Genomic DNA, 58,039 nt, shown 5'->3' on the forward strand with positions numbered 1-58,039 from the left:
TATTGTTAAAATTTTCTAAATTAGTAGGATATCTTTGTATCATTGTTACTTGGGACGCTGAATCTAACAACATAGTAGTATATGTAGTATTTTTATTTACAAAAGGGGTTTCTATTGATATTGCCACTGTAACATGGGGCAGTTGTCTCCAGCTTGGGCCAGGAGACAGAGACTGCTGAGTCCCTATAGGGGCTCATTGGGCTTTCTCTCCTTTGCCTATCAGTAGCTTGTCTATTAGGGGGATTAGGTTTTACAAAGGGGTTATTATTTACAGTAAGTGAGTTAGTGGATCTATTTTCTGTAGGTCTGTTTCCTCTAAAAGGTTGGTTTTTTCCATTTCTCTGCCACTGTAAGTAGTCTAGGGTTTCTATTTGGGTTTCTTTTTTTATAATTTGGATTAAAGGGTGGTGGTCTAAATGCTTTAGGTAGTCAAAAGGGCCTTCTAGATTTAACTCTATATGGTCTATTTTGATTGGGTCCATTTACATTAGGTGTAGGCCTGTTTTGTCTGCATACACTAGTGTTAAAGCTACAGCTTTCATCTTGACTTAGTTCCTCAGCTGTTCTTATCAAGTCAATCAGCTCTCTGCTGTCGCTAGTGCCTGCAAATACCATAAATAGGCGCCGGCCCCATGGCCAAGTGGTTAAGTTCGCATGCTTCGCTTCCCCGGCCCAGGGTTTTGCCAGTTCGGATCCTGGGCACAGACATGGCACCACTCATCAAGCCATGCTGAGACAGCACCCCACATGCCACAACTAGAAGGACCCACAGCTAAAAATATACAACTATGTACCAGGGGGGCTTTGGAGAGAAAACGGAAAAATTAAAAATCTAAAAAAAAAAAAATACTGTAAATAGTGCTGTTCTGTCCTGTGGAAGGGCAGCTTTTAGGATGACCTTTTTAATTTGCTCTGTTGCTTCCACTTGTAGTGGTGAGAGTGTCTGTCTCTCTTATAAACCATAGTCAATAGTCCTAATTTCATTACTACATTAGTAGGTTCCCCTGCTGTTTTCCATGGAGATGTGTTTATTTTTCCTTTGAGGAATATTAGTCCTGGGCTAACAGCCACCTCCAATCCTCCTCTTTTTGCTGAGGAAGATTAGTCCTGAGCTAACATCCACCTCTAATCCTCCTCTTTTTGCTGAGGAAGATTGGCCCTGAGCTAACATGCATGCCCATCTTCCTCTACTTTATATGTGGGATGCCTGCCACAGCATAGCTCGACAAGCGGTGCGCAGGTCCGCCCCTGGGATCTGAACTGGTGAACCCCGGGCACCAAAGCAGAGTGAGCAAGCTTAACCACTGCACCACTGGGCTGGCCCCTCCATGGAGATGTTTTAAGGGATAAAATATTAGGTGTAGGCCATCTTAATCTCCAGGTTGCTGCCACTCAGTCAAAGATCTTTGTAAAGTAGTATTATTTTGTCCAAGTGCTTTAAGGTGTTGATTAAATTGAAGATCAGTGGAAATGTTTCCGAGTTGCACAATCTCTGCTTCTGTGAGGATCAGGTTCTGTCCTCCTTTGGACCATAAATCTAATAGTCGCTGGGTTTATGTGGCCAAATCAGTTTGTTGGAATGCTATTCTAATGTTTGTCATTTCTTGTCCACTATAAACTTTCTCTTCACTGGCTGATTGGATCTATGTTATCATTTGTTGTAGTTTTGTCTATATTCATGTGCCCAGCTTCTTGTAGGTTAAAGTTATTGGTGTCAAAAGGACTATAAAAATCATCGTCCTCAGGGTATGGATTGGTGCCATTAGGAACAAAAGGGTCTGGGTTTCTTCCGTCTCTGGAGATCACTTTTTGTGCTAACACTTTTCCTTTCTGCCTATCAGCATCTATATTACTTAATGCTCCTAATGAGAGTGCTGGAATTTCTTCTTTACTTGCTCTTTTTAATATAGGATATATCTTATTACTGGGTGATCAGGCCAACATCTGCAGTTTCCTTAATTTTAAGTTTGTCCAAACTAAGTTTTAAGTAGGTCTCCAGGAATCCTCAGAAGTTAATATATAATTCATTCTACCCTTAAACCACCTCTGGAGTAATTTTGATAGAATTAGTGAGTGAGGCCTGTTTGCTATTGTCCTGCCTTTTACAATAGTTGTTCAAAGTACATTTTATTATAGAGATGCTTAATAGAGCATTCCAAATTGTTTATAATATGGTAAAGCAGTATTAAGATAATTATTGCAGCAGCATTAGCATCTAAACCAGAATAGCTCTATCAACTTGTCCATTCACTGGCTGTTTATAATTTCAGCAGGATGCCATAGATGGTAGATTGTACATTAAATTTAAAATTGGTCAGTGCAGTAATGGGCTTTACTAGATTTTGGCCACTTATAAATTTAACATAATTTATCAATATGTATTTCAAATTTGGCATGGAGTATGATGTACTCACAGCACTGACCAATATTAATTATTATTAATTTGGGTAGGGTGCCAACTATGCCAATTGTTTTGTTTTGGGGGCAAAATTATTCTCAGAGACTAAGATTGTCTTTGCCAATATTTTATTTAACACAGGTTCACTGTGGGATTTATAATAGTTTCACAAACCAATAGCAAACAGGATACTGTCTCTTAATTAGCCAATAAATAAATTATATAACAGAACATACTCCAAACCAATGACAGATTAATCACACTATTGTTCCAGGAAAGGGGAGATGAAAAGAATAAAGACCAAATTTAGTTCGAGGTGCTCTTTTTTATATGAGGAAGCACTCAGGAGAAATGTCTTGACCAGCTGAGAGCTGACATCCAGCTGCCAGCACAAAATGAAAGTGACAAGTTCGCTGCTGCCAGAGCACCTTGCTAGGGAATGATGGCGCCGGTGTTGGTGGGCAGGCTGATCTTCGTGGAGTTGCTCTGTGGTTTGTCACCACTATGACTAGGAGCTAACGCCCCCAGGTCTTTGGAGAGTTTATTTAGGTCAGCAAAGTGATGTCTTGTTCAGATCGAAACTCGCAAATAATTCTTACAAGCTCTGGGTATTTATAGTCTAAGTGTCCCCTCACCATAGCTGCTTCTCCACATGTCCTTAGTGAGAAGCCCCCAGCATTGCTCATCATCACTTGAGCTACTGAGCTGATCAATGACAACAGGTGAGATAACAGGTGAGGTGACGTCCTGACACATCTTACTTCATTCTTATATCAAAACAGCTTATTTTTGTCTTTTTCATAAACAGGTGGATTAAAACAACTTAAGTAATAAACAAGTAGATTTGAAATCATATCAAACCAATATACACAGGATCTCAAATTTTGTGTAGCTCAGCGAAGACAATATGATTGTAAATGAATGAATAAAGAAAGAAAGAAAAGCTCTCCGGTTTTGGCCTTAATTTGCATTATGATCCAAAGCCTTTGTTATGGGTTGAGCTGTGTACCCCAAAATTCATCTGTTGAAGTCCTAACCCCCAGTACCTCAGAATGTGTCTATATCTGGACACAGCATCTTTAAAGAGATAATTAACTTAAAATGAGGTTATTAGGGTGGACCCTCATGCAGTATGACTGGTCTCCTTGTAAGAAGAGGAGATGATGACACACAGATGCGCAGAAGGAAGACTAAGTGAAGATGGGGAGAAGACCACCACCTACAGGCCAAGGAGAGAGGCCTCAGAAGAAACCAACACTGCTGGCACCTTATTCTCACATTTCTAGTCTCCAGATTTGTAGGAAAATAAAAGTCTGTTGTCTAAGCCACTCCATCTGTGGTACTTTGTACAGCAGTTCTAGCAGACTGACGCAGCTTCCTAGGATACAGACCTGGGCTGTGTGGTCCTAATTTGGGGCCTGGATGCCAGGATTTTTTGTGGGCTCAGAGATCACTTTGAAGAGGGAACAGTTGTGGCAATCTCCAGTGCTTCTGGAAACATGAATTGCTTGTTGACAGTTGATATTACATAATGCTGGGCACCGCAGAGTAGAATCTCTCCCCCAGATCCTGCAAAGAAGTCATGTGCCCTAATGTACAGAATTCACTTGTAACACACAGGGGCAGGGGAACTGTCATAGGTAATCGAGAAGACTGCATTAACAGGGAGTGGAGGAGACTGCAGCCAACTAGATGGAGTGTGCCTCTTCTAAAGTGCATCAAGAAATGTTCCAGTCACTATGGCTGTGCAGGATCACTGTGCACAGAAATTATTCAACCTTCAGACCCGTGTATCTTGTATAACAGAGCTCATTATCGGATAAAATTTAGGTCTTTTGATTCCCATACCCTCTCTGGACTGTTGATCTCAAGGCCATTGCTGTGCAGGCAGGAAAACTATGATAAAGTGAAGGGAGATTTCCTAGTCTAGGGATGTGGTTTTTGTGACCCAACCCAGCCAGCATTCCTGTTGACACAAGTGGTAACAGCGTGTATTGCTCCCCAGCTGCCAATGAGGCAAGACAGACCTCGGTAGGACAGGAGGAGAGGTTGTAGTGTCAATATAGAGTTACCTATGCTTATTTTCTAAAAGAATGGGAGATCTAGATTTACATTTTGAACTATGTTTAAAGGATTATTAAGGTATAATTGACATACCTTAAAGTATACATATTTAGAGTTTATAATTTGATAAGTTTTCCCATACATATGAAGCTTTGAAACCATCCTCATAATCCTGAGACTGAACTTACGTGTCACTCGAATATTGTGCCGCTTTCCTAATCTCTCCCCATGCCCTTCCTGGCCCACCCAGCAACCGTTGATTTACTTTCTTTCCAGCAGATTAGTTTGCGTTCTAGACTCTTATAGGGTTGTACTCAAAGCATTTACTCTTTTTCCCCTCAGTTCCTCATGCTGCAATCTTGTTTTGGGATTCACCAATAATTCTTCTAGGAGTAGTTCATTCTTTTTATTTCTGAGTAGTATCTGTTCTCTGGATATATACCCGTTTATCTGTTCATCTATTTTGGAGCATTTGGGTTATTTCCAGTTTTTGGCTATTGGAAATAAAGCTGCTTTGAACATTTTTATTACTATTCTTTATGTGGATAGATTATTTATTTCTCTTCCATTATAACTGAAAATGCAAAACCTAAGTCAGAGGGTGGGTGAATGTTAAAATTTTTGAGAAACTGCCAAGCTGTCATCTACCATGATTGCTTCTTTTTGCATTCCCACCAGCAGTGTGTGAAAGTTCCGTTTCCTCCAAATCTCTGCCAGTACTTGATATGGTCAATTTTTAATGTCGACCCTTTTAATCATTGTGTAGTGCTGTCTCAGTATGGTTTTAATTGTATTTCCCTAGGTATTTGTGATATTGAGCATGTTTTCATGTGTTTATTTACTAGCTGTATATCTTTTGTATAATTCCTGTTCATCCCATTTGCCTACTTTCATGTTATGGTTATTTCTCTTTTCATTTTCAAATAAACAAGCAACAAAGACATGTTATTGCCGGGAGCCGTGGCTACATCATTTGATCAGCTGTTTGACAGGGTCCAGCCGATTAACGCCGAGGGGTGCAGGGTCGCCCCTTGGTGAAGAATAACCGGCCGGCTCCTCACATAGTTCTTAAACCTGTGCTGCTTCTAATTGCCCTTCATTCCTTTTCCTTTCTTAACCTCTAGTTTTCACTCCTTTGGGTAGCTGCTTGGGAGGCACTACCTCCCGGGAAAATTAGATATAGTAAGAGAATGTGTCCACCTGCAGGTAACTTTCAAGATGTTTTTCAGTTAATTAATGGAGGAGCACACAGTCCCTCTTGAGACAAGCAGAAAGGAATCCTGCCCAGATAAGATGTCGAATTAGGTTTATGGCCTCCATCTGGTTAATGTTTCCTTCTCCCTCCAGTTCTTTGTCTAAATATATATATGCATCGTCCTTCTAAGTTTGCTGGTTAATTGGATGATCAAGAAGTATGTATATATTATTCTTGACCTTCTGCTTTCTGTTAAAATGTTATAGAGGTTTTCTCCTAAAAGCAATAAATAATAAATAATTGATGAGTAGAAGGGCCGAGGGGTGCAGGGATGCCCCTCGGTGAAGAATGGCCGGCCGACACCCCTGATATTTTCTGAATTATATGCATGCTTTCTATCAAGGTTATGTTTATACTTATTTCTGTTTTTTATTCTTGAAGATAGATAGTTTAGCTTAGCTTTTCAGCCCTTTACTTTACTAACAAAATGATACTTTCTCCGGCAGTGTGCTTAAGGGACTGTTAGCTCCAAAATCTAAAAGACAAAGGAATGCTTTCACCCCCTAAAGGGCGCGAAAATGTACAGATGTTTAACTGCCCGCTGAGAATGCAGATAGCCCTGGGGATAAGATACCCTGGAGTCGCCTTTTGTTCCCATTAACCATCTACACTAATGGGGTAAATGATTGAGGGAGGCAGGGATGGCTCCACCAGGATGTAACCAGACAGACTGCTGTCCTGTCCGGAGGCCTGGACCTTCTCTCTTTGATTTAACTTTACCATGAATTACAACAGATGCGTAGGTACCTATCTCTTTTAGGTTAGAGACAACAAACAATAGTTAATTGCGGAGAAGACTACCATTAACCTTATGCTCTATGGACTAGAATGCTAATAAATATTCTTGTGCTCATTTTTTACTTCCTTATCGCTCTCAGATTATTTGTAGAACTATTTGTGTACTAATCCTGAAAAATTTATAAACGACACTTGTGCACAGTAAAGTTGGACTTGCTAACACCAACCCAAGTCTCACGTCCCCTTTGTTTTCCCTTCATTGTGCCTACGCCGTCCATCCCTCAGGAACCTGGACTCAGCCGGGGCGGGACTCTGGCATGTTATAATTCTACTCATTCTTAAGTGGAGTGACATTTTGCTGTATGGAATAAATGTTTTTACTACTGGAAGGATATTTCCTTATTTTTTCTGTCAATTTTTTTTTTTTTAGGAAGATTAGCCCTGAGCTAACTACTGCCAATCCTCCTCTTTTTGCTGAGGAAGACTGGCCCTGAGCTAACATCCATGCCCATCTTTCTCTACTTTATATGTGGGATGCCTACCACAGCATGGCCTGCCAAGCGGTGCCATGTCCACACCTGGGATCCGAACTGGCGAACCCCTGGCCGCCAAAGCAGAACGTGCGCACTTAACCGCTGCGCCTCCTGGCCGGCCCCCTCTGTCACATTTTTTGTGTCATGCACAGTGTCATGGCCACAAAGACCATACACACTTCAGTTTCGTCTGCATTATGACCTTAACGTCCATCGCCTGAGTCCCGGCATTCAGTAATACAGTAAATCTAGCCCCGGTTCGTAGTGTTTGCCAATTCCCCAAGTGTCAGTGCTCCCACCGTGGAAGCGGGATGTGCAGAGAAGGAGTGGAAGATTCCACTCGGGTCCGCGGGCTTTGGCGGGAAACCAGCCTTGGCGTGTGCGGGACACTCCCCCAGGCCGGGCAGCAGCTGCAGGAAGGCGGGAGGCTGCAGAGGCCTCGCACGCGGGTCAGCGGGGAGGGTTCTCCCCGAACGTCGGGGGTCTCGGAGACCCGAGTGGCCTCGCCTTAGCGACGAGGGCTCAGAGCTGACGGTGGCGCCTCCGACCCCACCCGGGACCTTGTGAGCGGGTCCCCTCGGACCGCTGTCCGTCTCGCCATTGGCCCCCTTCCCTCCGTCCTCACTGCCGGGTGGTCTCCCAGCGGGGTCCCCTGCCGGGCGTTCCCCGCGCTGTGGGTCGCTTCTCCCGGCGCCCCGACTCCGGGAGGACTCCCGCCTTCCCGCTGGGGCGGCGGCCCCCGCGCCCCCGGGACCCTGGGCAGGCCTTTCCTCCGCGGCGCCACCGCTTCGAGACCCGGGCAGCGTGGGACCCGAGGGGACGCCCGCCCACGGCTCCCTGCGCTGCTGCCCGGGAGGCCCCTGAGGCCGCGGCCCGGCGCCGACCCCGCTCCCGCCCGCCCGGCAGCGCCCCGCCCTCCGCACCGCGGCCCGGGACGCGCGGAGCCGCCGGTCCCGCCGCTCGGGCGCCCCCTGGCGGCGCGGGGACGTCGGCGGGCGACTCGGCGACTCGGTGTCCGAGGTCTGTCGTCAAGGGAGAAAATCTCAGCGCCGATTGGCAAATAAAGTACAGGTATGACTTTACTGTACTAAGAAAAACAATATATACGAACATATTTGAACACATACAGCAATCCATCACGTACAAAGCCATTTTAAAGGATACTATACTGCAAACATTGTTTTTCCGCATGAAGTAGAATGATTAGAAGCTTTCCACTTTCTATGTTTCTAAAGGAGTAGTAACCCATTAATAAGCAATAGAAAATTAAACATTGTATACATTAATTTTTTCTTTATTAAGGTAATGAATATGCACCGATATGCTTTTACAACCTCAGTTCTAAAATCCTGCAGGTGGGGGGTCCCCGGTGGCGCAGCGGTTAAGTTCGCAGGTTCCGCTTGGGCTGCCTGGGGTTCACCAGTTTAGATTGGGGTGTGGACATGGCACTGCTTGGCAAGCCATGCTGTGACAGGCGTCCCACATATAAAGTAGAGGAAGATGGGCACAGATGTTAGCTCAGGGCCAGTCTTTCTCAGCAAAAAGAGAATTGGCAGCAGATGTTAGCTCAGGGCTAATCTTCCTCAAAAAAATAAAATTAAATAAAAAAATTAAAAAAATAAAAAATAAAATCCTGCACTTGTAGAGGAGATTCATGGTACTGGGAAGAATCTCAGGTTCCTGTCCATAGGAACCACAGCAAGGTGATCGAATGTCTTACTGTGCATCTAGACGTGGAAGGTGATTACAAAATGGAGTTGAGACAGGAACCAGCCTGAGTAGACAGGGCCATCTGCAAGGGCCCTAGCCTAGCAAGATAAGGCCCCTAACCCATCCACAAGCTAGGAGAATCAGATGGAGACCACCAAGATCCACATTCTGCAGCCTTGGGACTTTCCCAGGCTTATGCATGCACCCTAGCACCCGGGAGTTGTCTGAGGGTGACCCAAGCCCCATCACTGTATTACAAATCACACCCAGGGGTGGAGAGCTAGCATGTTACTGATACATGTGTCACATGTGGTAGTGATGCAGGCTCGGTGAGTCGAGGAGTCAAAAGACAAATTTCTTGGACTCTCAAGGTCTGGCAGTAGTGGTCTTTTAAGTAGCATGGAGTAGCACGGGGACAGGGCCCATGGGCAGTAAAGAGCTGCAGGCATGGGGACAGGACCCATGGGCGGTAAGAGCTGCAAACATGGGTTGAGGGTAGGGCTAAATTTAAGGCATAGGTATGTGGGTTATCTCTTTACAAGACAAAGGAAAGATTATGTAAAAAAGTCATTAAAATGATATCAGTGCAGGTGGGGTCTGGTTATTTGGTGGTCCTATAACTTTAGATAGGAATCAGATCGGATTAAGTCCGGAAGTCCTACGCTTCCCGGAGGATGATGTAGATCAGTATGTAGGGCAGGACGCCCTGGGCTTCTCCCTGGGGCAGCCTTGATTCTAATCGGTAGCATGTTAATGACAGTGCAGTTGCAAGCACAGCCCCACCTCTCTGTGCCATGACAAGGCACTCCTCCCCAGCCTTTGCCTAACAAAAGCCCCACAATCCAGCCCTGTCACTGTCTAGTTACTTCGAGGAACTCAAGGGCAGGTTTGGATATTTTAACTATTTTTCCAAACTGTTCTTTTTCCTTTTGTTATGTTAAGGAGTTGCAATCACCAGTCACCCTGCACCAGACTAAGCCTCACCCCAAGAGCTACACCTATGACCTTTGCTTTATTTTTAACGCTAAATTCTCTCCAGGAGGAGCTTAGACCTTATTACCATCACCTGCAGTGTATGTGGAAGCACCTTTTCCAACTGAGCCTGTGCAAGAGAATACCCACCTCTCCCTTTTGAATATTCATTCCCCATCCCAAATGTTCCTGCATCCCTTTTTTGGGGGACACTATGACTCTGGAAATGATTCCTCATGGTCTCCTATTTGCCACAAATATGTTTTGCTTTGTGGGACAACTACTTCTAGTGGAGAGTCTGATTTAACTGACCAGGAGGAAACCCACTTCTGTTTCAGTAAGAGAACAAGCTGGTCACCTGCCCCTTTCCTTTCCACACCAGCTCCCTTGTGCCTCTCCTGTGCACAAGCTAATAAACTTTTACTTTTCTACTCCTGTTCATTGTCTCGACCCAATGTGCTGGTAACAGAGTCACACACATGACAAATAGAAATGGCAAGCAATAGGATATATTGGCGTATACGAGGAAGCCATTTGGTGTAAACCTAATTTGGCCTGACTTTGTTTTTTCCAAAAGGGCCTGACTGTGGCTGTTGAGCACGCATTGCATATCTGCTTTAAAACATTTACTATGGCAAGAGCAAATGCCCTTAAGATAAAGGTGGAACTTCCCCCCACATTGGCATTTCCTTAAGGATAAACATCTTTCCTTAGGCTAGGAACTGATTGCTGTGCTCACCTTTGACCACCTAGCTCATCTGTGACCACCCAGCTCGAGACAACAGACCTGCCACCCTTCTGTGTTCACCGAGACAGCAGACCTACCTGCTGTGTCCATCAATCGCTGTGCTGACAGAGCAGTCTCGTGACTATTGTAAAAGGGACGTTTCAATCATATGTGAAACATCCTCTTTGGGGGTATATAACTACTCTTTACACCCCACTTCTTCGGTGCCCTTTCTTCCTTTGGGAAGAAAGACCCCAGGCCATGGTCCTCACATTTTAGCTCAGAATAAACTCTCCCAAATTTTTATTTATAGATTGGTTACGGATTATTTTTGTCGACACACATCAAGGGCCACATTGAGCCCGGAGGCCACTCCAGGGCTTACGCAAGTATTCAGCATCCCCAACTCAGATGCTAACTGAACTTTTGAACTTTGCCTGACTGCAGAAGCCACATCCTGGAAACATTCCTCTTCCAAGGACAATCTGCCTAGATACAACTCAACGACCAATCACATACTGTGAGCTCGCTCCTTGCCAGAACAATCTAACTTTCAACACAACCTTTGTAAGATTGTGGGTTTTGCCTTTATTAAGCCCTGCCTTCTTTGTCCTCCTCAGATCACATTTGAGTTTCTACTCAAGTCTATGTCTCCTGAATTGCAATTCCTGAGACGCCAAGTAAACTTTTTGCTTCTCTTGCAGTTTATGCCTCCTGTTTGTGGACATTACATAGTGTCAGAGTGGTCTCTGGAGAGCCTGACCTGGTTCTGGCACTGCCATGCACACAAGAGCAAGGCACCTGCAGAGGCCTTTGGGCTCTGTTGTCTCCTCCTGGTGGCTCTGGCTCCCTGTGCTAAGTCCTCCTGGGCTCAAACCTCCTGCCTTTTGTTAGAGGTTCAGAGCTTTATTTGGGTGTGCTTTGTTGCCACCTCTGGCTGTCCCAGCTTTGATTAGGAACTTCTGTTCCTTCTGTTGGGCCTCTGTTTCCTTGGTAAGTAATTACAAATGGGAAGTCTATTTTCTAAGGGCACTGCCAAAGGGCAGCCCCTCTTTGGGACTCCTGCTGGTTTTGTTTAAAGAATACCGTCTTTCTACAAGTGGATTTCTTTCTTTCTTTCTTTCTTTCTTTTTTGAGGAAGATCAGCACTGAGCTAACATCTGCCACCAATCCTCCTCTTTTTGCTGAGGAAGACTAGCCCTGAGCTAACATCCGTGCCCATCTTCCTCTACTTTATATGTGGGATGCCTGCCACAGCATGGCTTGACAAGTGGTGGGTAGGTCCACACCCAGGATCCAAACTGGCAAACCCTGGGCCCCTGAAGCAGAATATGCGAATTTAATGGCTGCACCACCGGAATGGCCCCAAATTATGTAAATGAGTTTTAACATCAAAAGTAAACTGGTGCAAATTAGAGTTTGGTTTTCTCTCTAAGAATAAGGTTTCTGGGGCTGGCCCGGTGGCACAGCAGCTAAGTCCGAAGCTACCACTTTCTGGCGGCCCGGGATTCGCCAGTTCGGATCCCGGGTGTGGACATGGCACTGCTTGGCAAGCCATGCTGTGGTAGGCATCCCACATAGAAAATAGAGGAAGATGGGCATGGATGTTAGCTCAGGGCCAGTCTTCCTCAGCAAAAAGAGGAGGACTGGCAGTAGTTAGCTCAGGGCTAATCTTCCTCAAAAAAAAAAAAAAAAGTAATAAGTTTTCTTAGGCTTTTAGTGTGCTCTTGATAAAGAGATTATGAAAAGTTTTTCTTTACTTTTGAGTAATCTGCCTAAAAGTCAGGGATTTTATGTTTTATCAAAATAATTTCCTGTGCTTTATGTTAAAAGCTGAGTCTTTTCTATTAAAAAGAGCTATGGTTTTGCAACTATGTAACCTTCTATGTTTGTCTTTGAAAACTTTTTGTCACTTTGGTTAAATAGATAATTAAATATTAAGTTTTATAATGATCTATGATCCTATTTAGGCAAGTGTTTTAAAATCTTTTTTGATATTTTTGACAGACTTCCAAAAATCAGATTCTAAAGGAAGTCTTTTTTGACCTCTAGCTAACTTTGGGATTTTTCAGAGGATTTCTTAAACATCTCAAAAGATTTGTTTTCTCTCCTTATAAAGAGGGATATTAAACTAACTAGGCATATCTGATACGTTAAATTACATGAGAAGCATTGTCAAATAAGACTTAGCACTAAGTTATCTTTATGTCATGTCTTTATAAGTAAATATTATAAGACTTCCAGAAATTATGTGCAATTCCTGCTGACTTTCATACAAAGGCAGTAACCACATAATCTATAAAGGTTATGACACATGTGGATGAAGTCCATTCTGCTTCTGAAAAGAAAATTGACTCCTCACTGCCAGACTTTTGCCATCTTGATGTCCTTGTAACACTGCAAAGGTTGCTCCTAAATCAGAGAAATTAAGATGAGTGAACAATGGCTGTAAATTAAATCAACATTCAGGGCTATGGGAAGTCCAAGACGGCTGCTTGTTTCTTCCCAGCTCCCTGGAAAACGTTCTTTTTCTTTTTTCTTTTTTTTTAAGGAAGATTAGCCCTGAGCTAACTGCTGCCAATCCTCCTCTTTTTGCTGAGGAAAACTGGCCCTGAGCTAACATCCGTGCCCATCTTCCTCTACTTTATATGTAGGACACCTGCCACAGCATGGCTTGCCAAGGGGTGCCATGTCCACACCCAGGATCCGAACCAGTGAACCCCGGGCCGCTGAAGCAGAACATGCGCACTTGACCACTGCGCCACCGGGCTGGCCCCTAAAAACATTATTTTTCATTTTTACATTCCTTCACTCACCATAGTGCACTAAGAAAAACTATTTCTGTCCCCAGAAGCCTCAGAACACTTCCCTCTGGATCCTTTGAGCACCTGCAGCTGGATTTCATTCAGTTGTTACTTAGTATGGCTTATCCACATGTTCTTGTTATTATATGTTCTCTGGATGGGTTAAAGCCCTCCCTTGCTACAAAGCTGATGCCCTCACAGGGACAAACAGACTGTTAGAAAATGTTTTCCACTTGGGGCATACCTTCCACGGTCTCCAGTGATCGAGGCACCCACTTCACTGGGCAAATCATACAAGCCTTGACAAAAACCTTTCAAACTTTTTGGAATTGTCACTGTTCCTAACATCCTCAATCATCAGGCAAAGTCAAGAAAACTAATGGAAAAACTGGATTCAAGCAGAACAAGTATTAATTACATGGGACTACATGAATCGAGGAGGATGCTCCAATGTTTTGTTTTTCTAGATTTAAAGAAATCTTTTCTTTTAAGCAATCAACAATTTTGTAAGACGTACCTTGGTGAACAGAGATGAAACACTTACTTTTTCTCCCTACCTAATCCCTCCAGAATTCAGAAACTCTTAGTTAAAGAATGTTTCCTGGATTCCAACTTAAAGGATCCTGTTGGTCACAGTGTAGAGCCTAGTGACTGGGTATTCTGGAAGCATCACCTGAGGAAGACAGCCCTCGAACCCCATTGGCAAGGACTTTACCAAGTACTCCTGATCACTGACACTGCTACAGAACTCGAAGGTATCACATACTAGCATACTATGTGCCTCCTTTGGGTACAGCTTTGTGTCTGATTACTATGGGGAACAATGGGCTTATGAATGTCTAGCCAGCTGGCATATGACAGGACAATGCCTTTTAGGATATCATAATATCCTATTCCAAGGCCTTGTTAAAGAAAAAACCCAACCACAATGTCACAGGTCTAGGAAAAACTTGGCAACCCCCTTTTCATACCCTGTCTACTCTCCGTTGATTGCCAAAGTCTTTGTCCCTTGGATTGGTGTTATCCATGATGACCTGTTGATTAAAACTTTATCCCTAACCATTGTAAACTGGCAAATTCTACCACTTGAGCCCTGGCTCAACAAGAACAATCTCCGGATTCTGTAACGAGTGTTGTATTAGATAACTGAATGGCACTCAGTTATCTCCTTGCAGAACAGATTGACATCTGTGCCATAGGCAACAGCTCTTGCTTACCTGGATCAAGTCTTCTGGTGAAGCTGAATTAGCACTTGGAAAAGTTATAAATATTGCACAGGATCTCTTTGTTCCAATGTCTTTTAATGACACCTTTTGGTTCCTTATTGATGTTTTCATCTGGCTTCCTTCACGTACAGATGCTTGAATGAGATTGGTACTTCAAATATTGCTTATGACTATTATTGGACTTCTGTAATATCTACTTGTATTTTTTTTTAAAGACTTTATTTTTTTTCCTTTTTCTCCCCAAAGCCCCCCAGTACATAGTTGTATATTCTTAGTTGTGGGTCCTTCTAGTTGTGGCATGTGGGACGCCGCCTCAGCGTGGCTGGATGAGTGGTGCCATGTCCGCGCCCAGGATTCGAACCAACGAAACACTGGGCCGCCTGCAGCAGAGTGCGCGAACTTAACCACTCGGCCACGGGGCCGGCCTCAATATCTACTTGTATTTAAACTTCTTAGGCTACTACTCACTTAAATCTGCTCCAAGTTATACTAATGATTTTTTCCTGATTTGTGAGATCTTTGTTGCCTTCAAGCTACTAATGGTTTGTATTTCTCGATGTCTGTCTCAACCTCCAGAATAATGATTGCTCTGCAACTGGAGATGATTGACCAATCTTAGAACTCTGGAACAAAAAAAGGACTTGATACATTTTCCAAAAACAGACCATGGGGCTGGCTCAGTGGTGCAGTGGTTAAGTGTGCACGTTCCGCTTTGGCGGCCCGGGGTTCGCCAGTTCAGATTGGGGTGTGGACATGGCACCGCTTGGCAAGCCATGCTGTGGTAGGCATCCCACATATAAAGTAGAGGAAGATGGGCATGGATGTTAGCTCAGGGCCAGTCTTTCTCAGCAAAAAGAGGAGGATTGGCAGCAGATATTAGCTCAGGGCAAATCTTCCTCACATACAAAAAAAGAGAGAGACCATGTCTAAGACTCATTTTCTGATCACCTCCTTGTTGCTAAAATGTGGCCCAGCCCTTCATCACATATCTCCTATGGGTAACGCACCTCACTTTCCCCCATATGTGGGATGGGACAGGGCACAACTTTCTAGGAATGAGCCTTCCTGGAAATGTGGAATTGATCTTGCTAGATCAGTGATACCTTCTGATAATTGATCAACTATAATCACCAGTGATTTATCAGCAATGCTTTTTGAGAGAAAGATCTCCATCAAAAGGGGAAAACATGGAATGTGATTATAAAATAGAGTCACATACATCAAGGGTACCTACAATGAGCCCAGAGGCCATTAGGAAAGTGCAGCTTATGCAAGTATACAGCATCCCCAACCAGATGTTAACTGAACTTTTGAACTTTGCCTGACTGCAGAAGCCACATCCTGGAAACATTCCTCTTCCAAGGACAGACAATCTGCCGAGATACAACTCAATGACTAATCGCATACTGTGAGCTCACTCCTTGCCAGAACAATCATCAACTTTCAACACAAGCTTTGTAAGATTGTGGGTTTTGCCTTTATTAAGCCCTGCCTCTTTTGTCCTCCTCAGATCACTTGTCAGTTTCTACTCAAATTGGTGTCTCCTGAATTGCAATTCCTGAGACTTCAAATAAACCTTTTGCTTCCCTTGCAGTTTATGCCTCTTATTTGTTGACATATATCACCTGGAGACTTCTTTTTTTTGAAGGGAGTCACCCTGAGGTAACATCTGTTGCCAGTCTTCCTCTTTCTTTTTTTTCCTCCCCAAGGCCCTAGCACATGGTTGTATATCCTAGTTGTAAGTCTTTCTAGTTTTTCTATGTGAGCCATTGCCACAACATGGCAACTGACAGATGAGTGGTGTGGTTCTTTGACCAGGTAATGAACCTGGGCTGCCAAAGTGCTAAAAGCAGAGAATGTTAATCACTAGGCCATCAGGGCTGGCTCTGGAGACTTCTTAAAATTCTGCTCCTTGGACCTCACTCCCAAAGTGTCTGAGTCACTAGGTCTGGATCTGGACTGAAAGTTAGCATTTCTAACGAGTCCCTGGGTGATGCTGATGGAGAACGGCGGTGCAGAGATGAAACTGAGATCAAGTTGTCTGAGGAAGGCCAGACTGCCTCCCTCCAGGCCCCTGGCCATGGGGCTGTAGATCTGCAGACTCTGAGAGAACAGCAAAGCTAAGATTTCTAAAGGATACTCCCTGAGTGTCTCTGCAGTGAGCCAAGAAGGCTAACGGCTAAAACAGCTGGAGTCCCAGGACCTCCACTGCTGAGGACCCCTGTGAGGGCTGGACACACTGAATCCACCAATCCACCTGCATCTTTTGCTTGGAACTGTTAAAGTAACTAAACAAGGAGGCCATTAGACTAAGGTGGCTCTGATGCTTTAGCAGCCTAGGGAAGCACAGTGAAACCCAAGCCAGAATAAATTTGTTTAAATGCTTCAAGGGTAAGAAATCAAAACCTAAGAACAACCAATCACAAACAGCCAACCAGGCTTTCCCAAATAAGGCAATTCCTTAGCCTACAGACGGTCAAATAATTTCCTTGCTTTGCTTGCCTTTCTGGGCTACAAAAACCTTTGCCTTAGTTTGGTTTGGTGCTGCCTAATTGGAATTGATGTTAGCTCAAATAAACTCTTCAGAATTTTACTGTACCTCACTTTACCTTTTAACAGAACAAATACCAAAACCAAAAGCACCCCACGAGACTCATCCTTATCAATGGCACTCCTGTTAAGGAGGCCTTCCTTAGTGCTCAGTGTAATATTACATCCCATCCCTTCTCTCAGCAAAGTCACCTTCTCTCCTTGTTTCCACTGCACCTGCCACATTCTAGCCTACTGTATAGTTTAGTATTTCTTCTCTCACGTTTCCTGTGTTTTCCTTGAACATAATAGAAGCCCCATGAACCCCGGGCTCTTTGTGTCTCTTTTGCCTGAATTTCTCCCATGCACCTACAAAAGTTCCTGAAAACATAGTATGTGCTCAATGAACATTTGTTAGAGCAGCAAACAACATGACACCTCAACTTCCGTCTTATTTTCATGATTCTGGGTACAAGTAAATGTCATCTTTAACTCTCTCTCTTCAAAGTAGTGTTGTTCAATATTTTCAGGATTGAAAAAGAATCACATTTTGGAAACAAAAATCTTCACGATGACCAAAGTTCTAGCACAGTCATATGCTCAGCTTGATTCTACCTCTTCTCACACTTCAGAGAGCTTTCTTCTAAAACTTCTCTGAGGTCTTAACATTCTTCACCTTTTACTGATGTTTCCCCAGAGCTATTTCTGCCACAGTCTTTAAAGAAAAATGTGAACATCACTAACTGCTTTCTGAAATGCACATTTCACAACAGTTTTTCTGAGATAATCTCATTTCCACATGCAAAACTGTACCACCAAAGCCTGCAGAATTAATAATCACTTCCCAGCAAAGAGATGAGATCATGAGGTTCAGATACCTCTTAATTTCAGGTTTCAGACGCTCCCTCTGCACACATGCTCCAACTGAAAATTGCAGCGTTTCTTTGGTGCCAAAACCAGCATCAGTTACATTGCTCTTTGAGATAGATGTCAGATATGTTAAAGAAAAATGACTGAGGCCAGAGATAACCAGGTGGCTGATAAACTGTCACAAGGTGCTCCGGCCAAGGCTCATGGCACTGGGCCAGAAACCATCGAGGAAGTAGGACACCTGCGTGAACACAGCTTCTGCAGACCCTGTGCTTCAGAACTGCTGACCGCATCCTGGAACAAAGCCACATCCTGGAGCATTTCTTCTTTCCAGGGCACACAGACTGCTTTGAGACAATCTAAGGGCCAATCATACCCCAACAGGCTATCTTGCCCTTGACCAGAAATAATCATTAATTGTTCAGAACAACTTACGTGCACTTGTGGATTTTGCCTTCATAACCCCCTGTCTCTTCTGCCCCAGGGGGCACCTCTGAGATTTTCTCTTGGACCTGTGTTCCCCACGACAAATTGAAATGGCAAGCAATAGGATATATTGGAGTATATGAGGAAGCCATTTGGTATAAACCTAATTCGGCCTGACTTTGTTTTTTCCAAAAGGGCCTGACTGTGGTCATTGAGCATGCATTGTATATCTGCTTAGACATTTTGAGATAAAGGTGCAACTTCCCTCCCCCTCGCAAAGTTGGCATCTCCTTAAAGATTAAGCATCTTTCTTTAGGCTGGGAACTGATTGCAGCCCTCATCTGTGATCACCCAGCTTGAGGCAACAGACCTGCCACCCTGAGGGGTTCACTGAGACAGCAGGCCTATCTGCTATTTCCATCAATCACTGTGCTGACAGAGCAGCCTCGTGACTATTGTAAAAGGGACATTTCAATCATATGTGAAACATTCTCTTTAGGGTATATAACCACCCTGTATACCCCCACTTCTTTGGAGTGCTCTGTTCCTTTGTGGAAAGACTCTCCCGGGTTATAATCCTCAGATTTAAACTCAGAATAAACTCACCCAAATTTTCATCATGGATTATTTTCGTCGACACCCGAATTGCAATTCTAAATAAAAGCCTCTTTCTTTAAAATTTCATTTTGCCTCCTTGAAGCCGCTCTTTTCAGTTAACAGATACCCAAAAGGAACTGAGTATATCTGGGGATATGTTGTAAGAAATATCATATGGATGAAAGTGTTCCTCAGTGGGTGGGACACAATCACTAACTACAGGAAAGAGAGAGGGTTTGCGCGACAGCAGACAAGACATGCTGTTTGTCCACCTAATTCAGGGTGGCCCACCATCCCTCTTCTCTCTTTCCAGTCATGGACCCCTATGGGACTTTCTCTTCTCCTTAACCAATCATACTGAAACTGACAAAAGTGACTGACACTTCAGACTACAAGCTTTTGAAGAGCAGTAACATCAAGTTTTCAGCTCCGCGTGGATTCATTTTATATCGAACTGACTGTATAGAATCACATGGCCATTTAGATCAGATTTGGGAGCATCTAAAACAATAGTTTTATCGTGTGAAAGCAGGCTGAGCTTCACGGAGCCTGCGATTACATCTTCTCTCCGCTTCTGACGGGGAGCAAAGCCCCTCCTTCCGGGAGGTGCACCATTTTCCCGGTAACTCTCAGGGTTCCACGCAGCCGGTGCCTTGGTTAGTCCGGATGGAAAACACCCTTCTCCACGGCCTGTAGCACCCTGGGAACTACATTACCCGGAAGAGCCTAGGGAGAGAGACGGCGGAGCTGAGCCAATGAGGGATCAGGATAAGGGTTTCCGTGCGTGCGCATGCGTCGGGGCTGGACTTCCGGCCTCTTCCTAGAGGCGGTCTTTAGATTTGTCTGGGTGTGGGCTCGCGCAGTCTGAGGTTTTGGACTCCGTGAGTGTCGGAGCGGTCGGCGTCGCTGCGACTAACTTGAGGAGGCGCGAGAGGAGGGGCTGTCCCCGCGGCCCAGGCGGCTCTGAGGCTCGGCGACGCCGCCCGGGGCCCCGCGCCAGGCCCGGGCCAGGGAGCGCCGCGCCCGGCGCCTCGTCTCCCGCCGCTCCCGGCCCCGCTCCGCCTTTGAGGCCGATGGCGGCGGCCGCGCGGAGGGAGCCGGCTCAGGTGAGCGCTCGGCTCCGGGCCGCCCCGCCCGCAGCGCAGCCCGAGCTCCAGCCCTCGGGCGGGCGCTGCTCCCGGGCCTGCAGCCCAGGCCCCGGGGCCGGGCCGGGGAGGCGCTTGTGGGGCCTGTGGCTGCGGGCGGGGGTCCCGGGCCGAGGGGGCGGCGGGGACAGGCGTGGGGACGGCCTCAGCTGGGAACCGGGTACAGAAGGCTCCGTTCTTTCTGTGAGGAGCAAAATGCAGCGGGGCCGGAGTCCGGCCTGTAACGTCGCTTCCTGAGAAGCTGGGCATCTGTTAGGGACGTAAGGTGAGGTTTGAGTCAGAGGAAGGAGGTCGCCTTACCCGGATCTAAATCGGCTTCATCTGGCTGCAGGATAGAGAACACACTGTGGGGGTGATGGAGGAGGCGGAGAGCCCAGCAGGAGGTAATTGCAATAATCTAGGTGAGTGTTGATGGACCAGAGTGACCACCATGGATGTGGGAGAAGTGGTTGAATTCTGGATCCGTTTTTTAAGAAGGGCCAAGCCGAATTGCGGGTGTTTCGGGTCAGAAGAGAAAGGGAGGAGTCAAAGATGACCCCAGGGTTTTTGGTCCTGGCAGCTGAAGGGATGGAAGCTCTGTCGACTGGGATGGGGAAGTTGGCAGTAGGTTAACTTTCCTTGGAACTATCAGAAGTTTTGTTCGGGCCCTGTTAAGAGTCGGAGACGTTTCAGAGAACAGTGAGTCAGGCAGGCCTGGAAATCTGAAGAAGGGTTCAGGATGGAGACATGCAATGGTGATGGCTGTTGTGTGGACCAGGGTGGAGCTGTGCATTATGTTGAGCAGGCGAATGCAGGTTATGTTGGCAGTGCTATTAGCAGGTCAGAAAGACTAGGGTGCTTCTGAGGAGTAGTTCTCTTTCCCAGCACCTGGTTGGGGTTGCTGGGCCTCAGAAACACAGGTGAGGGGAAGAATGATCTGGCAGGTGGCCGAGGCTTCCCCGAGATCAGTGGACAGAGTTGGCTGTGGAGGCAGGGGAGTAATTGAGAGAAGGTGACAGGAGGCTGGGTCTGCTGCTTACCCAGGTCTGTTCCACTTCACAGAACTTTATAGTGAGCTTTGGTGAAGTGTGGGGTTTTTAGTTCTGCTAGGGGGTAAAGTCTGGGGCATATGTGGTCGTTTGTGAGAGTCATTGTGTCTGGCAGGGTGCGCCTTTTTTTTTTTTTTAACATTGACCCTGAGCTAACATCTGTTGCCCATCTTTTTCTATTTTCCTTTTTCTCCACAAAGCCCCCAGTACATAGTTGTATATTGTAGTTGTAGGCCTTCTAGTTCTGCTATGTGGGACACTGCCTCAGCATGGCTTGAAGAGTGGTGTTAGGTCTGTGTCCAGGATCCAAACAAGTCAAACTTTGGGCCGCTGAAGCGGAACGTGCAAACTTAACCACTCAGCCACGGGACCGGCGCCTGGGTTGGGGTTTTAACAAAGGTAGAGTGGAAAGAGGAGGGTTGTAGATACTCAAGGGCCAACAGGCATAGCACAGAAGTGGAAGAGGATGTGAGCATGTGAAATTGACATGTGGGTTCTGGGTGGCCAATAGGAAAGGAGAATGAGAGGCAGGGGGGCAGGTCTTCTAAGGACATTTGAGACTTTTCCTGGTATTGGAATTCATCAGAGGACTGGGGTTGTACTGGATCCTGTTTGAACTTGTCAAGCAATGTCTGGATGCCATGTGGCAGTTCACAGGTGAGTCCAGGGAGAATTCTGGGTGTGGAGCAGGAAGGTGGCAGAGCTGTGGGAGGGCACTTAGTTGCCTGAAGTGTCTGAGGTTCAGGAGTCTGAAGAGATGAGAGGGGTCTCCAGAGTGATGCCCGCCTTGAGAGGAAGTGTGAGCTGATCGCCCCCAGGGCACTGCTGTTGGGGACTTAAGACCAAAGCATGAACCTCTGTGTCTTGGAGGCATAATCTGGGAGACCCAGGGGAATTTGCTTGGCAGGAGGGATGGGACCCTGCAGGCCCGGCCCAGAGCTTAGATGGTATCTATGTCTCCCGCTGGCTTTGTTGCTGGGGGCTGAACACAGTGATTTCTGAGACAGTGAGGAGAGAGCTGGTGTGAGTGGCACCAGGACCTGGTGTCTGCTCTGTAGGGGGCACCTCTGGAGGCTTAGAGTGAGGTAGATGTGTGGGGTCCTCAGAGAAAGAATGATAATTTGATTTGTTCCCGTCATTACAGGCCAGTGTGACCTTTCATGATGTTGCCGTGTACTTCTCTGGGGAGGAATGGAGGCTCCTGGATGAGGCTCAGAGATGCCTGTACCTGGATGTGATGCTGGAGAACTTTACACTCATATCCTCACTGGGTAAGGCCCTCTCCCTCCCCATGACCTGGACTAGGCTCTGTATTTCCTCCCACTCCTTTTCCCTAGGAGGTGCTCTGTCCTTCTCACATGTGAACTGTGGGAATTACATCCTTCTCTTTCTTTCTGGGTGGTGCTGTGTTGCTAGGGCTGGGTGTGTACCACCCTCTTCTCTCCCCTGCAGCCCCAGTACCCTCTGTACTGAGCCCTCACAGGGAAGGATTCCAGGTCAGTAGTCTTGCAGTGAGGCTAGTGGATGGCGCCTTGCTTGCCCTCTCCATGGCTGGGTGAACGTGTCCAGCTCCATGGCACTTGTGTGTGTATGGCAGGGTTTGCTCCCTTCCTTAACTGACTTTTCCTAGGACCTGCCTGTGCCAGGAATTACAGGCATTGTCATGGTCACTACTTATCTGGGACATGGGCTACTTTTTAAGACTATCCTATAAGGTACTTTTTATAGTGTTTCTCCCTCCTCTTCTCCCTGCGCCCCCAATTCCTACCCACCCTGCCTTTTTTTAAATTATTTTATTTTATTTTTTTTTTTGAGGAAGATTAGCCCTGAGCTAACTACTGCCAATCCTCCTCTTTTTGCTGAGGAAGACTGGCCCTGAGCTAACATCTGTGCCCATCTTCCTCTACTTTATATGTGGGACGCCTACCACAGCATGACTTTTGCCAAGCAGTGCCATGTCCGCACCCAGGATCTGAACCGGCAAACCCCAGGCTGCCGAGAAGCGGAATGTGTGCACTTAACTGCTGCGCCACTGGGCCCCCCCACCCTGCTTTATTGAAGTATAATTGACAGAGTCATGCATTTGAGGTGTGTGGCGTGATGACTGGATAACATACACATTATAAAGAATTACCACAATGACGTTAATTAATGCATTCATCACCTGAGCTAATATCCTTTTTTTCTTTTTGTTTTTGGTGAAAACACTTAAGATTTACTCTCTTAGCAAATTTCAAGTGTACAGTACGATTAACTGTAGTCACCATATGATACATTAGACCCTCAGAACTTATTCATCTTATAAATGAAAGTGTGTATCCTTTGACCAACATCTCCCCAACCCTCAGGTTCTGACATTCTACTTTGTGTTCTATGAGTTTGACGACTTTTTTTTTTGTTTAAAGATTGGCACCTGAGCTAACAACTGTTGCCAGTTTTCTTTTTTCCTGCTTTTTCTCCCCAAATCCCCCCAGTACATAGTTGTATATTTTTAGTTGTGGGTCCTTCTAGTTGGCATGTGGGAGGCCGCCTCAACGTGGCCTGATGAGCAATGCCATGTCTGCGCCCAGGATTCAAACCGGTGAAATCCCAGGCCGCCAAACTGGAGCGTGCGAACCCAACCACGAGACCACAGGGCTGGCCCCGAGTGTGACTTTTTATTTGAGATTCTACATATAAGTAATACCATACAGTGTTTGTCTCTCTCTTTGGCATATTTCACTTAGCATAATGTCCTCCAGCTTCATCAGTGTTGTTGCAAGTCGCAGTTCTTCCTTCTTTTTTATGGCTGAATATTCTGTGAATGTGTGTGTACTACATTTTCTTTATCAGTTTATCCATTGATGGACACTTAGCAGTGTTTCTCTGTCGGGGCTTTTGTGAATAATGCTGCAATGAATATGCACATGCAGATATTTCTTGGGAGAAACTGATTTTGTTTCCTTGGGATATATATATATCTCCCCAGAAATTGGAATGGTGGATCATATGGAAGTTCTATTTAAGTTTTTTGAGGACCCTCCATAATATTTTCCATAATTACTGCTCTAATTTCCATTCCCAGCAACAATGTTCAAGAGTTCTCTTTTCTTCACAGTAATTTGATGTGGTCCTACTTGTTGATTTTAACTTTTGTTGCCTGTGCTTTTGATGTCATATTCAAAATACCATTGGCAAGAGCAATGTCAAGGAGCCCTGTCTCTATATTTTCTTTCTATAGGAGTTTTAAGGTTTCACTTCATACATTTAAATTTAAGTCTTTAATCCATTCTGAGTTCATTTTCATGCATGTTATAAGATGGGGATCCCTTTCACTTTTTTGCACATGGCTATCCAGTTTTCCCAGCACTATTTATTGAAGAGACTGTCCTTCCCCCCTTGTGTGTTCTTGGTGCCCTCATCAAAGATTAGTTGAAGGGCCGGCCCCGTGGCCGAGTGGTTAAGTTCACACACTCTGCTTTGGTGGCCCGGGGTGTCGCTGGTTCCAATCCTGGGCGCAGACATGGCACTGCTCATGAGGCCATGTTGAGGCAGCATCCTACATGCCACAACTAGAAGGACCTACAACTAAAAAACCCCACAACTACGTACCGGGGGGCTTTGGGGAGAAAAAGGAAAACTAAAATTAAAAAAAAAAAAAAGATTAGTTGATTGTATATGCATGGATTTACTTCTGGGCTCTCTCTATTTTGTTCCATTGGTCGGTCTGTCTTTATGCTGGTACCATACTGTTTTGATTACTATAGCCTGTAAGATAGTTTGAAATCAGGAATGCGATGCCTACAGCTTTGATCTTTCTCAAGATTGCTTTGGCTATTCAGGCTCTTTTGTGGTTCCATTCAGTTTTTAGGTAGGTTTTTTTTATTTCTGTGAAAAAAGTATTGCAATTTTAATACGGATTGCATACAAAGCGTAGATTGCTCTGGGGATTATAGCCAATTTAACAATGTTAATTCCTCCAATCCTTGAAATTGGGATATCTTTCCATTTATTTCAGTTGTCTTCACTTTTCCTTCATCAATGTTTTGTACTTTTCAGTGTATGTATCTTTCAACTCCTTGGTTAAATTTAATCCTTCGTGTTTTATTGGTCTCGATGCTATTGTAACTGAGATTGCCTTCTTCCTTTCTTCAGATAGTTTGTTGTGAATATGCAAAACGCAAGTGATTTTTGTATGTTGATTTTGTATCCTGCAACTTTACTGAATTTGTTTATTTGTTTTAACGGTTTTGGGGAGGATGTCTTCTCTCCGTAAGGAGGTTTTCTCTGTGTAAGATGATGTCATCTACAGAGATGATTTTACTTCTTTTTTGGTTGGCGTGCCTTTTGTTTCTTTTCTTGCCTAATTGCTCTCTAGGACTTCAGTCCCATGTTGAATAGAAATGGTGGGAGAGTGGCTATTTTTGTCCTGTTCCTGATCTTAGAGGACAAGCTTTTAGCATTTTACCATTGAATTCTTTGTAGGTTGTAGGCTTATCATATATGACATATTATGTTGAAGTATATGTTTTATATACCTAATTTCGTTGAGAGAGTTTTTTAAAAATTATTTTATTCAGGTGACACTGGTTTATAAAATTGTTTGAATTTCGGGTGTACACTATTATATTTCAGCTTCTGTATAGACTGTGTCATGTTCGCCACCAGTCGTCTAGTTTTGATTCTTCACCATACATGTGTGCCTTTTTACCCTTTTTGCTTTCCCCTCACACTTTTCTCCTCTGGTAACCACCAATCTGTTATGCTTATCTATGTGTTTGTTTATCTTCCACATACGAGAGAAATCATAGGACATTTTTCTTTGTCTGTTTGACTTATTGTGCTTAGCATAATACCCTCAAGGTCCATCCATGTTGTTGCAAGTGGTGCAGTTTTGTCTTTTTTTTTTATGGCTGAGTAGTATTTCATTGTGTGTGTGTGTGTATACACACCACATCTTCTTTATTCATTCGTCTACTGATGGGCACTTGTGTTGCTTCCACAAGTTGCTTCCAACTTGTGTTGCTAGCTTTTATGAATAATGCTGCGATGAACATAGGGGTGCATGTGTCTTTTAGAATTAGTGTTTTCATTTCTTTGGATAAATATCCAAAAGTGGAAGAGCTGGGTCATGTGGTATTTCTCTTTTTAATTTTTTGAGGAATCTCCATACTGTTTTCCATAGTGGCTGCACCAGTTTGCATTCCCACCAGCAGTGTTTGCGTGTTCCCTTTTCTCCACATCCTCTCCAACACTTGTTATTTCTTATCTTTTTAATAATAGTCATTCTTTCAGGTGTGAAGTCATATCTCGTAGTTTTGATTTACTTCTCCCTAATAATTGGTGATGTTGAGCATTTTTTCATGTGCCTCTTGGCCATCTGTATATTTTCTTAGGAAAAATTTCTGTTCAGGTCCTCTGCCCGTTTTTTGATCTAGTGGTTTGATTTTTTTGTTGTTGAGTTCTTTATATATTTTGGACATTAACTCCTTGTCGGATATATGATTTGCAAATATTTTCTCCCAGTTAGTGGGTTGTCTTTTCATTTTGTTCCTGATTTCCTCTGCCTTACAGTAGCTTTTTAGTTTGAAGTAGTCCCATTTGTTTATTTTTTCTTTTGTTTCCCTTGCCTGAGGAGAAATGGTTTTCATTGTTTATTTTTCGAGGAAGATTAGCCCTGAGCTAACATCTGCCACCAATCCTCTTTTTGCTGAGGAGGTGTATTCATTATTTATTTCTAATAGTTTTCTGGTGGATTCTTTAGGGTTTTCTATATGTAGAATTATGTTATCCACAAGTAGGGACAGTTTTCTTCTTCCTTTCCAATTTGGATGCCTTTTATTTCTTTTTCTTGCCTAATTGTTCTGGCTAGGACTTCTGATACTATGTTGAATAAGAATGACGAGAGTGTGCATCCTTCTCCTGTTCCTGTTCTCAGGGGAATAGCTTCCAGTTTTTCACTGTCAATTGTGATGTTGGCTGTCGGTTTGTCATAAATGACCTTTATTATGTTGAGATACTTACCTTTTATACCCATTTTATTGAGAGTTGTTTTTGTCATAAATGGATATTGGATCTTGTCAAATGCTTTCTCTTTGTCTGGTGAGATGAGTATTTGATTTTTCTTCTTCATTTTGTTAATGCGGTGTGTCACATTGATTGATTGCGGATATTGAACCATCCCTGCATCTCTAGAATAAATCCCACTTGATTATAGCATATGATCCTTTGTTTTTTTTTTTTTTTTAGATTGGGATCTGAACTAACAACTGTTGCCAATCTTCCTTTTTTTCCCCCCCTGCCTTTTTTCCCCAAATCCTCCCAGTACATAGTTGTATGTTTTAATTATGGGTCCTTCTAGTTGTGGCATGTGGGACGCCGCCTGAGCATGGCCTAATGAGCAGTGCCATGTCTGCACCCAGGATCCGAACCGGCGAAACCCTGGGCCGCCGAAGTGGAGCACGCAAACTTAACCACTCGGCCACCGGGCCTGCCCCATGTATGATCCTTTTAATGTATTGTTGTATTCGATTTGCTGATAGTTTATTGAGGATCTTCACATCTATGTTAATCAGCAATATTGGCCTGTAATTTTCCTTTTTTGTGTTGTCCTTGTCTGGTTTCATGTCACGGTAATGTTGGCCTTGTAAAATGAGTTAGAAAGTGTTCCATCCTCTTCAATTTTTGGAAGAGTTTGAGAAGGATAGGTATTATATCTTCTTTGAATGTGTGGTAGAATTCACCCAGAGAAGCCACCTGGTCCTGGGTTTTTGTTTTAGGGGAGGTTTTTGATTACTCTTCCATTCTCTTTATTGGTCCATTCAGATTCTCTATTCTTGATTTAGTTTTGGGAGGTTGTATCATGCTAAGAATTTGTCCAGTTCTTGTAGGTTATCCAATTTGTTGGCATATAGCTTTTCCTAGTACTCTCTTGTAATACTTTGTATTTCTGTGGTACCTGTAATTTCCCCCTCTTTTTTTTTTTTTTTTAAGAATGATTGACTCAGACCTAACACCTGTTGCTAATCTTCCTCTCTTTTTTTTTCTCCCCAAAGCCTCTCAGTACGTAGTTGTATACCCTAGTTGTAGATCCTGCTAGTTCTTCTATGTGGGATGCTGCCTCAGCATGGCTTGATGAGCAGTGCTAGGTCCACACCTGAACCAGCAAACCCTGGGCCACTGAAGCGGAGCACATGAACCTAACCACTTGGTCATGGGGCCAGCTCTGCCTCTTGTTTCTTTTTTTTTTTTTTCAATTTTCTTTTCTTTCTTTCTTTTTTGAGGAAGATTAGCTCTGAGCTAACATCTGCCACCAAGCCTCCTCTTTTTGCTGAGGAAGACTGGCCCTGAGCTAACATCCGTGCCCATCTTCCTCTATTTTATGTGGGATGCCTGCCACGGCATGGCTTGACAAGCAGTGCATAGGTATGCACCAGGGATCTGAACCGGCGAACCCCGGGCTGCCGAAGCGGAACATGCAAAGTTAACCACTGCGCCACCTGGCCAGCCCCTCTCATTTCTGATTTGTTTATTTGAGCTGTCTGTTTTTCTTACTAAGTCTAGGTAAGGGTTTGTCAGTGTTGTTTATCTTTTCAAAGAACGAGCTCTTAATTTTATTGATCCTTTCTGTTACTTTCTTTCACTCTCTATTTCATTTATTGATGCTCTGGTTTTTATTATTCCCTTCATTCTACTGACTTTGGACTTTGTTATTTTTCTAGTTCTTTTAAGTATAGTGTTAGATTGTTTATTTGGGATTTTTCTTGTTTCTTGAGGTGGGCCTGTATTGCTGTAAACTTCCATCTTAATACCACTTTTGCTGCATCCCGTAAGTTTTTTTTTTTTTTAATTTTTTATTGAGTTAATGATAGGTTACAATCTTGTGAAATTTCAGTTGTATATTATTGTATGTCAGTCGTGTTGTAGGTGCAACCCTTCACCCTTTGTGCCCACCCCTCACCCCCGCTTTCCCTTGGTAGTCACTAATCTGTTCTCTTTGTCCACAGGTTTAAATTCCTCATATGAGTGGAGTCATACAGAGATTGTCCTTTTCTGTCTGGCTTATTTCACTTAGCATAATTTCCTCAAGGTCCATCCATGTTGTTGCAAATGGGGCGATTTTGTGCTTTTTTACGGCTGAGTAGTGTTCCATTGTATATATACACCACATCTTCTTTATCCAATCATCTCTTGATGGGCACTTAGGTTGCTTCCACATCTTGGCGATTGTAAATAATGCTGCAATAAACATTGGGGTGCACAGGACTTTTGGAATTGCTGACTTCAAGCTCTCTGCATAGATACCCAGTAGTGGAATAGCTGGATCGTATTGTAGTTCTATTTTTAATTTTTTGAGAAATCTCCATACTGTTTTCCATAGTGGCTGCACCAGTTTGCATTCCCACCAGCAGTGTATGAGGGTTCCTTTTTCGCCACAACCTCTCCAACATTTGTTACTATTTGTTTTAGTTATTTTTGTCATTCTAATGGGTGTAAGGTGATATCTTAGTGTAGTTTTGATTTGCATTTCCCTGATGATCAGCGATGATGAACATCTTTTCATGTGCCTATTGGCCATCTGTATATCTTCTTTGGAGAAATCTCAGTTCATGTCTCCTGCCCATTTTTTGATCAGGGGTTTTAATTTTTTTGTTGTTGAGTTGTGTGAGTTCGTTATGTATTATGGATATTAAGCCTTTGTCAGACGTATTACTTGCAAATATTTTTTCCCAGTTAGTGCGTTGTTTTTTTGTTTCAATCCTGTTTTCCCTTGCCTTGAAGAAGCTCTTTAGTCTGATGAAGTCCCATTTGTTTATTCCTTCTATTGTTTCCCTTGACTGAGAAGACATGGTGTCTGAAAAGACCCTTTAATACTGATGTCAAAGAGTGTACTGCCTACATTTTCTTCTAGAAGCTTTATGCTTTTAGGTCTCAGCTTTAGGTCTTTGATCCATTTTGAGTTTATTTTGGTGAATGGTGAAAAAGAATGGTCAATTTTCATTCTTTTACATGTGGCCCTCCAGTTTTCCCAGCACCGTTTGTTGAAAAGACTTTCTTTTCTCCATTGTAGGCCCTCAGCTCCTTTGTCAAAGATAAGCTGTCCATAGATGTGTGGTTTTATTTCTGGGCTTTCAATTCTGTTCCATTGATCTGTGCACCTGTCTTTGTACCAGTACCGTGCTGTTTTGATTACTGTAGGTTTGTAGAATGTTTTGAAGTCAGGGATTGTGATGCCTCCAGCTGTGTTCTTTTTTTCTCAGGATTGATTTAGCAATTCGGGGTCTTTTGTTGCCCCATATGAATTTTAGGATTCTTTGTTCTATTTCTGTAAAGAATGTCATTGGGATTCTGATTGGGATGGCGTTGAATCTGTAGATTGCTTTAGGTAGAATGGACATTTTAACCAAGTTTATTCTTCTAATCCATGTACATGGAATGTCTTTCCATCTCTATATCTTCATCCATGTCTTTCAGAAAAGCCTTGTAATTTTCATTGTATAGGTCTTTCACTTCTTTAGTTAAATTCGCCCTGAGGTATTTTATTCTTTTTGTTGCAATTGTGAATGGTATTGTGTTCTTGAGTTCTTTTTCTGTTACTGTATAGAAATGCTACTGATTTATGTAAATTGATTTTATACCTTGCAACTTTGCTGTAGTTGTTGATTACTTCTAAAAGTTTTCCAATGGATTCTTTGGGGTTTTCTATATATAAGATCATGTTGTCTGCAAACAGCGAGAGTTTCACTTCTTCCCCCCGATTTGGATTCCTTTTATTCCTTTTTCTTGCCTAATTGCTCTGGCCAGGACCTCCAGTACTATGTTAAATAAGAGTGGTGATAGAGGCCATCCTTGTCTCGTTCCTGTTCTCAGGGGGATGGCGCTCAGTTTTTGCCCATTGAGAATGATGTTGGGTGTGGGTTTGTCATATGTGGCCTTTATTATGTTGAGGTAGTTCCCTTCTATCCCCATTTTGTTCAGAGTTTTTATCATAAATGGCTGTTGGATCTTGTCAAACGCTTTCTCTGCATCTATTGAGATGGTCATGTGGTTTTTATTCCTCAGTTTGTTGATGTGGTGTATCATGTTGATTGATTTGCGGTTGTTGAACCATCCCTGTGTCCCTGGTATGAATCCCACTTGATCATGATGTATGATCCTTTTGATGAATTGCTGTATTCGGGTTACCAAAATTTTGTTGAGAATTTTTGCATCTATGTTCATCAGCGATATTGGCCTGTAGTTCTCCTTTTTCGTGCTGTCCTTGTCAGGCTTTGGTATCAGTGTGATGTTGGCCTCAGAGAATGTGTTAGGAAGTGTTCCATCTTCCCTAATCTTTTGGAATAGCTTGAAAAGGATAGGTATTAAATCCTCTCTGAAAGTTTGGTAGAATTCCCCAGGAACGCCATCTGGTCCTGGGGTTTTATTCTTTGGGATGCTTTTGATGGCTGTTTCAATCTCTTTGCTTGTGATTGGTCTGTTCAAATTGTCTGCTTCTTCTTGAGTGAGCTTTGGGAGATTGTAGGAGTCCAAAAATTTATCCATTTCCTCTAGGTTATCCATTTTGCTGGCATATAGTTTTTCATAGTATTCTCTTATAATCCGTTGTATTTCTGCAGAGTCTGTTGTTATTTCTCATCTTTCATTTCTGATTTTGTTTATTTGAGCTTTCTCTCTTTTTTTCTTTGTAAGTCTGGCTAGGGGTTTGTCAATTTTCTTTATCTTCTCAAAGAACCAGCTCTTTGTTTCGTTGATCCTTTCTCCTGCCTTTTTTGTTTCAGTAGCATTTATTTCTGCTCTGATTTGTTTTCTTTCTCTCCTTCTGCTGACTTTGGGCTTTGTTCTTCTTTCTCTAATTCAGTTAGGTGTAGTTTAAGATTGCTGATTTGGGATTTTTCTTGTTTGTTAAGATGTGCCTGAATTGCGATGAATTTTCCTGTTAGTACAGCTTTTGCTGCATCCCTTATGAGTTGGTATGGCATGTTATCATTTTCACTTGCCTCCAGGTATTTTTTGATTTCTTCCTTAATTTCTTCAGTGATCCATTGCTTGTTCAATAGCGTATTGATTAGTCTCCACATCCTTGTGCCTTTCTCAGCTTTTTTCTTGTAATTAATTTCTAGCTTTACAGCATTGTGATCGGAAAAGATAGTTGTTATTATTTCAATTTTTTTAAATTTATAGAGGCTTGCCTTGTTTCCCAACATATGGTCTATCCTTGAGAATGTTCCATGCGCGCTTGAGAAGAATGTGTATTCTGCTGTTTTTGGATGAAGTGTTCTGTGTATGTCCATTAAGTCCAACTGTTTTAGCTTTTCGTTTAGCTCCACTGTTTCTTTGTTGATTTTCTGTCTGGATGATCTGTCCATTGATGTGTGTGGGGTGTTGAGGTACCCTACTATTATTGTGTTATTTTTGATAGCTTCTTTTAGGTTTGTGAATAGTTGTTTTATGAACTTTGGTGCTCCTGTGTTGGGTGCATAGATATTTATAAGTGTTATTTCTTCTTGTTGAAGTGTCCCTTTGATCATTATATATTGACTCACTGTGTCTCTCTTTACCTGCCTTATCTTGAAGTCTGTTTTGTGTGATATAAGCATTGCAACACCTGCTTTCTTTTATTTGCTATTAGTTTGGAGTATTGTCTTCCACTCCTTCACTCTGAGCCTGTGTTTGTCCTTGGAGGTGAGGTGTGTTTCCTGGAGGCAACAAATTGTTGGATCTTGTTCTTTAATCCTTTTTGCCACTCTGTGTCTTTTTGTTGAAGAGTTCAATCCATTTAATTGAGGGTGAGTATTGATGCATGAGGGCTTAATGCTGTCATTCTGTTGCTCGTTTTCTGGTTTTCCTGTTTCCTTTCTTTCTCGTCCTCTGTATTTTAGCCTACCCATTGACTTCTGCAGTTTCTTATGCTGGGTGTCTTAGACTTTTCCTTATTTATGTTTTATGTCTCTGTTCTGTTTTTTAGTTTAGTGGCTACCCTGAAGTTTGTATTCAGAATCTCATGTATAACATAGTCCATTTTTTGGTTGTCTCTTACTTCCTTAGCCTAGACTGTTTTAGGCCCTTTCCTCCTCCCCTCCTAAATTATTATTTTCGTCTCTTATTCCAACTTGTGTTGTGAGTTTGTGGTTAGAGTGATAAGATTGTCTTTGCTTTCGTGATTTCCTTCCCTTTATCCTAATGCTATAGTTGAATATTTGCTATCCTGTTCAATTTCTATCTGTCTCCCTACTCTGTATTTTGTGACCACTTACTCCCTTTTTTCCTTTTTTCAGGTATGAGAGCCTTCTTGAGGATTTCATGTAGTGGAGGTCGTGTGACTACAAAGTCCCTCAGCTTTTGTTTGTCTGGAAAAGATTTAATTTCTCCCTCATATCTGAAGGATATGTTTGCTGGATAGAGTATTCTTGGCTGACGATTTTTATCCTTCAAAGTTTTGAATACGTCACTCCAATCTCTCCTAGCTTGTAAGGTTTCTGTAGAGAAATCCGCTGAAAGTCTGATGGGGGTTCCTTTGTAGGTTATTTTCTTCTGCCTTGCTGCCCTGAGTATTATTTCTTGGTCCTTCATTTTTGCCATTTTTACTACTATGTACCTTGCAGTAGGTCTTTTTACATTGACAAATCTAGGAGATCTGAAAACTTCCTCCACACACATTTCTCTCTCAATCCCTGGATTTAGGGATTTCTCTTCTATTATTTCGTTGAGCACACTTTCTGCTCCATTTTCCTTTTCCATGCCCTCAGGAATTCCAATGATTCTTAAGTTGCATTCTCTCACTGAGTCAGCTATTTCTCTGAGATTTTCTTCAGATTTTTTAATTCTTAGTTCTCTTTCTTCCTCTGTCTGGAGCCATTCAGCGTGTCTATCTTTGATTATGCTAATTTTCCCCTCTATGGTGTCTACACAGGCATTCAGGGAATCCATATTCTGTTTTATCTGATCCATTGTATTTTTCATCTCTAGTATTTCTAATTGATTCTTCTTTATAATTTCAATCTCTTTTGTGAAGTAACTCCAGAACTTGTGGACTTGTTTATATTTCCCTTTACCTCCTTGAATATTTTGAGGATAGCTATTTTGAACTCCTCTTCACTTAGTTTACCCATTTCCAAGCCCTCAGGAGCTACTTCTGTATTTTTAGTGTTTTCTATTTGGAATGGAGCTTTTATTAATTGCTGGATGGTAGAGGAGTGGTTTTTACACATGATGCTATTATTCGGCTGCAATTACAGCCTGTTGCCACTAGATGGGGTTTGAGAGGCTTGTTTTCTGAGCCCTGCGTCTTCAGCCAAGATGGCAGCGCCCAGCATGGCCTGGGGGAGGAGGGGCACTTTCACTCACTTCGACCCTTTTTGGATTAGCTCTCGCTTTCTGGTCTCCCAGGGACCTGGCTTGCTGGGGCTTCCCCACGCGAAAGCTGTCCCCTGTTAGAGGTTTTGCTGCACGGGTGGTGGGAGTCCTGGAGGATCCCCCCACACGCGGCCCCTCCCCCGCTCCTTCCTGCACCCGCGGCAGTGATCCCAGTCTCTAGGGGCGGGAGCGAAGTTCTCTCCTACCCTGTTCCAGTTCCTCCAAGGCGGGCTGCAGCCTCTCCGCCCTCCGTCGTTTGGCTGCTGTGGGTCTCTGATGATTTCTTTTATTAGGACTGTTTTTTTGGTTGGAAAGCAGTTGCTCTTTTTGGTTGTACTTTGGAGGGGAGAGAGTCGCGGGGGAGATCACGCCACAATGTTGCTGAAGTCACCGGAACCTGTGTCCATCCCACAAGTTTTGGTGTGTTGTGTTTTTATTTTCATTTGTCTCCAGGTATTTTTTGATTTCTCCTTTGATTTCTTATTGATTGAATAGTTGTTCAGTAGCATGTTGTTTAGTCTTCACATATTTGTGAGTTTTCCAGCTTTTATCTGGTAGTTGATTTCTAGTTTCCTAATATTGTGCTCAGAAAAGATGCTTGATATGATTTTAGGCTTCTTCTTTTTTTTTTTTAAAGATTTTATTTTTTTCCTTTTTCTCCCCAAAGCCCCCGGTACATAGTTGTATATTCTTAGTTGTGGGTCCTTCTAGCTGTGGCATGTGGCACGCTGCCTCAGTGTGGTTTGATGAGCAGTGCCATGTCCACTCCCAGGATTCGAACCAACGAAACACTGTGCTGCCTGCAGCGGAGCGCGCGAACTTAACCACTCTGCCACGGGGCCAGCCCCATGATTTTAGGCTTCTTAAATTTATTGAGGCTTGCTCTCTTTCCCAGTGTGGTCTGTCTTTGAGAATGTTCCATGTGTACTTGAGAAGAATGTGTATTTTGATGCTTTTGGCTGGAGTGTCGTATATATCTATTAAGTCCCTCTAATCTCGTCTTTCATTTAAGGCCAATGTTTCATTGTTGATTTTTTTGTCTGGATCATCTATCCAGTGATGTAAGTGGGATGCTAAAGTCCCCCACTATGATTGTGTTGCTGTCAATTTCTCCCTTTTAGGTCTGTTAATAGTTGCTTTACGTATTTTGGTGCTCCTTTGTTAGGTGCATATACCTTAGTAAGTCTTATGTCTTCTTGTTGGAATGTCCCTTTTATTATTATATAATATCCATGTTTGCCTCTTATCTTTTTTTTTCTTGAAGTCTGCTTTGTCTGAGAAAAGTGGCTACAGCTATTTTCTTTTGGTTGCCATTAGCTTGACGTATGTATCATCTTCCATCCCTTCACACTCACCATGCGTTCATTTTTAGAGCTGAGGTGTGTCTCCTGGAGGCAGCATATTATTGGGTCTTGGTTTTTAATCCATTTAGACACTGGGTCTTTTGATTGGTGAACTGAATCCATTTACATTTACAGTGATTATTGACATGAGGGCTTAAATACGGCCATTTTATCTTTTATTTTCTGGTTGTTGTATATTTCCATTGGTTCTTTTTCCTTGTTTTTCTTTTTTTTTCTGCTTCTTCTCCCCAAATCCCCCCAGCATTTAGTTGTATATTTTTTAGCTGTGGTCCTTCTAGTTGTGGCACATGGGACACTGCCTCAACATGGCCTGATGAGCGGTGCCATGTCCACGCCCAGGATCTGAACCCTGGGCCGCCGGAGCGGAGCGTGCGAACTTAACCACTCAGCCACAGGGCCAGCCCTTTCCTTGTATTTTGACTCCCATTTTCATTTGGTGGTTTTCTGTGATACTTTTCTCAGTTTTCTCTGTATTTATACTTTGTGATTCTGTTCTGATTTTTTTGTTTAGTGGTTTCCATGAGATTTGTATAAAAGAGATCATAGATGAGATGGTCCTTTTTCTGCCAATATCATTTTATCTCAATTAGCCTATGCATGTTCCATCCTTTTCCTCTTCCTCTTCTATGTTTTTCTCATCACAAATTACTCTTTTCTGTTTTGAGTTTGTGACCAAATTGAAGTGTTTATGGTTATTTTTCATGCTTTCTTTCCCTTTAGCCTTCATGTTATAATTGTTTACTAACCTATTCTGATATAGAGTTGTAACTTTCTGATTTTGTTTATTTGTCGCTTGTTCAAAGCTTCATGAACCTTTGCCTTTTTGTTTCAGGTAGGAGGGCTCCTTTCAACATTTCTGGTAAGGCAGGTCTAGTGGTGATGAACTCCCTCAGCTTTTGTTTGTCTGGGAAAGGTTTTACTTCTCTGTCATATCTGAAGGATAATTTTGCTGGATAGAGTATTCTTGTATGATAGATTTTGTCTTTCAACATTTTGAATACATCATTCTGCTCTCTTCTAGCTTGTAGGATTTCTGCTTAGAAATCCATTGAAAGCCTGATGCAGGTTCCTTTGTAAGTCAGTTTTTTCTCTATGGCTGCCCTTAATATTCTTTCTTTGTCATTGTCTTTTGACAGTTTTAACATTATTTGCCTTGGAGAAGGTCTTTTTGCAGTAAGATAACTAGGAGTCCGATTAGCTTCATGTAGTTGAATATCCAGTCCCTTCCCCCGGATGGGGAAGTTCTCAGCTATTATTTCTTTTTCTTTTTCTTTTTTTTTCGTGAGGAGGATTGGCTCTGAGCTAACATCTGTGCCAATCTTCCTCTGTTACATGTCGGATGCCACTACTGCATGGCTTGATGAGCAGTGTGTAAGTCCACACCAGGGATCCAAACCCACGAGCGTCAGGCCGGCCCCTGTTATTTCTTATAATAAGATCTCTGCTCCTTTCTCTCTCTTTTCTTATTCTGGGATACCTATAATCCTTGTTACTTTTTCTAATTCAGTAGAATATTTCTTATAGAATTTCTTCATTTTTTTCATCTTAGTTTTCTCTCTGCCTCCACCTGAATCATTTCTTGATTTCTATCTTCAAGCTCACTAATTCTCTCTTCCATATGGTCTGCTTATTGAGAGAGTTTTTATCATGAAACTATGCTGAATCTTTTGAAATGCTTTTTCGTGAGAATGTCTGCATGTATGTTCATCATAAATATTGGGGTCTAATATTCTTTTCTTGTAGTGTCCCTGTGTGACTTTGGTAGTAGGATATTGCTGGCCTCATAAAATGAGTTTGGAAGTGGTTCATCCTCTTCAATTTCTGGAAGAGTTTGTGGCGAATTGATGTTACTTCTTGAAATGTTTGCTAGAACTCACCAGAGACAGTATCTGCTCCTGGGCTTTTCATCACTGGCAGATCTTTGATTACTGATTCAACCTACTTACTAGTTATACATCTATTCAGATTTTCAATTTTTCATGATTTGGTCTTGGTAAATTGTATGTTTCTAGGAATTTATCCATTTCTTCTAGGCTATCCAATTTGTTGGCATTTGATTGTTGATACTGGTCTTTTATGATTTTATGTGTTCCCATGGTATAAGTTGTAATGTTCCTCTTTCATTCCAGATGTATTTATTTGGGTCTTTTTTGTTTAGTGTACCTAAAAGTTTTAAAACTTTGTTCATCTTTTTTTTTTTTTTTGAGGAAGATTAGGCCTGAGCTAACTGCTGCCAAGCCTCCTCTTTTTGCTGAGGAAGACTGGCCCTGAGCTAACATCTGTGCCCATCTTCCTCTACTTTATATGTGGGATGCCTACCACAGCATGGCGTGCCACGCAGTGCCATGTCCTCACCCGGGATCCGAACCGGTGAACCCCAGGCTGCCGAAGCGGAATGTGCGCACTTAACTGCTGTGCCACTGGGCTGGCCCCTGTTCGTCTTTTTAAAAATGAGATGTTTGTCATTTGTCTTTTCTGTTTTTAGTCTGTATTTCATTTATTTCAGGTCTGTTTTTTGTTATTTCTTTTCTTCTGCTATTTTGGGCTGAATTTGTTCTTCATCTAGTTCCTTGAGCTATAAAGTTACTTATTTGAGATCTTTTATCTAATGTAGGCATTTATTACTCTAAATTTCCCTCTTAGTACTGCTTTTGCTGCGTCCCATAACTTTTGGTATGTGTGTTTCTATTTTCTTTGTCTTAAGACATTTTTTGGTTTCTTCTTTCACCCATTGGTTTTTCAGGATTGTGTTGTTTAATTTCCACATGTTTTGAATTTTCTGGCTTTCCTCCTGTTACTGATTTCTACTTTCATACTGTTGTGATTGAAAAAGATCCTGATGTTATTTCAATGTTCTTCAATTTGTTAAGACTACTTTTATGACCTATAACGTGACATGTGATATGGAATGTTCCGTATACACTTGCAAAATGTGTATTTTGTTGCCTTTGGATAGAATGTTCTGTATGTGTCTTTTAGGTCCATTTGAGATAAAGTATAATTCAAGTCCAAAGTTTCCTTATTAATTTTCTGTCTGGATGACCTACCCAGTGTTGAAAGGGGAATATTGAAGTCCCTATTGTTTGACTGTCTTGTTTTCTTGGTTGTTGTTTTTTGAAGATTAGCCCTGAGCTAACATCTGCCAATCCTCCTCTGTTTTGCTGAGGAAGACTGGCCCTGAGCTAACATCCTTGTCCATCTTCCTCTACTTTATATGTGGGACGCCTACCACAGCATGGCTTGCCAAGCACTGCCATGTCTGCACCTGGGATCCGAACCTGCAAGCCCTGGGCTGCCAAAGCGGAACATGCACACTTAACCACTGTGCCACCAGGCCAGCCCCTATTGTTTTACTGTCTATTTCTGTCTTGTAGCCCCTGCCACTTTTCCTTGTTTCACACACTGTTTTTATATCCTTTCCCTGGTGAGATGTTCACCATTCTTTGACCTTAGGGTCCCAGTAGTACAAGCAGTCACTTCAACTGTATTCCAACTTTCTTGTCTTGAAGAGCATCCCATAGACTCATTCCTAGATGAGGCAGAAAAACATTTGCGATGAGATTGCCCCTCCCTGTAGTCAACATGTGCTTTACGAGAGTTTCTCTGTGTTTAGGTTGCTGCTGTGGAGCAGAAGATGTGGAGCCTCTTTTTCAACAAAGCATTTCTGTAGCAGTCTCACAGGCCACGACTCCCACGGCAGCTCTATCTTCCCAGAGGACCCACCCCTGTGAGATGTGTGGTCCAGTCTTGAGAGACATTTTCCTCTTTGCTGAGCAGCAGAGAACACAACACAGCCTGAAACTGTTAAAGTGTGGGGCTTGCACAAAAGGATTTTATTTCAGTGCCAAGTTTCAACAGCACCAGGAGCAGCACTTGGGAGAGAAACCCTTCAGAAGCAGAGTGGGTCAACAGCACCAGGAGCAGCATGTGGGAGAGAAACCCTTCAGAAGCAGAGTGGACAGGGCCTCGTTTGTGAAGAGCTGCAGATTCCATGTGTCAGGGAATCCCTTTTCCTGGGAAGAGGTGGGGAAGGACTTCCTGGCCAGCTTCGAACAACAGCAGCAACAGACCACTCATACCAGGGAGAAGCCCAAGAAAATCACCCAATGCAGGGCCACTTTACCAGGCAGAAACAGTCATTACACCTGGGGAGAATGCAAGAAAGCCTTCACTCCCATTCGCACACTTGTTCAGGACCAGGGTGTCCATGCTGGAAGACAGTGTTTTGAGTGCCATGAATGTGGGAAAACATTCAGGTACAAATCCTCGTTTGTTATGCACCAGAGAGTCCACACTGGGGAAAGGCTTCATGTGTGTGGAGAATGTGGCAAATCTTTTAGGCGAAGCTCAACCCTTGTTCAACATCGAAGAAATCATACTGGGACAAGACTGTGCAAGTGCAGCAAATGTGGGAAATCCTTAAGCCACCAATCCATCCTTACTCATACTCAGAGAAGTCAAAGTGGAGAGAACAGCTATGTGTGCAGTGAATGTGAGAAATCTTTTAACCGTAGCTCAGTGTTCATTCAACATGGGAGAGTACATTCTGGGGAAATGTCTTATAAATGTAGTGACTGTGGGAAATCTTTTACCTCCAGCTCTGCACTCATTTATCATCAGATTTCTCACACAGGAAATAGGCCTTGTGGGTCCAGTAAATGTAGGAAATCCTTTAAGGATAGAAGCCAATTCAGTCAACATCAGACAGCTCACATTGGAGGAAGGCCTTATGGGTGTACTGATTGTGGGAAATTCTTTAATCGAAGAAATAACCTCATTTTACACCAGAGAGTTCATACGGGAGAAAAGCCTTACAAGTGTAGTGTCTGTGTGAAATCTTTTACTTGTAGCTCTGCCCTCAGTTATCATCAGAGATCTCACACAGGAGAAAGGCCTTATGAATGCAAGGAATGTGGGAAATCTTTTACTTCTAGGTCCAGCCTTCGTTATCATCAGAGTACTCACACAGGGGAAAGGCCTTATGAGTGCAGTGAATGCGGGAAATCTTTTACCATGAGTTCTGGCCTCCGTTATCATCAGAGGATTCATGGTAGAGAAAGGCCTTATGAGTGCAGTGAATGTGGGAAATGTTTTATCTTTAGCTCCCAACTCCGTTATCATCAGATAGTTCACACTGGAGAAAGGCCTTACAAGTGTAATGAATGTGGGAAATCTTTTAAGAATAGGTGGAAGCTCATCATACACGAGAGAGTTCACACGGGAGAAAAGCCTTATGTGTGCAGTGAATGTGGGAAATCTTTTACCTATGGCTCCATCCTCTGTTATCATCAAAGAGTTCACACTGGAGAAAGGCCTTATGAGTGCAGGGAATGTGGGAAATCTTATACTGCTAGCTCCAGCCTCCGTTATCATCTGAGATCTCATACTGGAGAAAGGCCTCATGAGTGCAGGGAATGTGGGAAATCCTTTAAGGTTAGATCACAGTTCATTAAACACCAGAGAGTTCACACTGGAGAAAGGCCTTATGAGTGTAATGAATGTGGGAAATCCTTTAGCCAAAAACCTCATCTCTCAACGCACCAGAGAGTTCATAACAGAGAAAGACTTTAGAAATGCAGCTAACATGGGAAATCTTTTACTTTTGATTCCAGCACCCATTGTCATCACAGTTCACACAGGAGACAGGTCTCATGAGTACAGTGATTGTGGAAAGTCCTTTAGCCAAAAACATTCCCTCCCAGTGGAGAACTCCTAATAGAGAATGGCTTTACGAGCACAGTGAATGTGGGAAATTCTTATGGGAAAATCTACCCTCACTCTACATAAGAGTATTCAAACTAGAGAAAGACCAAGATATACAGGGGATGTGCAATTCCCTGGTTTGATGTAAGGACATCAGAGGAAACTGAGGAGCCATTTGTCTGAACTGAATCTCATGTGTCTGAACATGCACAGTGGGGAGATTCCCCATGTGTGGTATGTTGCATTTCCAATCCGTCTAGGGTTCTTGCCACATATGTCACTGCCGATTTCTGCGTCAAAGCCATTTCACCTCTACCACCTGGCAGGTCCACACAGTGTGCATCAGTCACCACCCCTGTGTGCTCAGCGAAGCTGATCTCTGTTCTCTCAGGAATTAGAGCAAATTAGGAATAATGTGAACCCTTACGGGGGTCAGCTTCCCTCCTACTTGGCTATGTTGGGCATGGACCTGTGTCACTATTGAGTTGGGCTATCATATGAGTTCAGCTGGCAGCTTTTCACAAAGATGATATTTCTCAGGACATGTTGGTCTCACATGATACTTGTTATGAGATTCCAGCTTCCCAGTCATGAACTGGAGAACTGCCTGCCCCACCTGTTTAAGTCGTCTTTAATCTTGGATGTTCTCTCACTGTGTGGGGTAGTTTATAAACAGATTTGGGCTCTACAAGCATGAAGGGAAAACTTTTTAAGAGTCTCAAACTTTGTGTGCCTGAGGAGAGACAGTATAATGGCAGGAAATGACTTGCCAGTTTTGACCAAATTTCCTTTGCTGCCCACAGCCTCCCAGGAAATACTGCAAGGCTTTCTGCTCCTCATTTGAGGCCTGGAAGCGGGATTCAGGAGGCTCAGTGATGACCCTGAAGAGAGGGTTGGTGTGAGAACCTCAAGTGCATGTGAGGGCAGCATGAACTTTTTCCCTTCCTCACAGGAGGTCTCACAGGGGACGTCAGCCCTGTGGAGGGGATATCTTCCCATCTACAAAGAGCCATGTGCCCTGATGTCCACAGTTCATTGGGCGACGGTCACTGGTTGTAAGACCGTTGTGTCCAGGGGAAACCATAATTGATGGAGAAACACTGGCTTAACAGGGAATGGAGGAGACTGCAGCCAGCTAGATGGAATGTGCCTCTTATGAAAGTGCATGCAGAAACTGTTCAGTGACACTGACTGTGTTGGATCAGTTTTACACAAATCTCGGGACCTCCAGGCATGTTTATCTTGTTTAGCTGAAATCATTACCCAAGAATGTAATAAAAATAATTGAAAGGTTTTGTGGATTTCTGTAGCCTCCCAGTGCTATTCACCTCAAGGCCATTACTGCATAGGCAGGAAAGAATGGGGATCCATAGCCCAGGGATGTGGCTCTTGTGATCCAGGCAGCATTCCTGTTAACTGGGGTGGAAATATCCTTCAGTGTTCTCCATGTTTGTTGTCACTGAGGGAAGACTGACCCCTAGAGGGCGTGAGGAGACAGATGATGGAGTCAATACAGGGTTGCCAAACATTTTCCAAAAACAATGGGACATACAGATCTTTTTTTATATTGAGCCAATTTTTAAAGCTTTATTAAGGTATAATTTACATGAACTAAACTGCTTGTATTTAAAGTGTACAATTTGCTAAGTTTTGACATATTTATGAGCCTCTGAGACCATCATCATAGTCCTGAGAATGACCTTATGTGTCTCGGTATATTTACCTCACATCCTATCATAATCTCTCCTTGGCCTTCCCACCTCTCCAGCTACCCATTCACTTACTTTGCTTGCAGTAGATACCTTTGCTTTTTCTTGAAATCCTACGATTGGAATTATAAAACGTTTGGTCTTTTTTCTTCTTTTTTTTTATATTTCATAGAGATTTACCAATGATGATATATGACTAATTCATCTTTTTTGCTGAGTAATATTATCTTTGGATATAGCACTGTTTATGCATTCATGTGTTTATGGGCTTTCAGGTTATTTTTGTATTTTAACTATTGAAAATAAAGCTGTTAGAAACAGTTGTGTCAGTTCCTTTTACAGTGTATGTTTCCTTTATCTTTTGTCAATAACAGTAGAGGGCAATGTCTGTCACAGGGTAGAAGAGTGTTTAACTCTTGAAGAACCTGCCAGACCGCAATCTACCATGGATTGCTCCCTTTTGCTGTCGCACCCGCAGTGTGTGAAAATTGCACTTCCCCCCAATACTTGATACAGTCCTTCTTTGATGTCAGCCTTTTAACACGTGTAGTAGTATCTGTGTCGTTTTAATTGCCTTTCCTGAAAGATTCTTGATTTTGAGCATTTTTCATGTCTTGGCCAACTGTATACCTCTTGTACAAGTTCTGTTCACGGCATTTGCGTAGTTTTCATATGAGTGATAGCTATTTCCCTTTTGATTTTCAAATAAGACTGAAACACACGTTGGAATTTTTCTCAAATGGCATCAGCAACCTTTATGGAGTCATCATTTCTAAATACTAGGATTTTCCTCATTGTTTGTCACAAAGATTTGTGTCACACATAATGTCATGGTCAGAAACACCGTACATAGTTAAGTTTCGTCTGCATTATGACCTTAATGTCCATCACTTGAGTCCCAGCATTCAGTAGTACAGTAAATCTAGCCCCGGTTCCTAGTGTTTGCCAATTCCCCAAGTGTCAGTGCTCCCACGTGGAAGCGGGATGTGCTCAGAGAAGGAGTGGAAGATTCCACTCGGGTCCTGGGGTTTGGCGGGAAACCGGCCTTGGCGTGTGCGGGACACTCCCCCAGGCCGGGCAGCAGCTGCGGGGCTGCGGGAAGGCGGGAGGCTGCAGAGGCCTCACACGCGGGTCAGCGGCGAGGGTTCTCCCCGAACGCCAGGGGTCTCGGAGACCCGAGTGGCCTCGCCTTAGCGACGAGGGCTCAGAGCTGACACGTGCGGTTCCGGTGGCGCCTCCGACCCCACCCGGGACCTTGTGAGCGGGTCCCCTCGGACCGCTGTCCGTCTCGCCATTGGCCCCCTTCCCTCCGTCCTCACTGCCGGGTGGTCTCCCAGCGGGGTCCCCTGCCGGGCGTTCCCCGCGCTGTGGGTCGCTTCTCCCGGCGCCCCGACTCCGGGAGGACTCCCGCCTTCCCGCTGGGGCGGCGGCCCCCGCGCCCCCGGGACCCTGGGCAGGCCTTTCCTCCGCGGCGCCACCGCTTCGAGACCCGGGCCGCGTGGGACCCGAGGGGACGCCCGCCCACGGCTCCCTGCGCTGCTGCCCGGGAGGCCCCTGAGGCCGCGGCCCGGCGCCGACCCCGCTCCCGCCCGCCCGGCAGCGCCCCGCCCTCCGCACAGCGGCCCGGGACGCGCGGAGCCGCCGGTCCCGCCGCTCGGGCGCCCCCTGGCGGCGCGGGGACGTCGGCGCTCTAGTCGGCGACTCGGCGTCCGAGGTCTGACGTCGAGGGAGAGACGGCCGTTAGCCGGTGAGCCCCAGACGCAGACGGCCAGAGACCGCTCAGCAGGGAAGATGCCGAGACCCCCGGGTAGCATGTCGTTTGCAAACGACGGGAGATCGAAGTCAGGGGACCTTCGTGAAAGAAGCCCGAGGGGAAACCCCTCCCCTCTAGGGGACCGAGAGCGACCGCCGCCGTCTCCTCAGACGCCGCGAGCGAGGAGAGGAACGAAGCCCGGACAGTGTTGAGAGCAAACTGACCTTCCGAGAGCTGCGTGCCCACAAAATTACCCTCCATCGGTGCAGGGAGACGGAGCCTCCGTCAGCCAAGCAAAAAGTGAGGGCTTGGTGGCCCGTAAACCTGCCAGCTCGGTCCGTTCGGGGGACTGTGCCGAAATGCCCCAGGCGGGGTGGCGTGTGAGAGTCAGCGTTGGTTTCCCCCAGCGCTGGAGGCTGGGCAGCCCGGGTCAAGGCGCCAGCCTGGGCGAGTTCTGCGGAGAGGACCCTCTTCCCGGTGCGGAGTCAGCCCTTCTTGCTGCGTCCTCACGTGCGGGGAGGAGCTGGGGGTCTCTGAGGCTCTTCCTAAGGGCACTGGTCCCGTTCACGCGGGCCCCAACCTGGTGCCCTGAGCACCTCCCAAAGGCCCGGCTCCAACACTATCATCTTCAGGGGTTAGGATTTCAACATGAATTTGCGGGGACACAAACGTTCAGACCATAGTGCCTGCCTTGCAAGAAATGTTAACAGCATTTCTTCAGAGACAAGGAGAATGATCTTGGTCAGATACTCGGATCTATATAGAGAAAGAAGAGTGTCGAAGAAGGAGTAAGCGAAGGAAAAATAAAAGGTATTATTTTTCTTATTCTTAATTGATCAACAGAGAACCATTTCTTCAAAACAGTAATACCAACAATGTATTACCTATGCCTATCTTATGTGTATGTGTGCATAGATATATGCTTATCCCACTTTTATATAAATAGAATGAATGACCTCAATCATACAGGGGACTGGAGGGAGGAGTGGGGTTATTTTGTTAGTATAAGGTACTCACACTACCTGGGAAGTCGTATAGTGTTATTTGATGTGGACTTGGACTAGTTGTCAATGTTGATTGAGAGCTCTAGGGCACCACTTAAAAAAAAGTAAGAAAAGATGTTTAACTGATATGCTAAGAAAGAGAAAAAGTCTAATCATATAAAATACTCAAAACCACATAAAGCAGAAAAAGAGTGGAAGACAAAAATTGAAACAAAGTAGAAACTTGTAACAAACATAGTAGATATTACTCCAACTATGTCAATAATCCCTTTGAATGGCAAAAACACTAATTCAAAGACCAATTCAAAGAGATTTTCACAGTGAGTCAAAAACCAAGATCCTGCTATAGGTTGTTTAGGGAAACTGTGGAATGATTCCTTTGCAGTGTTTTAAGCCTCTAATTTGCAGTGATTTCTTACAGGAGCAACAGTTAATGAATACAAGGACAGACATGGAAAGAAATGCAGTAATCAAGAAAGACAAAGTTAGAGGAAGTCAGAGAGTGCTCACTTCTTTATGAAGATTCTGATGGGAGTGACCCTGTGTTGTCCGTGTGGGTAAGGAAACTGCTTTGTCTACTGTGGCTTCATTGCTTGACATTGTCCATTAGCTGTCATCAAGTAAAGGTGTAATTTTATATTGGTGTTTCCTCCTAAAATTTTTCAAGTGTGATTGGATCAGAAATGACCTTAGGACTACAGGTGGCAAGAGTTAGTTGGTGATCTATCTACCTAATTGGAAAGCATTCAAGTCATTCGGTTTAACAAAACCCACACTTGACCTCATGGTGTAGGATCTGTGAATGGAGGTATGGGAAGGGTAGGGCCTCCTCACTGTCTATTACATGAACTTAAGCCCAATAACTATTCACAGAGTGCATGCAAGTTTATAAATATGAAATCATACTCTAAGAATAATATGAGAGTATGGAATTAAACTTTTTTTTGAAGAAGAAGAAGATTAGCCCTGAGCTAACATCTGCTGCCAATCCTCCTCTTTTTGCTGAGGAAGACTGGCCCTGAGCTAACATCTGTGTCCATCTTCCTCTACTTTATATGTGGGACGCCAGCCACAGCATGGCTTGCTGAGCGGTGCCATGTCCGCGCCCAGGATACAAACTGGCGAACCCCAGGCCACCGCAGCGGAACATGCGAATTTAACTGCTGCGCCACCGGGCCGGCCCCTAAACAAGCTTTAAAATGTCATCATTGGTTTAGAAACAGACACATAGATCAATGGAACAGAAAACAGAGCCCAGAGATAAACCCATGTGTATATGGTCAATTTATTTAGGACAAAAAAGCCAAGAATACACAATGGGGAAAGGATAGTCTCTTCAATAAATGGTATTGGGAAAACTGGACACCTATCTTACATTGTACACAAAATTGAACTCAAAATGTAAGACCTGAAACCAAAAAACTCCTAGAAGAAAACACAGAGGGTAAGCTTCTTGTCATTGGTCTTAGCGACGGTGTTTTTAGATTTGACACCAAAATAAAGGCAAGAAAAGCAAAAATAAACAAGTGGGACTACATCAAACTAAAAAACTTCTGCACAGCAAATGAAACCAGCAACAAAATGAAAAGGTATCCTAGGAAATGGGAGAAAATATTTGCAAATGATATACCTGATAAGAGGCTAATATCCAAAATATAAAAAGAACTCATATAAGTCAATAGAAAACAAAACTAATTAAAAACTGGGGAGAGAGGGCCTACCCACGGATGCAGCGGTTAAGTGCGCATGTTCCGCTTCGGCGGCCCAGGGTTCACCTTGTCCGATCCCGGGTGCAGACATGGCACTGCTTAGCAAGCCATGCTATGGTAGGTGTCCCACATAGAAAGTAGAGGAAAATGGGCATGGATGTTAGCTCAGGGCTAATCTTCCTCAAAACAAAACAAAGCAAACAAACCTGGGGAGAGGAACTGAATAGACATTTTTTTCATTGAGTTCATAATAGTTTACAACATTGTGAAATTTCAGTTGTACATTATTACTTGTCTGTCACCATATAAGTGCTCCCCTTCACCCCTGTACCAGGTCCATCCATGTTGTTGCAAATGGGATGATTTTGTCTTTTTTATGGCCGAGTAGTATTCCATTGTATATATATACACCACATCTTCTTTATCCAATCATCAGTCAGTGGGCACTTGGGTTGGTTCAACATCTTGGCTATTGTGAATAATGCTGCAATGAACATAGGGGTGCATAATTCTCTTTGAATTGTTGATTTCAAGTTCTTTGGGTAGATACCCAGTAGTGGGATAGCTGGATCATATGGTATTTCTATTTTTAGTTTTTTGAGAAATCTCCGTAATGGCTGCACTAATTTGCATTCCCACCAGCAGTGTGTGAGGGTTCCCTTTTCTCTACACCCTCTCCAACAACTGTTATTTTTTGTCTCAGTGATTATAGCCATTTTAACAAGTGTAAGGTAATATCTTAGTGTAGTTTTGATTTGCATTTCCCTGATGATTAGTGATGTTGAACATCTTTTCATGTGCCTGTTGGCCATCTGTGTATCTTCTTTGGAGAAATATCTCTTCATATCCTCTGCCCATTTTTTTATTGGGTTGTTTGTTTTGTTGTTGTTCAGTTGTGTGAGTTCTTTATATATTTTGGAGATTAACCCCTTGTCAGATATATGATTTGCAAATATTTTTTCCCAATTGGTGGTTGTGTTTTTCTTTTGATCCTAGTTTCCTTTGTCTTCTAGAAGCTCTTTAGTCTAAGTCCTACTTTTTATTTTTTCTTTTATTTCCCTTGTCCAAGAAGACATGGTATTTAAGAATATCCTTTTAAGATCTATGTCAAAGAGGGTACTACCTATATTTTCTTCCAGCAGTTTTATGGTTTCAGGTCTTACCTTCAAGTCTTTAATCCATTTTGAGTTAATTTTTGTGTATGGCATAAGATAGTGGTCTACTTTCATTCTTTTGCGTGTGGCTCAGCCAAAAATACTCTATCTGTGAAAATATCCTTCAGATATGATGGAGAAATAAAAACTTTGCCAGATAAACAAAAGCTAAGGGAGTTCATCACCACAAGTCCCCACCCTACAAGAAATCCTCTTGAAGGCCCTCATACCTGGAAAAAAAGAGGAAGAAAAGAGTTACAAAGCCCTAAGTAAGGAGATAAATAGGTAGACAAAATCAGAGAATTGGAGCTATCCAGCAGAACAGGTTAGCAAATACTCAAGTAAAACATTAGAGATAAGGGGAAGGAAAACACCAAAAACAAAGATAATCTTGTCATTTTAACCACAAACACGCAACACAAGATGGAATAAGATGTGACAAAAACAACTTAGGAAGGGAAGAGAAAAGGGAGTGAATTGGTTTAGTCTAAGGGAATAAGAGGTCATCAGAAAATGGATTATCTCATCTAGGAGATTTTGAATACAAACCTCATGGTAACCACTAAACAAAAAAGTAGATCAGACTCACAAATAGTAAACAAGGTGAGTAGACATTTTTCCAAAGAAAATATACAAATGGCCAACAGGCACATCAAAAGGTGCTCACATCACTAAATATCAGGATATGCAAATCAAAACCACAATGAAATATCACCTCACAACTGTTAGAATGGCTGCTATCAAAAAGACAAGAGATAAAAAGTGTTAGCAAGGATGTGGAGAAAAGGGAATCCCTGTGCACTGTTTGTGGGAATGTAAATTGGTGCTGCTCACGGAAAAGAGAAGGGAGGTTCCTCAAACAATTAAAAATAGAATTCCATGCTACCCAGAAATTCCAATTATGAGTATAATTCCAAAGGAAATGAACACAGGATATTGAAGCGATAGCTGCACTTCCATGTTCATTGCAGAATTATTCACATTACCCAAAATATGGAAACAACCTAAGTGTCCATCAGGGATGATGAATAAAGAAGATTTGGTGTATATATATATACAATGCAGTATTATGCAGCCATGAGAAAGAAGGAAGTCTTGCCATTTGTGACATCAGTGGATCTTGAGGACATTGTGACAACTGAAATAAGCCACACAGAGATAGACAAATACTGCATGGTATCACTTACATGGAGATTCTTTAAAATAAAAGAAAAAAGTCCAAGTCATACTCATAGAAACGGAGAGTGGAAAAGTGGTTTGGGGGGCCCGGGAGTGGGGGAAATAGGGGAAGTGGGTGAAAGGACACAAACTTCCAGCTATAACAGGAGCAAGGTTGGAGGATCAATGTAAGATGCAGTGAGTATAGTTGATAACACTATATTGTGTAATGGAAATTTGCTAAGGGAATAGAACTTAAACATTATCACATGCACAAAAGATAAATGTGATGGATGTGTTAATTACCTTGTCGGAGGAATCTTTTCATGATGTACACATGTATCAAATCACCAACATACCATGTACACTCTACGATCTTACAGTTTCATATCAATTTCAGTTTAAAGCTGAGATTAAAAAAGGAAATAAAAATTGTACTGAAAATAAAATAAAATCATAAAAAAGTTCAACCCAAGTCTTGCCTTTCTTGATCAAACTAACAAATATCATATCTATTTGATACTTTCTATTTTTAAATAATCTCCAAGAGAAAAATCCTACACCCTGACAGACTTACAGACAGAGAGTTCCATGAATCATTCAATGAAAGGTGTATCCAAACTTATTAAAAATCTTTCAGAGATTCCTCTTCCCCAGCTCATTTTATGGTGCTAGGATAACATTGTAGTAAAAAACTCGTTGATTAAATTCAGCTATGCTTACAGAATGTAAAGAAGATGAAAGCATCTCAGGAATTCAAGAATGGTTTATTATTGGAAAGACATTAATAGCATTCAACATATTAATGGATTGTAAACATCATGTGACTGTCTTAGAAATGCAGAAAGAGTAAAATACAAATCGATTCAAATTAGAAAAAACATCAGACCATGCATAGAAATATAGACCTTTAACTAGTTGAGATTTATCAATGAAAACACTACAATAAACTTAAATTTTAGTAAGAAAATATCAGAAATTTTGGCTTTTAACTTAGCAACCAAACAAGGCTGTCATTATTAGTGCTTAAATTATATATCACACCAGACATTCTAGCTGGGGCTATGACACAGGCGAAAAAGAATTAAAATAATTGGAATACCATTTACACACTGTAATTTCTCTCAAATTGTGTGATTATCTACACAAAAATTTTTCAAAAACTAACGTCATGAATATCTGCAATATTTATGACAGCTCATCGTTTGTCATATACGAAATAAGTATCAAAAAATAAGTTACACTTCCACAAATAAGAATCATAAGACCAAAAATAAATTTTTAAAAAACATTATTTTCCTTGTAACCAAAACCAGTTACTGATACTCAGGATAAAATTTAAAAAATGTTTGTGTGGTGGGGACTGCAAATTTTCTACTAACATTGCTTCTCCCCTTCCTGGGCCTGAGCCTGCCCACTCACGTTTCCTTTTTCCTTCTAGCTGGGTCGTGAGATTTCCATAGTGGGTGAAATAGGATCAAAGGGAACGTGCCTGGGGCCGCCCCGTGGCGGAGTGGTTAAGTTCACTCGCTCCGCTTCCGCCGCCCAGGGTTTCACCTGTTCGGATCGTGGGCGCAGACATGGCACCGCTCATCAAGCCATGCTGAGGCGGCATTCCACATGCCACAAGTAGAAGGACCCACAACTAAAAATATACAACTGTGTACTGGGGGGCTTTGGGAAGAACAAGGAAAAGTAAAATCTTAAAAAAGAAAACAAAAGGGAACGTGCCTGTACCCATCGCTGGATCTCAGGGTGTTGGCCTGGCCTCCTCCACGCTCTCAGCTGAGAGCCATCTGACACGCTGCCCAGCACACTGGCTCAGAGTATCGCAGTGCCTCGGCACCAAAATGCCCATCAAGCCAGTGCCCTCTCTCTTCTCGTTTTTTTTTAAACGGTAGAATGGGTTTTATTATTCATTTATTTATTTATTTGAGGAAGATTAGCCCTGAGCCAACTACTGCCAATCCTCCTCTCCCTGCTGAAGAAGACTGGCCCTGAGCCAACATCCATGCCCATCTTCCTCCACCTTATACGTGGGACACCTACTACAGCATGGCTCTTGCCAAGTGGTGCCATGTCCACACCCGGGATCCGAACTGGCAAACCCCGTGCTGCCAAGAATCGGAACGTGTGAAGTTAACTGCTGCGCCAGCGGGGCCGGCCCCTGCCCATGCCCTCTCTTGAAAGTGTATTCTTATCAGCCATCAGTCTTTCCCAGCTCAGGCCACTTGGACTGGCCAGAGTCACCTCAAGGCAACATCTGCAAAACACAGGAAATCCTCATTATTGGTAAACACAGAGCCAGTGAAAATGTCACTGAACCAAGGGTTTGGGGACTCCTGTCCAGGATTAGTAATCACTAGCTCTGCGTCCTGATGTGCACAGAGCTCACTCTTGTCATCTGGGGTCTCGATATATGTGACTAGGAACTGGCCAACACATAGTGTTTAATCATTCATTCATTTCTTGAATACATGTGAATTAATGTGATCGCTGCCTGACAGCTTTGCTCTATACTAGACAAATCTGGACACACACCAGATCTCCTGAAATAGGTAAATATATAAACAAAATGTGTTATGTGCATAGAATAAGATACTACTCAGCAACAATAAGGAGTTAGCTATTGCTTTTTTTTTTTTAAGATTTTATTTTTCCTTTTTCGCCCCAAAACCCCCTGGTACATCATTGTGTATTTTTTTAGTTGTGGGTCCTTCTAGTTGTGGCATGTGGGATGTGGGATGCCACCTCAGCGTGGCTTGATGAGTGGTGTCATGTCCACGCCCAGCATTCGAACTGGTGAAACCCCAGGCCGCCCGCAGCGGAGCACGGGAACTTAATCACTCGGCCACAGGGCCGGCGCCAGAGTTAGCTATTTCTAAATGCCACAGAAGGGAGGCATCTCAGGAGCATCATGCTAAGTAAAACAAGCCAAACACAGGGTATTTGTATAACATTTGTATAACATTTTTGAAAAGGTAACAGAAACCTAATGACAGAAATGAAATCAGTGGCCATCTGGGGCTGGGGGACATTGACAGTGGGATACGAGGAATGTCGAGGGAGACGGGAAGGTTCTATGTTTTGATTACGGTGGTGGCTACTCGAGTGCAAACATTTGTCAAAACTCAATGAATTCTATACTTCAAATGGGTGCACTTTATTGTTTTTAAGTCGTGCTTCAATGAAGTGGGAGAAAACTCTTAGCTTGTTTAAATGGTCACCAGAACCAACAGCCTAAGCTTCTCAGTGTCCAAAATGGGACACAGTCACAGGGAGGACTACCTCTGTGTGGGAGAGGGGAAGGGACTTTCCCAAGGTCACACAAATTGGAATGCAGGTCTCCTGACACCCAAGCAGGGTTTCCCTCACACTCCTGCCTCCCAGGTGAAGGCCGTGTCTGCCTTCCCTGAGCGAACATGGGCACATCCTCCAAAGACAGGTCCTGGGTCAGGGGCCACAGGGCACGGTTCACTCTCACCTCCAGGTGACCATAATGCCTGATCTGCTGGTCGACTTGTCCAGTAGTTTGCATCGTGAGGATAAGCTCGGCGTGCCAGGGCGGGGATGGGAGGAGAGTCGCCCCCCAGGGCTGGTCTCCGCAGGGGCTGAGAGACAGAGACCCTGAGTGTCTTCAGGGAAGCCTGAGGGGCACTGAAAAGAGTCAGGAGAGTTCAGATGTCCTGATTTCTCCAAGTTAGAATTTTTCTTTTCTCTTGAATTCTCAAGGAGAGAACCTCACCTGTCCGGTAAGTTCATTTTCTTGAGCTCATTGGACCATGAGAGGTCCCCAGAGGGAAAAGTGAGTCTGTGAAAGAACTTACAAAGAGAGGGTGGGACGTCCACTTGTCCTTGGAGGAGGCTAGGAATTAGGCGAGTGAAAGAATTCATTACTTTTGCCGTTGTCTATTGTTGCAAAAAAACATGACACCAAACATTAGTGGTTTAAAATATCAAACAATGCCTTAGCTCTCATAATTTTGGGGTCAGGAAATCAAACAGGGCTCAGCTGGGTGAGCCTGCTCTTCCCCGTGGCATCAATGGCAATCACTTGGCGATACTCGGGTGCTGTGTGGGTTGGTTTAGAGTGTCTGGGATGACTTCACTCACGTTGCTGTGCCTTCTTATAGATGGCTGGAAGGCTGGGCTCAGTGGGAACTTTCAACCAGGGCGCTTACACATGGGTAGACTTCTTACACGGCAGCCCAGGGTGTTTCAAGAGACCCACACAGAAACTGAATACTCTCTGTCTGGTTCTCAGAAATTAAGAAAAAATCCATCCACCAATTCTTTTGGTCAAGCAAGTCATCCACTTTCAGGCTGAGATGAAATAGACTCACTTTTCAGTGGGAGGAACAGCAAAGAATTTGCTGTCTTCCTTCACATACCACAAACACCTCCTGGGAGCTCTGTGGCCACGGGGACGCTGTGATGCACGGCCCAGGGACCAGTTGGGTAGGAAGACAAGCAATCGTAACATGGTGCCGCAATAAGTGAGGGAGATGTGAATGTTATGGGAACAACGAGGGCAGAGCAAGGGTTAGTGAAGCCGTGGGTGATAGAGAAGGGTTCTCAGCGGTAACCTGGAGGAGAGGTGAGAGGTCCTCAGGGAAGAGTCGAGGGCAGGCCCTATTTCATCACACTTGCCTTTCTCCAGCATGTGAGGTCCATGGGAGCAGAGGCTCTGTGTCTGTTCTCTCCACAGCTGCAGCCACGGAACTTCACAAGGGTGTCATTTGTTCACGAAGCGTTAGTGGGAAGGGATGAGCCGATATGAAAATGCACACAAGTGCAGACACAGAGACTATTCAGGGAAGGCGAGCAGAGACAGGAGGCTGAAGGTTTCTGTGCATGGAGAGGGTGGTAAGAGGTGAGGCTGCAGACGGAAGCTTAACACCATGTCTCACCATTTAAAAATGAATAGAATAACTCATTCACGACACTTTCAATTGAAGGTAAGATGTTCATAGTACGATATGACAGTTAAATAGGACACTATACATCTACCTACTATGGTTTAATAAGGAGTAAAATGTGCATTCAACCTGAGGAGTATTTTTCACTTGCTTGTGTGATTTTCACAGGAATGTGAGCTGCCCTGGCCACAGCCTTCCCACCCTCAGTTGAGGCCAACTTCACCCTTCCAGTTGCTGAGCCCACAAACCAGGGACCATCCTTGATTCATTCTTGCTCTCACTCCCCACATCCAGTCCTACAGACGTCCTGCTGGCTCTGTCCCTACAGTGTATCCCCAGTGGGGCCACTTTCCATCAGTGTCTCTGCAACCAGCCTGGACAGAGCCACCATCTTGTCTTCTGTGGGTTTGCTCATCGGTTGTCTGACGGTTATCCCTCTTCCTCTTCTTCTTGGCAGCGTATTCTTCACTCACCAGTCAGCATGAAGCTTTCAGTAGATGAGTCACATATTGTCTGTATTCTGGTCAAACCGTGTGATGACTCCCATTTTACTTAGAATTGTTCAAAATTCTTCTAGAAACCTAGACACCCTTACAGGTCTTTCTCCCGTGTTTTTCTCGACCTCCTCCTTACACTCTGTCTCACACCTGGTTCCATGTGCACTGGCCCTTGGCTTTGCCTGGGACATGACACTGCTGCTTCCTGGGTTGGGGTGATATACACAAGACATCTGCCTGGCTTACTCCTCCATCTTTTCTCAAGCACTGACTGAAACAGTCACTTGTGCATGAGGGCACCCATTACTCCCAGGAGATGGTGCATCATCCCCTCGGTCCTGCTCATCCACTAACCCAGCTCTTTTTTTTCTTCCATGACACTTACCATCATGTAACACATCAAAGATTTTATTTATTATTTGTTATTGTCCATCTTTCTTGACTATAATATTGGCTCAGTAGAGGCAGATCTTTGCAATTCATTTTCCCTGGTCCCTTTCAGATACCAAGAACAATGTGTGACAGACAGTGATGCTTGACCGGTGCCTACTGAAGCTGTGAGGAAAGGTGTCTGCACTTTCTCCAAAGTCATTTCTAACCCTCAGCCATTTTGTCCTAACTGATTCTTTGCTTCTCCCTTCCAGGCTGCCACAGTACAAAGTTATCAGAATTGAAAAATAATCATATTTTAGAGGCAAAACCCCTCAGGTTGGCTAGAAACAACGGGCAGCCTTGTTCTCAGCTTCCTTCTCTTCCTTCCCAGACCTCAGTGTCCCTGTCTGTCACTGTCACCTGGTCTTGTCCAGGCCCCTGAGAGGTGTTTTCCCTGCCCGGTTGTCAGTCTCTCTCTGTCTCTCTAATTGCTTAATCGTGACAAATCATTTCTAATAGCTTTTAGTAATTTGCGCATGTCACAGTTGTTTTTCTGGGAAAATTCCCACTCCCCATGCAGACACTGTCCCTGCACTTCCAGGGGAAAGGGTAATGAGTCCCCAGCAGGGAGGTGACCTCATTGTTTCCCAGCCTCATCTCAGGGATAAGATGCCCCCTTTGCACTTGTGCTCAGGCCCTGACCATGGTGGCTACTGTCCCGGCAAGCAACAGTATTTGATAAGTGGGCCGTCTTTTTAGACAGAGAGCAGGATTCCCAGGAAAGCAGAATGTTCCTCTAGAAACCTCCTAAGAAATACAGTGTGGACATGACTTCTCTCCCCACCCCCTTCCTTGAAACTGAACACATAAAAATACATGGAGGAGTGACATTTTCTGAGGGTTCCTGAGACACAGAGTCACTCTCACCTCCTGTCCCAGGGGGCCTGACGTCTCCCTGCACCTTGTCTGTGAGCACCCATCTGGAATCCTCTCCCTGAGCGCAGACCCCTCCCTCTCAGCCCCTGCTCCTGGTCACAAGATGCTGCCAGTGTGCTCAGCCCTCGGCTTCTTGCTTACACACCTGGTGTCTGATGGCACCTGCGACAGAGGACTTTCCCGACATCTGTGCTGGCGTGTCCTGCTTGCTTGGCTGTGATGTTGTGTCTGTGAGAACTTTCTGTGATCAGTGCAAAACCGGTCACCTCCATCTCCTTGACTCTGGGTTCTGCGGAGCAGCACGCGCTTTCTGGCACCAGTAATTTCATCTCTGAGAACACTTCTGGGATGGGTGTGAGGAAGGTGAACTGTGTCTCCCATGCAGTGAAATAGAAATCTCATTTTTGTTTAAAGTGACAGAGACTGCCAGGCTTAGGGAGCAGGAATGATCGGGGATTACAAACGTGTGAACGTCTTCCCGCGACTCAGCCCTGTAACCAGATTAGAAGTGCGGTGACAGCCTGCGACCCTCTGCATCTGCCCCAGATCCGCCGCGTGTCCGAAGCTGTCAGCCGGCTCCGTCTTCCAGCGGCGAAAGCTCCGCCTGCTCCAAACGGGAAGAGCTGCGGGGCGGGCGCGCGCCTGTCACCGCGGGGGCAGCAGGATGTGCCCGGTGGTCCCGAACTGGGCCTCCGCAGGACGCTTTGAGGAGGGAAGGAGAAAGGCCTTTGGTTTTCCCTAAATGAGCGCCGTTCTTAAAGGGCACCGGGGTCCTCAACCACAGCTGGTCCAGGATTCGGATAGTTTCTTGTTTGAAAATATTTACCAAAATTCTGTTGTTCTCTTTCGTTTTTTCTTTTCTTTTCTTTCTTTTTTCTTTTTCTTTTTTTTTTTTTTTGCTACTGAGGAAGACTGACCCTGAGCTGACATCCGTGCCCATCTTCCTCTACTTTATATGTGGGACGCCTGCCACAGCACGGCTTGCCAAGTGGTGCCATGTCCGCACCTGAGATCCTGACAGGCGAACCCGAGGCCACGGAAGCGAACGTGCGCGCTTAACCGCTTGGCCACACGGCGGGACCCCCTGTGGTTCTCTTTCTTACTGAATTGTCTGGCCTGTGTATAATTCACATTTATGTTTAGGACTCCATTAGTATTTTATGGGGCATTCTCCCGCGTCTCTTATTTGGATTTATCAATTTCTACTACGCTTTCAGTTTGTTGTTACAAATCTTATACCTTATTTCTATGAAAAATTTGAACAGATTTTTGTGCATATACGTGAAATGCGTGTTCTTTTCTCATCCACTTTTCTCTCCATCTTCTATAACTCACACCGAGGTTAACTTGTTACTGATTACTGTGTATCGTTCCAGAAACAGTTGATTTTTTTAGCACCTGTTTCTT

General features: G+C 43.8%; 1 protein-coding gene and 1 long non-coding RNA gene across 4 annotated transcripts; both read left to right on the forward strand.

The window, feature by feature from the left end:
- Window positions 1–19,646: 19,646 nt before the first annotated feature.
- Window positions 19,647–43,450, forward strand: LOC103543469 (zinc finger protein 256-like). Of its 3 annotated transcripts, XM_070633538.1 has the most exons (5): window positions 19,647–19,955; window positions 20,326–20,395; window positions 21,609–21,679; window positions 22,167–22,293; window positions 39,332–43,450. In XM_070633538.1, exons 1-5 carry the CDS (start codon window positions 19,923–19,925, stop codon window positions 41,287–41,289), a joined length of 2,259 nt encoding a protein of 752 aa, XP_070489639.1. In that variant the 5' UTR covers window positions 19,647–19,922; the 3' UTR covers window positions 41,290–43,450. The 3 variants fall into 3 exon arrangements, with proteins under 3 accessions (XP_070489639.1, XP_070489640.1, XP_070489641.1); XM_070633540.1 differs by lacking the exon at window positions 21,609–21,679 and having other exon boundaries at window positions 19,653–19,955; XM_070633539.1 differs by lacking the exons at window positions 20,326–20,395; window positions 21,609–21,679.
- Window positions 43,451–44,822: 1,372 nt separating this feature from the next.
- LOC139085545 (uncharacterized) lies at window positions 44,823–50,378 on the forward strand. Its single transcript, XR_011543904.1, has 2 exons — window positions 44,823–45,693; window positions 46,309–50,378. It is a non-coding gene; the product is annotated as an uncharacterized lncRNA (long non-coding RNA).
- Window positions 50,379–58,039: the final 7,661 nt, after the last annotated feature.

Source organism: Equus przewalskii, chromosome 9 (genome assembly GCF_037783145.1).
Source record: "Equus przewalskii isolate Varuska chromosome 9, EquPr2, whole genome shotgun sequence".
In the NCBI taxonomy this organism is placed as follows: Eukaryota; Metazoa; Chordata; class Mammalia; order Perissodactyla; family Equidae; genus Equus; species Equus przewalskii.

What these genes read in the sequence shown, in the direction of transcription:
- LOC103543469 (XM_070633538.1), top strand. Translation starts at nt 19,923, where the DNA reads ATGGCGGCGGCCGCGCGGAGGGAGCCGGCTCAG. An exon ending in AGGTAATTGCAATAATCTAG is followed by an intron (nt 20,396 to 21,608) that starts GTGAGTGTTGAT and finishes GGAATTCATCAG; the next exon opens with AGGACTGGGGTTGTACTGGA. An exon ending in TGCCATGTGGCAGTTCACAG is followed by an intron (nt 21,680 to 22,166) that starts GTGAGTCCAGGG and finishes CCGTCATTACAG; the next exon opens with GCCAGTGTGACCTTTCATGA.